The 72089-nt window shown below is 34.3% G+C and overlaps 3 protein-coding genes and 2 pseudogenes across 3 annotated transcripts; 2 read left to right on the top strand and 3 right to left on the bottom strand.

Moving 5' to 3' along the window:
- LOC100806879 (UDP-glucuronic acid decarboxylase 1-like) overlaps positions 1-512 on the bottom strand; it is a 6421-nt pseudogene extending 5909 nt beyond the window's left edge.
- A 43717-nt stretch (positions 513-44229) lies between these two features.
- On the top strand, positions 44230-50356 carry LOC100805820 (probable folate-biopterin transporter 2). The gene is made up of 5 exons (XM_003544543.5): positions 44230-45060; positions 47358-47617; positions 47720-47815; positions 47887-48057; positions 49433-50356. The coding sequence occupies exons 1-5, from the start codon at positions 44697-44699 to the stop codon at positions 50030-50032; spliced, it is 1491 nt and encodes a 496-aa protein (XP_003544591.2). The 5' UTR covers positions 44230-44696; the 3' UTR covers positions 50033-50356.
- A 2269-nt stretch (positions 50357-52625) lies between these two features.
- On the bottom strand, positions 52626-59540 carry LOC121173431 (inactive protein RESTRICTED TEV MOVEMENT 2-like). Its single transcript, XM_041009025.1, has 6 exons — positions 59495-59540; positions 58231-58524; positions 54571-54671; positions 53988-54065; positions 53859-53904; positions 52626-52798 (listed from the first exon to the last, which is right to left on the bottom strand). Exons 1-6 carry the CDS (start codon positions 59538-59540, stop codon positions 52626-52628), a joined length of 738 nt encoding a protein of 245 aa, XP_040864959.1.
- A 581-nt stretch (positions 59541-60121) lies between these two features.
- On the bottom strand, positions 60122-61560 carry LOC106794128 (pentatricopeptide repeat-containing protein At1g05600-like; annotated as a pseudogene).
- A 1150-nt stretch (positions 61561-62710) lies between these two features.
- Positions 62711-63697, top strand: LOC100796439 (uncharacterized). The gene has a single exon (XM_006596607.1). The coding sequence runs from the start codon at positions 62711-62713 to the stop codon at positions 63695-63697; it is 987 nt and encodes a 328-aa protein (XP_006596670.1).
- The last annotated feature ends 8392 nt before the right edge of the window (positions 63698-72089 follow it).

The following is a 72089-nucleotide window of genomic DNA, read 5'->3' as shown; positions in this document are numbered from 1 at the left end:
GACGATGATTCGCTGCCTCCTGCCGCTGATCCTGACCAGAATACGGCCCGTGCGAGGCCTTGTGCCGCTGAAGCGGGCAAGCCCGGTTCGAGGGAGGAATGTGTGGGCCGCCTCGGATGGGCCCATGCGGGAGAGAGTGGGCTGGATGATGAAGAAGGTGGAGTCGATGAGGATGCAGACGAGGATGAACAACGGACTCGAGCTTCTTTTTTTGAGACTTCCATGGCTAACGTCGTAAGACAACAGAGGAGAGGGGGCGGCGTAACAAAGTAAAGTTTTCTGCTTGGGCTAGCTAGGGTATACTGCAATTATTGAAGAGCCTGTACAAAGACCGTCCTTCGTGTCCTTCGTCGTTGTCTTAATTAATCGTAATTACTATATTGCCACTAAGTGACATTCTAAGACGGTTTTTTATAACCGCCTTAGACAGTGCGACGTTAAAAACAATTTTTTTCTTTTATTACAAAATTTCCACCGGACCGTTTCCTAAGACGGTTTTGCACAACCGTCATCGAATACGCGTCGTAAAAAGGTGCTTTTGTAGTAGTATACTATGAGCTGCTTTTAACTGGCAACAACATGACCCGAAAATAACTATGATTAGACGCTGTGAAGAAGTGATTAAAAAAAGGGAACCAAGTTAGGTTAACTACAACCTAATCAGTAATGACCTAATCAAGTCAAAGTTTTTTTTCTTTTCCATTTACAGTTATCTTCAACAAAATAAATATTTGTTTGAGATAAGTTTAGACGCTGATTATGTTTGAATATATTTCTTCATAACATTTATAAGAGAAATATATAAGAATAAATAAAATATTTTTTCATAAAAGAAAATTTAACTTATATATAAGTTAATAATCACCTTTTAAAAAAATTAATATGAAACAACTTTTACAAATTAATTAATTAATGATTTGTTACTTTTTAAAGATTTAGGGTATGTTTGCGTAACAGTTTACATTTGCAAACAAATGTTGGCAAAAACATTTAGACTCTTTTTTTTTTTTTTGCATTCAATTTGTATCGGACAATTAAATATGTCTTGAAATTCGTGTGCGATAACATGCACTTATCCTTTCATCACCCAGATATTATTTGGATTCTGTGTTGCATTACATTCAAATTATAATCTTACGAGATTACATTTCTCTGCATTATTTCTTTAATATCTTCGTTGCAATAAGGATGACATTATTTGTTAAGTTTCATATGTTTTTCACACCATTTACATAATTTTATTAAAAAAATTTAAAGGTAAGGTGTCTTCATATCTAATAATTATGAGGCTAATTCTTAAATGTAAAAATTATCGAAATAAATTTTAGTCTCTTAAAAAAAATTCATCAACTTAATAACAACATCCGTTTAATTGTACAATTTTTATCCTAAAAATATTTTTTCACAACTAGATGTCGATTGTATTTGATGTGTCAAATTATAAAAGGTAATATATACAACTTTTAAACATATAATGAGTTATGTAATAGAAATATTTTGTAGCGTAGAATAATAAGTGTGATATAAAATATAGAAAAATTATAGATATTATTTTCATGTCATAATAAATGTTTTGTTACGTATTTTATTTTTTTAAGTATAACAACAATAGATGCAATACTATTATTATATTACAAGTGCCAGTGGATGACGTTTTGTTTTTATCCATTTAAATAATATTTTATTTTATTTCTTTCTCTTTTATTTCCATCTTTTCGATTTTATTAAATTTTTTTATCTAAATAGATAATCTTGTAGCATTTATTAATTGTTACTAGTTAGAACTTATCCTAAAGTAGGGTAGTTGACTTTTTTAACACAAGGGCCCCAGAGGCCACTGAAGAGAAATTTACGGAGATATCTCACCCCTACAAAATCATCCCAAATAAGGTAGGTATTCATTCCTCTAGGGGATATTGACACCATTGTGTTCCTAAGTTAATATTATGCCCATTGGAGGCCAAAAAATTAGCAACATAATTACATTCATTATACATTTGTTTCATTTCCACTTAGGGTAATTGATTTTGCTCCCCTAGATATTCTCTCCACTAATTTCAAGGTATTCTGGCAAACTAAATTTCTTTAATTATTGGCACGCTATAGGTATCCAAGGAACTCATTCATCTTCAACGTGTTGAGATGACAAGCTTCATGGATGGGTATAATCTTTAGTTGTCACTCGAGATAATGTTTTTAGGGTTTGTTAGAATCAAAGATATTGAATGATATTGAACCTCTAAAAAAATTTGATGATAACAAAAGTATTAAATTTTGTATAAATTAATGAATTACATTGAGTTTCACATAAATCCAATCGTTCAAATCAAGTCTGGTAATAAAATCTTGACTCTATGTTTTATTATTATTACATCTCTAAGAGTCCAATGAACTAGAACTTGTTTTAACAAAGGAACAAATCAGTATCCAATGCATTGTATATGAATAAGTGTCCAAACTATTGAGAAAACCAACATCCAATATGTAGTGTTTGTATAACCGTCCCAATGAAGCTAACTAACTTGTGCTATAGTTTTATATATGAGTTAGTTAACGTCTAATGATGAGATCATACTCTTGTGCACATAACAAGGTTGATACATATTCTAGGATATATGAAATATTTTGTATTTCCCTTTTGATATTTGAAATTGCTAATATTTGAATTTTAAATGTGTACCAAGGAAACAGAAAAGAAAAGCACATTCTTTATCAATTGTTTTTCATACAATTAGTGGAGACATGATTTTCACTGCACAAAAAAGGATTGTATTGTAGTCACTTTTCTCTCTCCACCCCAAACTACCATGTTGCCAAAGTCAACAAATGTGTGATAACGAATTTTTTTTGAAAAGGCTCCAATCCAGTAACAGATACTTTTTTGAAGCCTATAAATAAAGGACCAAGGCTCTATAATCAATAATGAAGCAATCTCATAATTTTCCTAAGTGTTGAAACTATGCTGAAATTGTTGGACGATCCATACAAGTGCTTAAGAGAGTTAATCTTTGCATATCATAGTTCATTTGTAATATGTGCATAATTGTGTATCCTCTCTTTAAAGGTTAAGTCTTTTTATTCATTCAAACTATCGTTTGTAAATCCTACAGTGGTTAGTCATCAAAGAATACTTGGTGTTTGTTAATCTCAGGAGAAGATTAAGGATGAGTCAGAAGTGACTTAGAAAATACTTGTTGCAGTTAGAAGTCATCTGGAGAATACTTGTTGTAGCCAGAAGTAGCAAGGTAGAATACTTGTTTTGTAATAAGTTTGATTAGTGAAATCCTTCAATATTTTTGAAGGAAAATTGGCCGTAGCTCAAGAGGTTGAGTGAACTAATATAAAACAAGTGTTTATATTCTAACTTTGAAGTTCTAATTTGTTTTTCTTTTGGGTTCATTTTAACTCACCTTGGACGCTCGAGGTCTTTGTAAAAACTGCTTGTGAAATCTATTTTGATTTTTGGACAATCTTTTAGGAACATTGTTTTCAAAGTCCTTTGTGAAATCTATCTTAAGAAAGCCACAAACTTTGGGGAAAAGATTTTAAGTTTAAATATACATAATATTCAACCCCTTCTAATGTGTTCCTTTTATTTCAAGGTTAAGTAACTTTTAGTGTCAAAGGAGAAGATTTGCAATTTGGCATGACAAATATAGAGAATCGACTGATAGTTGAAAGATCTTCATTTCACAATGCTTCGACCTTCTTTAGAGATGATTATATCTATTGGCAATATAAGATAAGGATATTCATCAAATCCACACATTATAGTTAATGACAAGTAGGAATGACAAAATGTATCCAAATCCTACGGTTCCAACAAAAATATCTGTAAGTAAATAGAGTAAATGCCTATTTATTGAAGATGAACATGGGGCGAGTACTTACCCACAAATATGAATGGGGATTGGTACAGGAATAGGTACTATAATATCTATCGACACTTATATATTAACAATCATTTGCAATATGGGACAAAGAAAAAGACTTAAAAGTCTCGATTTGTCATATATATATATATATAGTTACTATAAAATGAAATTCTTTTTAAATGAAAATGTTAATGTTAGAGTTATGATTTTTATTAAACACTGATTTTTTCCGTCATGAAATACATCCAAAGAATATGTCTTTGTTTTTTTTATAAGATTAATTTATGAATCACTTAATTTGTTTGAAAAACTTATATGTAAAAGTGTTGGTATAAAGACAAGGTCATTACGTATTTAATATACGGTTAATAGAATTGTGAATTAATTATAAATCAATCTTTATATAATTTTTAAAATAATTGTTATAAAATTTAATCAATTTATAATTCTAGTAATATATAAATTAAAAATATTTATGATTAAATAATAATATTAAAAATATAATATATAGATTAAAAGCTCCCTATACTTATAAATAATAGATGTTACCTTTGCTTATATTAAAAAGACAAACCAAGTAAGGCTGGTCAACTCATATCAATTTGTATGCTCTTGTTCGAGAATCTGCTGCGTTCGGGCTGGAAGCACATGATGGAATATATTTATATTATTAATTTAATGACTAACACATTACTTTTTTTCTATATTCATGAGTGATGTGTCTATCTTGATTTTCTATAGTTAAAAGTTTAACCTTAATCAATTACTCATCATAACTTTTTGGTTCTTTAATAGATAAATCAATTACGTACATAAAATTTAATATATAAAACACTACTTATATAAAATTTAGTATAAGTCAAGGCATAAATGTATTCAAAATTCACTAATAAAAAACAGGAACGCTGATATGTGCCCTAACTACTTTACTTTTTGAGGCAAATATCTTTCTTTATCCCTAGTTGAAGTGATGTTTTAACTCAATTAGTTGATTTCTAGGCTAGCTGTTTAGTTTCTTGCTACATTTTAGTAATTTGTCCCTTTTCTTTTGTAGAAAAAGGAGATTAAAGATGAAGAGCAAAATATGGAAGAAAAAGAAGAAGATGAAGATCACAATTTGGAGCTAGAATCTAAAGTTTTGAAGCTTTAAAGGGTCATCTAAGGTAACAATTTGATGAAGTAGTAGAATTTGTCCGTCAACGAAGCCAGAATCAATGTCTAGGTGAGTTATCGCTTAAAACAGAAAATTATGCTTGTGTATATATAGGCCTGATCCTCATTTACAACAATTATCTCCCTCAATTTGATTTGTATCATTGTGAATCTGGACTGCTGTATTAGGAGAAAAGCTCTCTCTTTTGTTCTTGGTGTTCTTCTTCATCTTACTCTCTTCCATGCATGTTTAATTTGGAGTTGCCCCATGGTCATGAGTGGCTAAGTTACACAACTGTACCGGGTTAAATGTAACCAAAACTTACTCTCTTGCATCTTTTGATATGATTTAATATATATATTCCACATATTTGTATTTTATGCTAATATTTTATTTCTTTACTTAATGCTTGTTGTGGATTGACCACCCATGGTATGATTTTTGACATGAATGATGTTAAAAAACACTTTTATTGTCTTGAAATGAAACAATATTTTCAATAAGTTCGGTGTCTAAGAATGAAACTAAGTTTGTTGGTTTTCATTTGTCACAAAGCTTAAAGCTAGTATCTTTGTTAAGTTGTTAAGGGATCAAAGCTTAGGAAAGACACTAAAACTCTTTTTACCTAATTAATTAGGATTAAGAACACTTTTATTGGCTTATCTTAACATAAGAATACAAATGGAATATGTATGACCTATTTATGCAACAAGAAAATTAAGATTTGGTGAATCTAACCCCTGCAACATTTCTATCATTTGTTTTGACTTCTATCACAAACGTGTTATTGCTATAAAACCACAAAAACATATTTTTAAATTCTGTCCAACATTTAATCTATTTTCAAACTTCACAAAATCAACCAAAGTTCATGTTTTTGCCACTTTCTTGTGTTATTCTTTAGCTTATGTTAATATCTACACAAACATTGTTTATATAGAATTCAAAAATCACTATCAAACACAAAGAATCTTAGACAAGAAGGTGAAAGAGGTGAGGGTTAGAGAAATTTACTCAAGAAGTGTATACTGGTTTAGTTTCAAACGAAACCTACGTCCAATCTGAACAAAAGCAACCTTAGCTTGGATCTATTAACTAACAATTCAAGTTTTATATATACAAACTCACATGCACATGAAACCACACATGCAGCCTCCTTGAGATCCTATCAAGAAGAACATAACCACATGTAGAAACCTACTACATGAAAGAAAACTTGAGTAACCCACTCAAGAACCAAAACTTCAATACCCAATTAATGGAAAGAATTCACCAGATTAGTGAAAGATATGAAAGTTAATATTCTTCCTAATGCAAGATCCTAATGTAAAAAAAGATATTGCTTCAATGGATCAAAATGATAACACTATGGGGTTTCTAAGTTTTCTCTCATAGGAAAACAAAGTGAAAATATGAGAGAATTGATGTCATACATGAGACCTTTCATAAATATTATTTTTATAGACACAGGAAAAAAATAATCGATTATTTCAAAAAAGTAATCAATTAATTTGTTGATCGTATCATCTAGGCAACCTGAAGAACATATAATCAATTATATCATCATATAATTAATTATCTGTGATAGTAAAATTTGTTTCAATTCCATATAATTAATTATTCACTCAAGATAATAGACTAATTTTGAGTCTTTCTCAATTATGAAAAACAAAGGCATCATCATCAAGATAATCAATTATATCATCATATAATCAATTATTTGATGCGGGATAAAAACTTAAGTATTTTCCAAAACATGTTTCGAAAGATTTCAATCCTTAACCATGGATCAATATTATAAAAGTTAAATGAGTAAGTTGAAATGCATATTCAAGATTATCACACAAATTCAAGCATTGTAAAACTTTAAAGCACGCATCCTAATTATGACTAGAGTTCATACTAAGGAGCTTATTACAATTACACATACTCGTCATTAAAACATAAGCTTTTACAAAATTATAAAGCCTTCATGTTCTACATAAAAAGTGTAATATGAAAACTATTATGATGATTTTACTTTTTTTTATATATTGGTTGTAGATACTACACCTTTTAAGTAACTTTTTTAGTATTTTTTTTTCAATTTTTGTAAAAAAATAAAATAAAATAAGTCGACCATTGATCCCTTTAGTTGAAAATGAAGGGACGAGATAAAGTACAAATCACAGGACGCATTTAACTAAACGCTCCAAAGGATTTTGATCACCTAATCACATTTGATCTATGCATTGGACAAAGCACATATGATACCCCAACATAATAATATAATATTATTACAAACATAGACAGTAAACCAAATAAGGCAAAGAGAAGAATGTCGAAAAGTAAAGAATGGGAGAAAGAGGAACAGGAGAAAGAGGAACAGGAGAAAGAGTAGAATCGTCAAAGCAAACACAATTAAGTAGAGCAATAATAAGGTAGCATGTCTCAGATTAAATATAATAAATAAAATCATTTTTTTCTTTTTATGGAAAAGTGAGGGAGGGGGTGCTAAAAAAATTATTTAAATTTATAAATATTTCTTTTAAAATTTTGAAGGTAACTATTGGCCCAAATCCCAATATTAGAGTAGCACTTTCTATGCCCAATTTGTAGAGGTGTGTGTGCTTAAGTAAAAAAAAAGGAATAAAAATAATTTTGTGGTACAATAAATTAATTTTAAGTAATATAAAAGCATATAATTTTTAATCAAATAAAATTGATTAGAAATATGAAATTTATAAAAGAGTAATTATATTTGGATACTTGTGAAGTCTCATCAACAATTTGTAAAACATATCATCAATCTTATCAATCACATACATTCTGTTTCTATCTATCATTCTGAAGGTATACACATCTAGAATGATGTTTGGATATCATTTTCTTTATGGTTTTACTAATTTTACTTCATCATTGAAATAAAATTAATTTTATAAATCAATTCTAAATATATTATTTTAAACACATATTTTTTCACTTTTAATTATTTAAATTATTTTCTAACGTAATATCTTTCAAAATCAATTCTATATAATAAAATCTAAATAAAAACAAAACCTAGTATCTTTTGTTGAGTTTACCTAAGGGAACCAAAAGTGAAAATGAAATTAAACAACCCCATCTTTAATAACTAATAGAATTTAACCACCATTTGTCTTATTATGAATTTTATCAATTAATAATGTCATGATTATTACATTTAATGCATCATTTTTAATTTTTCTTTCATATCATTTATGTATAAAATTAAAAATTTATAACTATTAATTAAAATTATAATAAAATACATAAATATATGTAATAAAATTATAAAATATTAAAATCTGAATAAATATTTTTTAATTAATTAAAAAAACCTATATTCTTTATTAGCTTTAGGTAAATAGTTGTGATAAAAAAACACTTTAGGTAAATAGTTTTGATTTATCTTAACTTTAGAAATTTTAATTTTAATTTTTTAACTGATTGAAATATATAAAAATTAACTTTAGTTAAATAGTTCTCATTTTCCATTCAACGTTACAATCCTATTATTGTTATGTATCAACATATATGCACAAAAAAAATATGTATTGACATATATTTATAGCATATCTTAGTATGCAAGACAATTTGGGACAAAATGATAGAAAACTATTATTACTTACTAAATAAGTCTTGAAATTAATAGTCCTAACCATATTACACTTCATACTTTTGAACTACAAACAATAGCCTACTTGTTTAGTTTGAGAGATGGAGATCTATTTCAGAGAAGATCGTTCTAAGATTCAATTGTGAGAGTGATTCCTGACACAACGAAGCTAGGTGAGTTCAATGGTGGCATTGTGTAGCTTGCAAACACTCCAACGCTTAAGTTAGTAGGGATTTTAGGTCGAGTAAGAAAGTGAATTAGAGTTAGTTACATACTAGTAATTTGCACCCTTTATACCATGTCTTTCAGTTGTCATCGGCTAGGGCATACGCTTCTGTCCTGGGACCATACTTATAACATGTCCTTCCTTGATTCTATGCCAAGAAGGTCAACATCCTAGTCTGAGTATCAAGTATTCTCGGCTCAACTATCTCGATTCAAGCTTCTTGATTCTTAGTGATTCGGGCCAAAATAATATCCCAAATTATCGTTAGATTACTTTCAGAATAGTTTCCCCCAAGTAGGTTGTTATTATTGTAGAAGCTACCAAATTACAAGATTCAAAATATTCAAAAGTCGGCTTTACTTATTGCTAGATTCCTTCGAGAACAGTTGCCCCCCAAGCTGGTTGCTTTTATTGTAGAAGTTCCAAACTTACAAGATCTGATTCCATCATGCATATGCTCTTAATTTTGGGTTCATTCTATTTATTTTCAATTGCCTGGTAGTTATTGTTAGGCTCAACGTATCTTTAATTATTCGTATTTTAAATATTCACATTCCTATTCCTATTCGCTCATGTGTTATAGTAGTTTAAAATCCCATTAATATTATTCGCTCATGTCTAACGACAATTTCACACGCCTCAGAGTCATTCATATACCATCATCTTTCCCCATTTTATTTTTTCAACCATTGGATTTCTCAAAGAAAAAATATCCCTTTTCTATATCACCCAATTATTGTCCCTTGTTCTTCAACCTTCATACTTTGATCCTTGCTCTTGTTGCACTTCCATTCGTTGTTAAAGCTTTCTTTGTATTCCAAAGTTTTTACCCTGGGTGATTGGTCCCATCAATAGGAACCTTAACTTTCCTAGATGCATGATCCTTCTTAGTAAGGACATTATTTGCAAATTTTGGGAAAGAATCATCCTTCTACTCAAAGTCCTCTTGAATCCTCTTGCTTCTAGTCACCACATCCTTGACATCTTGTCACTTAGGATTTGGCTCAAGTTGTGAAGGGAGGTTTCCTGGCTATCTTTGTGACAAGAGGGATTGAATGTTGGTGAGTTGAGACTCCACCAGCTTCATTCTCTGATCATTCTTGGCCATATATTGAAGCATGGTCTCTTGAAGAGTAGGTTGTCTCTCCTCTTGTCTAGGCCTCTGATTTTGCATGGTTTGGGGCCTATACATCCCTTGACTTTGCCTGAAGCCTTGTCCTTGATTGAAATTGTTAGGGTATTGATTGTAAGAATTGTTTTCTCCCCCAACAAAGTTAATCTCACCCATGGCTGCAGCTAGCTTGTCATCAATAGTGCATTCTCATGGCTCATACACAATCCAACATCTATCACAAGTTGGAAATGAAGGTCTAGTGATGGGAACTTGGGCTTGAGATCTCATGAGTGTCTCAATCTTCGATATCAGAGCTTGCATCTGTTTTCCCAATTCAGTTTGGAATCATCTTCTCCACTTGGTCGATGCCTCTCTTCATAATCTTTCTATCCCCTGAGTTGTTATAGGAGTTGAAACACATATCTTAAATGATCTTGATGGCATTAATGAGGGGTTTTAACATGAGGTTACCTCCACAAGCAACATCCAAACTTGTCCTGTTGTGTGAGGATACTCCACCATAGAATATATGAACTAGCCTTTGTCGGGAGAAGCCATGATGAGGAAAACTTCTGATCATTTCTTGCAACCTTTCTCAGGCTTCAGGTAGACTCTCTTGTTCCCTTTGCACAAAGTTTCCAATGTCCTTGATGTATTGATTTGTCTTCATGGGAGTGGAATACCTCCTTATGAAGACATTTGTGCATTGGTTCCATGTAGTGATGTTGTTCTCAGGTAATGCACGGTTGCATTGGTTGCATTGTCTACTAGTACACGGTTCTATCTCACTGTGTTGGTCAACTTAATGAAATTCCTCAAGTGCTGCAAAGGATCTTCATGGGCAACACCATTAAATAGTTTGTTCTCCAACAATTGTAGGAACCCATGCTTGAAGTCAAAAGTGACTCCTTTTGGCGGCTCGGGCAATAAGATGGGATTGATGTCCCCCAAGGTAAGGGTGAGGTAATCCATAAGGGTCTGAGCCTAATTAACTGCTTATTGCTCTTTCTCTCTCTTTTCGGACTTTTGCACGAAGTTTTTGAATTATATTATCGATATTATGTTCGTATTGTAGTGGTGGATTTTGGGACTTGGTTTGCACTACAAAACATAGGAGAAGATCTAGTGCAATGGGAAATAAAAGATCAAAATCAAAATAAAAATAATAGAAAATTAAATAAATAATAAAAAAATTATAAAGAAAATTGTTTGGTTTAACAAAATTAAACTATTTGGGAATTCCACAACTAGTCCTTGGCAACAGAGCTAGAAACTTGATGCGTAAAATATATTAGGCTCGCACAAGGGCAAGTGTACCTTATGCAATAGTCACAGTAGACTCAAAAGTTTGGATATCAAACCCAAAGGACCAGTTGTATTCTCAATCAGTTAAGTTCATTAAACTAACAATAGAGATGATTAAATGAAGATTTGAATATTTTTTGTGGTTTTTGATTTTATAAGAAAATAATTAAATGAATATAAAGTGAGGTTTTGATTTATGGTAAGAGTGACCAGGGGTTACGACTTACTAGTACCAATTTTTTCTCAATCCTAGTCCTAATGAAATTTCTTCCCCACTTAATTACCGATTCCCAAAATCAACTAAAGTCTATGATCAAGGTCAGAAGATGCTTTTTGTCTTAAATCAATACCTCAATGATCACAGATCTATCAATTTAAGTCAAAGGATAAGATCAATTCTAGGGATGATTGATTAAAGATTAATTAATCTATTGAAGGTTACCCAAACAGTTTGATCATGCAATTCGGTGTAAAATATTCTTTACCTAGATTTACCAATTACATGCAGATGATCACTACTAAGCAATCAATTTAGTATTAGAATGGCATGTTCCAAATAAACATTAAAATAAGGAAGAAAATTAATTAACATAAAAAATAAGGAATTCCATTCAGAACAAGAAAATGAGTACATTTGGACAGTTATGTCATAACCCCTAAACTAGGGGGTCTAGGCACTTACGATTAGAGAAAAACTAGCGATCCTATAAAGAGTAAACATAGACATACCAAGGCAGGAACAATGATTATGATCCATCCTAACAGTGTTATCGACGTTCTTCAATTCTAAAAAACCTTCAAGGTTCTCTCAAATTCGTAAAAGACAAGAATAAAACTCAATCCTTTTTACAATGACAAAGACCTCTATATATAGCTTTGAAAAGATAACTACACAAAAAAGCACACTACGACCATGGTGAATCCACCACTATCATGTTCGGAAGTGACGCTATGGCCTTGGGTCATGGTGGATTCACTATGGCCTTCTTGGTTGACCACAACCCTCATCAATTGACCCCTCTTGGTGAACCACAACCCTCATCAATTGACCACGACTGTTGTCAAATTTTGACGTTGTTCTGGAGGATTATTATCACTTTATTGCGACTATGTTGATTACCACAACTTTGGTAAATGAATTATGACCATTATCAAGTGTAGAGTCTTCAAATCTCCATAAATTTGTGTAATTTCTAACTCTTTCACTCAATTGAGCGATTTTGCTTCTACAATACAAAACTAGTGTCCAAATGTGAGTTATGTCGAGAAAATACATGGAAAATTGCATAAAAACTCATACAAAATTACCACTTAGAAAATGGTATATCAATAGGGATAATGTTTCAACAATGGGTGGAAAGGGTAGTGAATCAACTTCCAACTTAATGTAGAAGCAAGCTTCATGATGATGAATCAAGTTGATTCAAGTAGTTTTGATAATGTCAAAGATGATGACAAAAAGCCCAAAGAATGATTTCAAGATTGAGTCAACAAATTCAAGATCAAGTTTAATTTCAAGTTTCATGAGAAGAAATCAAGAAGATTCAAGAATCAAGAGAAGTTTGATTTCAAGATTCAAAAGAAGATGAATTCAAGATTCAAGAGAAGAAATCAAGACTTCACAAGGGAAGTATTGAAAAGATTTTTCAAAAAACAAACATAGCACAATTTTGTGACGTTCCAAATTTTTTTTAAAAGGTGTAATCGATTACAATATATTGGTAATCAATTACCAGTGTATCTGAACGTTGAAATTCAAAATCAATTGTGAAGAGTCATATCTTTTCATAAAAAGCTTTGTGTAATTGATTACATGGTTTTGGTAATCGATTACCAGTGACAAGTTTTGAATAAAAATCAAAAGATGTAACTCTTCCAATGGTTTTCAAGTTTTTCTCAAGGTTATAACTCTTCCAATGGTTTTTCTTGACCAGACATGAAGAGTCTATAAAAGCAAGACCTTGACTTGCATTTCAATAACTTTTTCATATATTCTTTTACAACCTTTGAATCTCTTTGAACATCTTCTTGAACTTCTTCTTCTTCTTCCTTTGCCAAAAAGATTTCTGAGTTTTCTGGTTTCCAAACTTTGTTCTTTCACAGAAAACAAAATTGTGCTATTCATCTTTTTCATTCTCTTCTCCCTTTGCCAAAAAGAATTCGCCAAGGACTAATTGCCTGAATTCTTTTTGTGTCTCTCTTCTTCATTTTCCAAAAGAACGAAGGACTAACCGCCTAAATTCTTTTGTGTCTCCCTTCTCCCGTTTCAAAGAATTCAAAAAGACATAGTTTGAGAATTCTTTTGATTTTTCCCTTTCCCTTAAACAAAAGATTTCAAAGGACTAACCGCTTGAGATATCTTTTGTTTCCCCTTCACAAAGTTTCAACGGACTAACCGCCTGAGAACTTTGTCTTAACACATTGGAGGGTACATCCTTTGTGGTACAAGTAGAGGGTACATCTACTTGGGTTGTTGTAACTGAGAACAAGAGAGGGTACATCTCTTGTGGATCAGTTCAAGTGGAGGGTACATCCACTTGGTTGTTCAAAGAGAACAAGGGAGGGTAAATCCCTTGTGGATCTTTGCTTGTAAAGGATTTTACAAGGTTGATAAGAAATCTCAAGGACCGCAGGTCGCTTGGGGACTGAATGTAGGCACGGGTTGTTGCCGAACCAGTATAAAATTCTTGTGTTTTTCTTCTTCTTCCCTACACTTTTAATTTCCGTTGTGCACTTTAATTATCGTTTTTACTTTTGGTTAAGTTTCTATTTCTGTTCTATACTTTCTTAACATTATAGTAAAAGCCTAATTGAATTTAGTAATTAAGAAGGATAGGTTTTTTTTTAATTAGTAAAGGTTCATTAATAATTAATTCAACCCCCCTTCTTAATTATTCCAAGGCCACTTGATCCAACTCTTAATAGTTCCTCCCATTACCCTTAGAATGGAATGGGCTGGCAAAAGCATTTGGGGAATTAGATTGATTTGTAGTCCCTATCATATGGACCAATTAAGATCTTTGCACCTTTCCAGAGATGGGGATGACAAGATTTGAATCTTAGCGCCTCCCAACCTAGATGACTGCATTTGTTCTCAAAGACCAAGAAATGAAGACGTTGGTCAGGCTATTGATGAAAACATGTTGGACTCTGACTACGATGATTCATTAGATGAATCTTCTAGCTCATCAAGTAATGGTGATGACAATGAAGATTTAAATAACAATGGCTATCCCTTAAAGAACAAATCTGGTTCTCCTCCACGATTTTGATATCGAGACTTTCTTCCAGCGTATCGCACCTTCTTCAAGGATCTTGGAATGACATTGCCCTTTATGAATTTTCAACTCAATGCTTTTAATTTCTATTTCATTTGCCCCTCACAATTACACACAAATGGTTGGGCTTTTGTTTTGGCCTTTGAAAAATTTTGTGGTTGGGTCAACGCATCTCCCTCCATTTCTTTGTTTAGACATATTTTTGTTCCTTATCGAAACAAACAAGACAACAAAAGCACTAGGGAAAAACTACATTGAAAATTTGTAGCTCTTTCCTTCAAGGCTTCTGACAAGTGTAAGCTCTTGGAAGCTTATGAAAGTTCTTACAATGAATTCAAGGATGAATACTCTTGGATTTGTCCTTTGAAGATATAATGGGCTTATCTATTCGAGATAGTGGGAAAAAGGAAGGATGGTAAAAACTTGTTTGCTTCTAAGTTTCCCCTGTACTGGACTTGGGATCATTCTAACAAGCCCGTGAAGAATTATAACACACCCAGTTTGTTGCCTTGAAGAAAGGAAAAGTTGCTAGTTCTAACATTGAACAAGGAAAGATCAATAAGAAAAGGAAATTGGATAAAAAGTTGTTTAGTCCCAAGGCATCTAACTTTGAGAATGTCCCAATTTCAAAGACTTTCCTGGAAAAAGAAAAGGATGTTGTAGGCTGCGAAAAGAAATCTCGATTTGACGTTCCTCTTCCGTCCAAGAAGACCAGAAATGGTGGTGCCCCTGGAGACCATGTAAAAGCATCTCCTATCTCTATGTTGATGGGGTGAATTTGTCAAGTGTCGACTCGAGTATCCAAATTGCAACCGAGAAGGTTATTAGAGCCAACTCTATCCTTTCGATATGGGAGAGCACCGATAACATCTTCACCAACCTCAAAGCTATGTTGGAAGCCACAATTGGGAGTCCATCAACAAAGATTCCCATTTTGTGAAACCCTTGACCAGATGATTATTTCCAACAATCGAAGAGTCGTATTCCTTTGTTTTCTCAGAGAAGTTTTTCTTAATCTAGCATCTTATATGCCAATTAGGAAAAAGCCTTGGAGACGAAGATCCTTTTAAGGTGTTGAAGGAAAAGTCAAATGCTTTTTCTGTCTCCAAGAAATATCATGAAATCCTCTGATCTGAAAAGGCTAAATGGCTAAATAAAAAGTAGTCTTTGAACCAGCTTGTGAAAGATGAATCGAAAAATAAAAAGACTGTTGAAGCTGAAGTGCTAACTTGAAGAGTTACAACTCATGATATTTTTAAGGTAAAAAAGCATAAAATCCTCCTGGAAGGAGCTCTAACCAAAGTGAAGCTCACCCAAGAGAGTCTTTTTCAAGTAGATGAAGAGAAAAAAGCCTTGGAAGAGAAAGTTCAACAATACAAAGAGAAAATTGACAAAGACATGAAGCTTTTTGGCAATGCCACCGAGGATTCATTTCAAAATGCTTTTGACCAAGTTAAGTTCTGTAATCATAATATAACCATGAGGGTTGGTCCACTTGGTCTTGCTAAGCTTGAGTCTTCCATTGTAGATGGCAATTTTTGTGAATATGACTTATAAACCACTTTGTTGGTGGCGTTTTGTGTGAGTTTTGTGGCATTTTGTGAGTTTTTTGTGTCATTTTGTATGCATTTTCTTGACAAAACTCACGTTTGGACACTAGTTTAGTATCACAAAAGTACAATCGCTCAATTGAGTGAAAGAGTTGGAAATTGATAACTACTAAATATGAGTTATTTTTATGATAAAATAAATTGAAAATATCTTTGAGAATATTTATTTAGCAGTTATTTTTGTATTAAATGATAAGAATTGATATTTTTCTTATTAAAAGAGAAACAAATTGAGAAAATATCCAAAATATCAGGAAGTCTCAGGAAGATATGATTAAAAGCAAAACAAATCCAAAAGATATAAAAAATATCAAAAAGGAAGATTTCTAGCATCAGGCCCAAGTCCACTACAACAACTATAAAAAGGGAGTCAAGCCAAGCTGAAAAACAACACCACAGAACCCCCTCTAGTAAGGGTTTCATTTACTCCCTTTCTTTCACCCCTCTTATCCCATCAGTTCTTATACCTCGTAAAGCCCTCAATAGCCATGAGTGGCTAAACCCCTAGTTAGGGCCTGACAGGCCTAAAAGTCAAGCGATGTATGATGTACTCACTATTTATCAATGCAAAGGTGTTTTCTATTTTATTATCTTTTCCTCTTTTATCTTGCATTATTCATCTTTATATTCTGTTAGGGGTTAGACGCTAAGGAAAGGGTAACTTCTAAATAAGATTTAAAGAAGGTATGCATGCATTGGTTTTATGGGTTAGACACTTGGAAGAGGGTAACTTCTAATAGAACAAAAAGAAAGGATTTCATAGGAAAGCCATTGCTTGAAATAGAATGATAATTTTATGCCCATGCATTCTTGAAAACATCTAGAATTCATACTTCATGCATTTTATTTGTTGAGTCTTTGCAAAGGAATTTGGGAGATATATAAATAAAATAGGTTTGTCATCCTGAGGAATCAGGGGCAAGTAAGTGAACAAATGTGGGTAGAATAGAATCACCTAAATTGATAAAGAAAAATCATAAACTCATACATTATAGGTAAACAAGACAGACTAGGTCCCAACATTATCACGTTCTGATTTTATTTCTTTTATCTTCTATTTTTATCTTTTATTTTTCTTATCTTATATTTTCTTATCTTTATCTTAATATTTTATTTTTCTTATCTTTTACTTTTATTTTCTTATTTTCTTTATCTTCTATCTTTATCATATTTTAATTTAAATATTTTATTTTCATCTTTAAATCTTTATCTTATCTACTATATTTTCTTATCTTTATTTTAAATTCTTTATCTATTGCTTTTAAATTGAGTTTGTATTAATCTAAGTACAAACAAAGTCCCTGTGGATTCAACACTCGGACTTCCAAGTACTTTACTACTTGTGACAAATTTGGTACACTTGCTAACGAGTTAACAAAAATTACACAAATTTGTAAAGATTTGAAGACTTTTCACTAGATGATGGTCGTAGTACATTTACCATGGTTGTGGTAATCATCATGACCGCAACAAAGTTATAAAAATCCTCTAGCACAGTGTCAAAATTCGATAACGACCGTGGTCAATTGATGAGGGTTGTGGTCAACTGATGATGGCCATGGTCAACTAATAAGGGCCATGATCAACCAAGATGGGTAAATTCATGAGGGTCGTGGTCAACTGATGAGGGCCATGGTCAACTAAGATGGGCCAATTCATGAGGATTGTGGTCAATTCATAAGGGTTGTGGTCAAATCATGAGGGTTGTGGTCAAGCAAGAGGGTCATGGTCAATCCATAATGGCCTAAGGATTCAACGTCACTTTTGACCACGACTGTGGTGGATTCACCATGGCCGCAGTGCACCTTTTCATGCATATATCTTTAAGAAGCCATATATAGGTCACTAGACTTTGTAAAAACATTGGACTTAGTTTTATTCTTGTCTTTTACAATTATGAGATAACCTTGAGGACTTTTGAAAGTTGAGGAGCATGGACAACACCGTTAGGACAGATTGTGATCATCATTCCTGACTATTGGTATGTCTATGTTTAATCTTTATAGGATTGCTAATTTTTCTCTAATCACGAGTAGCTAGTCCCCCTGGTCTAGGGGTTATGATGTAATTGTCCAAATGTACTAATCTCCTTGTTCTTAATGGAATTCCTCATTGTTTTTATGTTAATTAATTATCTTCCTTATTTTAATTTTTATTTGGAACCGGCCATTCTAATACTCAATCAATTGCATAGTAGTGATCATCTGCATGTAATTGGTAGATCTAGGTAGAAAATGTTTTTATAGCAAATTGCATGATCAAACTGTTTGGATAATCTTCGATCGAATAGTTAATCTTTAATTAATCATCCCTTTAATTTATCTTATCCTTTGATTTAAATTGAGAGATCTATGATCATTGGGGTATTGATTTAAGGAAAAGAACATCTTCTGACCTTGATCATAAGCTTTAGTTGATTTTGGGAATCAGTAATTAATTGGGGAAAGAATTTCATTAAGACTAGGATTGAGGGAAAATTGGTATCGGTGAGTCATAACCCCTGGTCACTCTTATCATAACTCAAAATCTCTCTTTATTTTCATTTAATTGCTTTTTTATAAAAACCAAAACCACAAAAATATTTAAACTCTTTTTTTAATCAATTCTACTATTAGTTTAATAAGTTTAACTAATTGTGAATACAACTGGTCCTTTGAGTTTAATATCCAGACTTTTGAGTCTACTGTTACTATTATGTAAGGTACCATTGCCCTTGTGTGAGCTTGACATATTTTACGCATCAATGACGATAACCACTGGGTTGAAGTTGAGCCCAAAAATGGCAATGAAGCTTCAGATTTGGAGGAAGAAGAGAAATCCCCTTAAGATGAAGATCAACCCGAGAACAATGCTTGCCCATCTACTATCAATCAAGTTGAGCTGAAGGAGGCTGACAAGGTCTAACCCAACATTGTGGGCATAGTTATTGATGACAAAGATTCTCAAAAGAATGAACCAGAAAACACAAATGACATCATCATTGTTGAATAACGTTCCATGAAGGGCCAAAATGTTGATTTTCTCTATATTGGTCTCTTTGAACAATTTATTTTCCTAAGTTACATTTTCTTATTTTTGTTCACTTTATAATATTGTTTATTTGTGTTAACTGTTATAACATTTTTTACTTATACCTTGTTCTATCTATGGCCTGTCTTCACAAGTCAGCCATGTTTACTTTTCTCTTTTGAATGTCTACTTGCACTTATATTGAATCCCATGTGATTGCATTTCTATATTTTTGCATTTATTGTTCCTAGCCATTTTGCATGAAACTTGTGCATCATTTTCAAAACTTTGTATTTATTGTGCATCGTTATTTATGGCTAATATCTATTTTGACTCAATCATAAAAACTCTTTATTGTTTTTGTGCTCCTATTAGTTGGGTTTTAGGGCATTAGGTGAGATATGTGAATTTAAATATCCTTCTTGCCATCACATTGGGGAGCATTCCTCATCTTGGAGTTTTCCTTCATCATCTATTCAAAGTTTCTTAAACTTCTAATAAGCTATGAAGCCTTTGATATTTGGCTTCATCACATTTAAGGCTCTTGAATGAATGGATTTCCCTAAACTCCTAAATCCTTTTATTAAGACACTTTGTGTAGAAGCTGGAAGACCTGTGTTCCCACACAGATCTATCCTTTCTTTGCATTCACATGCTACTTTGCATCAAAAGGTGTCACCGACGACCCCAACAAAAGACCTCTAGTGACTCCTATAATGTAGGTGATCATTTTGTTGCCTTCTGGTCACTCACTAGGGTTCGTCTTCTTGGCCCCCTATTAAAGTCAATTAATCAAGTTAACCCAATAAGTCATTTTCAGTATCTCAAGTTACTTGGTTAATTGGTGTTTGTATTCTGTTAGAATTCTTGGGTTAACTTGATTAATTGATGGGAGATCACAGACATTGGAGTTCTCAGGTAGAGCATCACTACCCATTTAGCCTTTGAATTGGTTGTGGACTTCAACTTGGTGCTTGAACTCCTTTGACTTATGCACCTATTCCACACTTGTTGGAGTAGACATTCGGGAAATCCTTGCCCCCGAGCTTCTACTATACCAACTTAGTGGGATTTGGCTCCCAATATTGGGAAATTTACTCCTAGTTTGTTGGAGTAGACACCAAAGGAGCCCTTGTCCCCAAGCTTCTACTATACCAACTTAGTGGGATTTGACTCCCGACACGTCCCTCACAAATGGCTATGCCTTCTCGAGTTAACTTGATTAATTAACCTTTGCCTTTGTGCTGAGAAGCCTCCACTCGAATAGTACCTACATTATGGAATCCAAGGTTTGTGAGTTTTTGTTTGGCGACATGGACTTCTTGGTTCACACGCCTGTTTTTTATTAGGTTAGTTGTTGAGAACCTTCCTTCGCCTTATGGCTGCCTAATCTTCCATATCTGACCAAATTTGATTCTAGATGTACTTTTTGGGTTAGCTGGAATAATTGATAGGGTTTTGCAGTCTGGAAAGAACTTCAACAAAATGGCTATGCCATTTCGGCGTGCTTGTTCTACTATTGGTCATGTTCTAACTTGCTTACAACTCGGCCTACATTCGCCAGTTGTTGATGACTCTACAACTGGAACATTATTTGCCCAATCGTGGGTGACAGATTGACAAAGGCACCTTTTCTCTTTTGACCTTGTAATGATACATCTTTGCTCACTCTCTTTAGGGAGAGATGTTTATGCTCAAAATCTTGTTTGGCATTAGCCTTCTCTTTACATATTCCTTCATTTCTTCTGAAGCAAAGAAGTACTAGTTTGTAACACTTATACGAGAATGTAATATATCTCGAGATGTAACTTTTACTATTTTCTTCTTGTACTTTCTCTTTGTAACTTATCCTTTAGACGAAAATTTATCTTAAATTGAATTAAACTATATGCCAAGAATTTTTTCGTGAAAGTTGGAGAGTATCCCACATCTCCTTTGCATTTGTGCAATTAGACACTCTAAAATACTCATCTATTCCTAGGGCTGAAGTAATAATGTTTGTGGCTTTAAGATCATACTGGTTTCTTCTTCTAACTTCTTCAGTCCACTTGTCTCTAGGTTTTTGTGTTGTGGTGCTAGTACTTACATCTACTACGGTGGGTATGTAAGGTCCTATTTCTATTGCTTCCCAAATGTTTAAATATATGGCTTCAATGAAAATCTGCATACGGGTTTTCCAATAGTGGTAACCCTCACCATTAAAGATAGGTGGCCTATGGATGGAATTTCCTTCAGGAAACAAAGAATTTGAAGAGGCCATGAATCTTGAAGTGGTTAAACTTTCTACAAGATACATGCTCTCATACCACTTGTTGGATCAAGTGGCCTCGGAATAATTAAGAAGGAGGGATTGAATTAATTATTAATGAACCTTTACTAATTAAAAATCTATCCTTCTTAATGTTACTAGATTCAATTAGGCTTTTACAATAATGTTAAGAAAGCAAAGAACAGAAATAGAAACTTAACCAAAAGTAAAAACGATAATTAAAGTGCACAACGAAAATAAAAGAGTGTAGGGAAGAAGAAGACAAACACAAGAATTTATACTGGTTTGGCAATAACCCATTGTTGGATCGAGTGGCCTCAGAATAATTAAGAAGGAGGGGTTGAATTAATTATTCCTAAACCTTTACTAATTAAAAAATTACTCTTCTAAGGCTTTTAATAAATTGTTAAGAGAATGAGGAGTAGAAGAGAAACTTAACAGAAAGTAAAACGAAAATTAAATGCACAACGGAAAGTAAAAGAGTAGGGAAGAAGGAAACAAACACACAAGAGTTTTTATACTAGCTCGGCAACAACCCGTGCCTACATCCAGTCCCCAAGCGACCTGCGGTCCTTGAGATTTCTTTCAACCGTGTAAAAATCCTTTTACAAGCAAAGATCCACAAGGGATGTACCCTCCCTTGTTCTCTTTAAAACCCTAGTGGATGTACCCTCCACTAGAACTGATCCACAAGAGATGTACCTTCTCTTGTTCTCAGTCAAACCCAAGTATATGTACCCTCTACTTGTACTACAAAGGATGTACCCTCCAATGTGTTAAGACAAAGATCTCAGGCTGTTAAACCTTTGATACTTTGTGAATGGGGATACAAAAGAATTCTCAGGCGGTTAGTCCTTTGAACAATTTTGTATTAGGAAATGGGAAGAATCAAAAGAATTCTCAGACTATGTCGTTTTGAATTCTTTGACAAGGGAGAAGGGAGACACAAAAGAATTCAGGCGATTAGTCCTTTGTTATTTTGGAAAAGGGAGAAGAGAGACACAAAAAGAATTCAGGCGGTTAGTCCTTGGCAAATTCTTTTTGGCAAAGGGAGAAGGGAATGAAAAAGATGAATAACACAAGTTTTCAAGGTTTGGAAAACCAGAAAACTTCAGAAAGATTTTGGTACAAAGAAGAAGAAGACATTCAAAGAGATTCAAGCCTTGTAAAGGATTGTATGAATAAGTGTTAAAGATTGAAATGAATGATATATTTTAAAAGCAAATCAAAGCCTTGTTTTTACAGACACTTCATGTTTGACCAAGAGAACCATTTAGAAGAGTTACAACTTTTAGAAAAACATAAAACCAATTTGAAAAAGTCAAAACCTTTTTGAAGAGCTATGGTCCTCTTGTAGAAGCAAAGATTTATGGTGAATCAAAGGTGATTCAAAGGTGTTTTGATGATAACAATGATGATAACAAAAGATGATGACAAAAAGCTCAAAGATCAATCAAGAAAAATTCAAGAGTTCAAGATAAGAATCAAGAAGAATTCAAGACTCAAGAAGAAAGTCTAGAGACAAGAATCAAGATTCAAGGTTCAAGATCTCAAGAATCAAGATCAAGATTCAAGACTCAAGATTCAAGAATGAAGAGAAGACTCAATCAAGATAAGTATTAAAAAGTTTTTCAAAACTTTGAATAGCACATGAGTTTTTGACAAAACCTTTTACCAAAGAGTTTTTACTCTCTGGTAATCGATTACCAGATTGTTGTAATCGATTACCAGTAGCAAAATTGTTTTGAAAAAGTTTTCAAATTGAATTTACAACGTTCCAATTATTTTCAAAAAGCTGTAATCGATTACAATGTTTTGGTAATCGATTACCAGTGCCTTTGAACGTTGAAATTCAAATTCAAAAGTGAAGAGTCATATCCTTTCACACAAAAGCTTTGTGTAATCGATTACACTAATTTGGTAATCGATTACTAGTGACTGTTTCTGAATAAATCAAAAGATGTAACTCTTCAAAAGGGTTTTTGACTTTTCAAATTGGTTTTAAGTTTTTCTAAAAGTTATAACTCTTCTAAATGGTCTTCTTGATCAGACATGAAGAGTCTATAAAAGCAAGGCTTTGTTTTTCATTTCAATCAATCTTGAATACTTTTCACATTCATTTGATCAATCCTTTACAAGCCTTGAATCTCTTTGAACTTCTTCTTCTTCTTTGTACCAAAATTTTCTGAAGTTTTCTGGTTTTCTAAACCTTGAAAACTTGTGCTATTCATCTTTTCATTCTCTTCTCCCTTTGCCAAAAAGAATTCGCCAAGGACTAACCGCCTAAATTCTTTTTGTGTCTCTCTTCTCCCTTTTCCAAAAGAGCGAAAGACTAACCGCCTGAATTCTTTTGTGTCTCCCTTCTCCCTTGTCAAAGAATTCAAAACGACACAGCCTGAGAATTCTTTTGATTCTTCCCATTCCCTAATACAAAAGTGTTCAAAGGACTAACCGCCTGAGAATTCTTTTGTATCCCTATTCACAAAGTATCAAAGGTTTAACAGCCTGAGATCTTTGTCTTAACACATTGGAGGGTACATCCTTTGTGGTACAAGTAGAGGGTACATCTACTTGGGTTTGACTGAGAACAAGAGAGGGTACATCTCTTGTGGATCAGTTCTAGTGGAGGGTACATCCCTTGTGGATCTTTACTTGTAAAAGGATTTTTACAAGGTTGAAAGAAATCTCAAGGACCGCAGGTCACTTGGGGACTGGATGTAGGCACGGGTTGTTGCCGAACCAGTATAAAAACTCTTGTGTGTTTGTTTTCTTCTTCCCTACTCTTTTACTTTCCCCTGTGCATTTAATTTCCGCTTTTACTTTCTGTTAAGTTCCTCTTCTACTCCTCATTCTCTTAACAATTTAGTAAAAGCCTTAAAAGAGTAATTTTTAATTAGTAAAGGTTTAGGAATAATTAATTCAACCCCCCCTTCTTAATTATTCTGAGGCCACTCGATCCAACAGCCAAGAGGACCATTTAGAAGAGTTACAACTTTTAGAAAAACTTAAAACCAATTTGAAAAAGTCAAAACCTTTTTGAAGAGTTACATCTTTTGATTTATTTAGAAATAGTCACTGGTAATTGATTACCAAATCAGTGTAATCGATTACACAAGGCTTTTATGTGAAAGGATGTGACTCTTCACATTGAATTTGAATTTCAACGTTCAAAGGGACTGGTAATCGATTACCAAAACATTGTAATCGATTACAGCTTTTTGAAATTAATTGGAACGTTGTAAATTCAATTTGAAAACTTTTTCAAAACAATTTTGCTACTTGTAATCGATTACAACAATCTGGTAATCGATTACCAGAGAGTAAAAACTCTTTGGTAAACATGTTTTGAGAAAAATCATGTGCTACTCAATTTTTGAGAAAAACTTTTTATACTTATCTTGATTAAGCCTTCTCTTGATTCTTGAATCTTGAGTCTTGAATCTTGATCTTGATTTTTGAGATCTTGAACCTTGAATCTTGATTCTTGACTCTTAACTTTCTTCTTGAGTCTTGAATTCTTCTTGATTCTTATCTTGAACTCTTGAATTATTCTTGATTCACTTGAGTTGTTCTTTGATTGATCTTTGAGTCACTTGAGTTGTTCTTTGATTGATCTTTGAGTCACTTGAGTTGTTCTTTGAGCTTTTTGTCATCACCTTTGTCATCATCTTTTGTTATCATCATTGTTATCATCAAAACACCTTTGAATCACCTTTGATTCACCATGAAGCTTTGCTTCTACACTCGTGCCTACATCCAGTCCCCAAGAAACCTGCGGTCCTTGAGATTTCTTTGCAACCTTGTAGAAACCTTTACAAGCAAAGATCCACAAGGGATGTACCCTCCCTTATTCTCTTTGAACAACCAAGTGGATGTACCCTCCACTTGAACTGATCCATAAGAGATGTACCCCCTCTTATTCTCAGTAACAATAACCCAAGTAGATGTACCCCCTACTTGTACCACAAAGGATGTACCCTCCAATGTGTTAAGACAAAGTTCTTAGGCGGTTAGTCCTTTGAATCTTTGTGAAGGGGAAATAAAAGATATCTCAGGCGGTTAGTCCTTTGAAATCTTTTGTTTAAGGGAAAGGGAAGAATCAAAAGAATTCTCAGACTATGTCTTTTTGAATTCTTTGAAACGGGAGAAGGGAGACACAAAAGAATTCAGGCAGTTAGTCCTTTGTTCTTCTAGAAAAGGGAGAAGAGGGACACAAAAAGAATTCAGGCGATTAGTACTTGTTGAATTCTTTTTGGCAAAGGGAGAAGAGAATGAAAAGATATAACACACTTTTGTTTTCTGTGAAAGAACAAGGTTTGGAAACCAGAAAACTTAGAAAGCTTTTTGGGCAAAGGAAGAAGAAGAAGAAGTTCAAAAAGATGTTCAAAAAGATTGTAAGAGTTATTGAAATGCAAGTCAAGGTCTTGCTTTTATAGACTCTTCATGTCTAGTCTAGAAAATCATTGGAAGAGTTATAACCTTGAGAAAAACCTGAAAACCATTGGAAGAGTTATATCTCTTGACTTTTTATTCAAAACATGTCACTGGTAATCGATTACCAAAACCATGTAATCGATTACACAAAGCATTTTTGTTGGATCAAGTGGCCTCGGAATAATTAAGAAGGGGGGGTTGAATTAATTATTACTGAACCTTTACTAATTAAAAATCTAATCCTTCTTAGGCTTTTACTATATTGTTAAGAAAGTAAAGAATAGAAATTGAAACTTAATCAAAAGTAAAAGCGCTAATTAAAGTGCACAACGGAAATAAAAAGTGTAGGGAAGAAGAAGACACACACAAGAGTTTTATATTAGTTCGGCAACAACCCGTGCCTACATCCAGTCCCCAAGCGACCTGCGATCCTTGAGATTTGTTTTCAACCTTGTAAAGTCCTTTACAAGCAAAGATCCACAAGGGATGTACCCTCCCTTGTTCTCTTTGAACAACCTAGTGGATGTACCCTCCACTAGAACTGATCCACAAGAGATGTACCCTCTTTTGTTCTCAGTCACAACAACCCAAGTAGATGTACCCTCTACTTGTACCACAAAGGATGTACCCTCCAATGTGTTAAGACAAAGTTCTCAGGCAGTTAGTCCTTCGAAACTTTGTGAAGGGGAAACAAAAGAATTCTCAGGCGGTTAGTCCTTTGAAATCTTTTGTTTTAGGGAAAAGGAAGAATCAAAAGAATTCTTAGACTGTGTCGTTTTGAATTCTTTGACAAGATAGAAGGGAGACACAAAGGAATTCAGGCGGTTAGTCATTTGTTCTTTTGGAAAAGGGAGAAGAGAGACACAAAAAGAATTCAGGCGGTTAGTCCTTGGCAAATTCTTTTTGTCAAAGGGAGAAGAGAGACACAAAAGAATTCAGGCGATTAGTCCTTCGTTCTTTTGGAAAAGGGAGAAGAGAGACACAAAAAGAATTCATGCGTTTAGTCCTTGGCGAATTTTTTTTGGCAAAGGGAGAAGGGAATGAAAAAGATGAATAACACACTTTTTGTTTTCAAGGTTTAGAAAATCAGAAATCTTTAGAAAGCTTTTGGCAAAGGAAGAAGAAGAAGAAATGTAAGAAGATGTTCAAAGAGATTCAAAGGTTGTAAAGGATTGTAATGATTGTTTTGAAATGAATTGAATGTTTTTAAAATGAAAATCAAGGTCTTGCTTTTATAGACTCTGCATATCTTGTCAAGAAAACCATTAGAAGAGTTATAACCTTTAGAAAACCTTGAAAACCATTGGAAGAGTTACATCATTTGATTTTTATTCAAAACTTATCACTGGTAATCGATTACCAAATCATTGTAATTGATTACACAAAGCACTTTTGTGAAAGGATGTGACTCTTCACATTAGAATTTGAATTTCAACGTTCAAATACACTAGTAATCAATTACCAATATATTGTAATCAATTACACCATTTTGAAATTGATTGGAACGTTGTAAATTCAGTTGAAAGCTTTTTGAAAACAAAACTTGCCACTGGTAATCGATTACAGTAAATTGGTAATCGATTACCAGAGAGTAAAAACTCTTTGGTAAAAGCTTTTGTGAAAACTTCATGTGCTACTCAATGTTTTGAAAAAAATTTTAGTACTTATCTTGATTGAGTCTTTTCTTGATTCTTGAATCTTGTTCTAGATTATTCTTGATTCTTGATTCTTGATTCTTGATTCTTGAAAACTTGAAACTTGAAACTTATCTTGAATCTTTCTCTTGATTCTTGTGTTGGACCTTGTGGCCTAAATAATCTTAAGAGGGATAGGCTTAGAATGCAGAAGAAGCAACAACAATCAATTTAATAATGTTCTATAAACATGCAAGGCAAAATTGATTGCAATAACATAAATGAGATAAGGGAAGAGAGAATGCAAACACAGTTTTATATTGGTTCGGCCACAACCCGTGCCTACGTCCAGTACTCAAGCAACCCACTTGAGATTTCCACTATCTTTGTAAAATCCATTACAAAGTCTGAACCACACAGGGACAACCCATCCCTTGTGTTCAGGAATCCTTTACAACAAGAGACTCACAGTCTCTTAACCAATCTCATTGAATAAGAAGAATGGAAGAAGAATTCTCTCTTCAAGAGAAGAATATTACAATGAAGATCATGTAATAATCCTTATAGATTTTGCAAGTGTTTGATCAAGGATTTCTTGAGAGAGCATTTGACAATGAAGTTCTTTTGGAATCTCTCTTATTGTCTTTTGAGAGGATAAGACATTTTTGCCAAGCAAAACTCTCTGCATAAAATTCGTGCCCAAGTCACCTATTTATAGGCCTTTGATGGCCATTCACAAATCTAATGAAAAGATGTGACTGTTGGCGATATTCCTTGAAAATCCTCTCTGGTAATTGATTACAGAATTAGTGTAATCGATTACACAGTTGTTTTTCTTGAACAGTTGTGACCCTTCATTTAAAATTTGAATTCCCAACGTTCAGAGTCTCTGGTAATTGATTACATATGATGTGTAATCGATTACACACTTTCAAACCATTGGTAATCGATTACATGTATTGGTAATCGATTACATGTACCTTGAATGACTTGAAACCTTTCATTGTGAGGCAAGGCTTGATCTTGAAGAAATCTTGAATCAAGGCTTTGTTTGTTGAAACAATCTTGTATTAATCTTGAAGCAAAACGAGCCTTGTTTAATTCTTCTTTTGACATCATCAAAATCATGTATACATACGCTCACATCTTGAATTGTTCTTGACTCAATCTTGAAATCATTCTCTTGGGCTTTTTGTCATCATCTTTGTTATCATCAAAACACCTTGAATCAATCTTCATTCATCATCATGAAACTTGCTATATGACTCTTCACAATTTAATTTGAATTTCACTTTCAGATACGCTAGTAGTCAATTACCAAGATATTGTAATCGATTACACAATTTAAAAAACAATTGGAACATTGCAAATTCAGTTAAAAGCTTTTGAAATCAAACTTTGCCACTGGTAATCGATTACAGGTAATTGGTAATCGATTATCAGAGAGTAAAAACTCTGGTAACTTGGAAAATTTTGAGAAAAACTCTTTTGAAAAACAAAATTGTGCTATGTTTGTTTTTTGAAAAATCTTTTCAATACTTCCCTTGTGAAGTCTTCTTGATTTCTTCTCTTGAATCTTGAATTCATCTTCTCTTGAATCTTGGAATCAAACTTCTCTTGAATCTTGAATTCTCTTGATTTCTTCTCATGAAACTTGAAATTAATCTTGATCTTGAACTTGTTGACTCAATCTTGAAATCATTCTCTTGGGATTTTTGTCATCATCAAAACTACTTGAATCAACTTGATTCATCATCATGAAGCTTGCTTCTACAATCTCCCCCTTTTTGATGATGACAACCCTGAAATCAAGAAACACATACACATTCTTTTTCCTAGTCGACCACTCACTTAATTCTCCATATTCTCCCCCTTTGTTTTGAGTTTAAGCTTCACTTGAAATTAAATTACTTAATTATATGAGTTCTTGATTTAATCCCTATTTTCTCTCCCCCTTTGGCATCAACAAAAAGCTAAAGTGCGTAAAGCATACATGATTTAAAAACATACACTTATTATCCATTGTAAATTAATCATAATAGATTCTAAACTAATCATGAAGCAAGACATGAATAAACCATATTAAAATGTAAACCACATAGTCATATAACATAATTCATAAATGTTCAGTCATACTAAGCAAATACTAAAAGAAATACTAAATGTTCAAATGTCATAATAATATAGCCAAATACACGGCTAGAAATCAAAGTACTAATAATACTAAAGATTAATAAAGTCTAAGACGATGGTGGTGGTGGTGATGGTAGATCAAAGCATGTGCGGATGTAAGTGACATCTCCTTCAACCTTGGTGATCCTTGAGTCCATCTCATCGAATCGCATGTCCACTTGTAATTCCAAAGCATCAAACCTTTCACCATCATAGGTTTGAAGACCATCAAACCTATCCAAAATCCTCTAAAGAAGAGAGGAATCCTCTCCAACTGGCAAGTGTCCTTCATCATCAATGGGTTGAGCACACTTTTTTACCCAAGAGCCATCATGCTCTTTGTGGTAACCAAAAGATGCAATCATAGCAGCACTGATTAAGAAGGATGTCTTGATTGGAACATAAGGTTCAGAATCAAGAGGGATGTTAAAGTGTTGAAGGAAAAGAGTGACCAGGTGTGGATATGGCAATGGAGCATTTAATCGCAATGCCTTATGCATGCGATATCGAACTAAGTGTGCCAAATCAATTTGTCGGCCGGTATGAAAAGCCCACATGACTATAAGATCTTCTTCAGAAACCTGAGCAAGGTTTGAAGATCTTGGAAGTAAAATACACACAATGAGATAGTGAAGGATATGGCTTTCAAAAGCCAATGATCCAGCAAGAAGCCTTCCAGTCATATCCTCTTGGTTGGTTCAAACCAACCGGCGGGCATCATGCACAGAGAAATCAAATTTCCAATCATCATTCAGTGTACCTTCAAATGGTACACCTTCACTAGATAATTGGGTCAAGTCATAGAAAAGGGATTGGTCAATGACCATTTTTATCCCATAAACCTCAGAGATCAAAGTGCTTTCTTGAATTTTGACATTAGTATAGAAAGCTTTAACTAATTCAGAATAAACAGGCAATTTTAAAGACATGAAAGGAATGAGGTTTGAGTTCTGAAATGCCTGAATGCATTCAAAACTCTCATTGGAAAAGAAATCCATGTCAATGAATTTTGGATCTATAATGGAACAAGAAGAGAAAAGATTTGTGTACCGTATCCGTTGTTCTTCTGATGAGAACAATGAGGAAGAGGAAATGGAGGAGGGAATCTGCGTTTCTTGAGCCTCGGAATGTCGTTGGCTTCGACTCGAAGAACCCTTGCGCTTCTTTGATGGTTCAGGCATTTGAGGGAGTTATTTGAATTTTCAATCGGTTTAAGTGAAAGAGAATGAAAAAAGATGAAGTTTGGGCTTTGTGGGGAGTGATTTGGACAAGAAATGAGTGAGATGTGGCAGAAAGATGAATTGGGAACGAGGGTTCGCGAGAAAATGAGAAGTTGCAGATTTCTGATTTTGAATTTTGAATATATAGGGGCAGGGACGCGTTATAATCGATTACAGTATTTGGTAATCGATTACACCCTTCTTAACTGCCTGTAATCGATTACACTATTGTTGTAATTGATTACTAGAGAGTATTTCAGCCAAACCTAAATGCTAAAAGACTCTTAAGGAAAAAGGATTTGAATGAAAGTCAAAATACTTTTTTTAAAATAAATATATATAAAATTAAATTCTTGAAAACATTTTTAAAAAAAAATTTAAGCAAGTAATTAACATATCACATTCAAAATCATGCATAATCATTTTAAAAAAATTATTGTATATATTCAATTATATCAAAATAATCAACACAAGTATTGAAGAATAATGATCATAGACATTATCAAATATTTGAAAAGAAACTTCATGCTTTAAGAAAGAAAATTAACTCAATCAAAAACATATAAACACATACTCACAATTTCAATCAATCAAGACAAACAAATAAAATTTTGTTAGTCATCATAATCAAATTAATTGAAAGGAAAATTTCAATCAAAATAAATTTTAAAAGAACTCACAATTTCAATCAATCAAGACAAACAAATAAAATTTTGTTAGTCATCATAATCAAATTAATTGAAAGGAAAATTTTCAATCAAAATAAATTTTAAAAGAGAATGGTTTTGATGTTACCTTTTAATTGATTAAAGTGTCTAGATCTTCAAAGATGGAAGTCATACTTTTACTTTTTGCTTAATCTTCTTGAGAGATGTTCTCATCACTCTCATAGCCCTTGGTTAGAAGGTTGATATCCTTCTCTGAACCATCGGATGAGTCATTGTCATCCCATGCAATGTAAGCCTTTTTGGTCCTTCTTTCTTTATACCTTTTCTTATCACTCTTCTCAGGCCATTCATCATTTGAGGGACAATTTGCTTTGATGTGACCAAGTTGGTTGCATTTGTAGTATCTAATAATTTGAGAGTCTTCTTGAGATCTTCTTCCATTGTTGAAGTTCTGACGCCTCTCGATTCTTCTCTTCTTGACAAATTTTTGAAACTTCTTCACAAAGAGTGAGAAGTCTTCTTCATCTTTTGATTCTTCTTCTTCATTTTCTTCTTGCATTGATGAAGAGGCTTTAAGTGCTATACTTCTTTTCTTTTTGTCAGTTTCTTCATTTTGATTAAGACGTTGGAGTTCCATTTCATGTTCCTGTAATTTTCCAAAAAAAGTAGCAAGAGACATAGAGGAAAGATCTTTACTTTCAGAAATAGCAGTTACCTTGGGCTGCCATTCCCTACTTAAGCATCTTAAAACTTTATTAATTAGATCTTCATTAGGGAAGATTCTTCGTAAAGAGGCAAGATGGTTGACTATATGTGTGAATATTTTCTGCATGCTATGGATGTTTTCATTAGGGTTCATCCTAAACAATTCATATTCATGTGTAAGGGTATTGACTCTAGATCTTTTCACATCAGTGGTGCCTTCATGTGTAAGTTGGAGAGTTTCCTACATCTCCTTTGCATTTGTGCAATTAGACACTCTAAAATACTCATCTATTCCTAGGGCTGAAGTAATAATGTTTTTGGCTTTAAGATCATACTGGATTTTTTTTCTATCTTATTCAGTCCACTTGTCTCTAGGTTTTTGTGTTGTGGTGCTAGTACTTACATCTACTACGGTGGGTATGTAAGGTCCTATTTCTATTTCTTCCCAAATGTTTAAATCTATGGCTTCAATGAAAATCTGCATACGGGTTTTCCAATAGTGGTAACCCTCACCATTAAAGATAGGTGGCCTATGGATGGAATTTCCTTCAGGAAACAAAGAATTTGAAGAGGCCATGAATCTTGAAGTTGTTAAAATTTCTACAAGATACCTGCTCTAATACCACTTGTTGGATCAAGTGGCCTCGGAATAATTAAGAAGGGGGGTTGAATTAATTATTAATGAACCTTTACTAATTAAAAATCTATCCTTCTTAATGTTACTAGATTCAATTAGGATTTTACTATAATGTTAAGAAAGTAAAGAACAAAAATAGAAACTTAACCAAAAGTAAAAGGGATAATTAAAGTGCACAGCGGAAATTAAAGAGTGTAGGGAAGAAGAAGACAAACACAAGAATTTATACTGGTTCGGCAACAACCCGTGCCTACATCCAGTCCCCAAGCAACCTGCGGTCCTTGAGATTTCTTTTCAACCTTGTAAAAACCTTTACAAGCAAAGATCCACAAGGGATGTACCCTCCCTTGTTCTCTTTGAACAACCAAGTGGATGTACCCTTCACTTGAACTGATCCACAAGAGATGTACCCTCTCTTGTTCTTAGTAACAACTACCCAAGTAGATGTACCCTCTACTTGTACCACAAAGGATGTACCCTCCAATGTGTTAAGACAAAGATATCTCAGGCGGTTAGTCCTTTGAAATCTTTTGTTTAAGGGAATGGGAAGAATCAAAAGAATTCTCAGACTGTGTCTTTTTGAATTCTTTGAAAAGGGAGAAGGGAGATGCAAAAGAATTCAGGCGGTTAGTCTTTTGTTCTTTTGGAAAAGGGAGAAGAGAGACACAAAAAGAATTCAGGCAATTAGTCCTTGTTGAATTCTTTCTGGCAAAGGGAGAAGAGAATGAAAAGATATAGCACACTTTTGTTTTCTGTGAAAGAACAAGGTTTGGATACCAGAAAACTTAGAAAGCTTCTTGGGCAAAGGAAGAAGAAGAAGAAGTTCAAAAAGATGTTCAAAAGGATTGTAAGAGTTATTGAAATGCAATTCAAAGTCTTGCTTTTATAGACTCTTCATGTATGTTCAAGAAAATCATTGGAAGAGTTATAACCTTGAGAAAAACTTGAAAACCATTGGAAGAGTTATATCTCTGGACTTTTTATTCAAAACTTGTCACTGGTAATCGATTACCAAAACCATGTAATCGATTACACAAATCATGTTATGAAAAGATATTACTTTTCATAATTTAATTTGAATTTCAACGTTTAGATACACTGGTAATCAATTACCAATATATTGTAATCGATTGCACCATTTAAAAAACAATTGAAATGTTGCAAATTCAGTTAAAAGCTTTTGAAATCAAACTTTGCCACTGGTAATCGATTATAAGTAATTGGTAATCGATTACCAGAGAGTAAAAACTCTGGTAACTTAGAAAATTTTGAGAAAAACTCTTTTGAAAAACAAAATTGAGCTATGCTTGTTTTTTGAAAAATATTTTCAATACTTCCCTTGTGAAGTCTTCTTGATTTCTTCTCTTGAATCTTGAATTCATCTTCTCTTGAATCTTGAAATCAAACTTCTCTTGAATCTTGAATCCTCTTGATTTCTTCTCATGAAACTTGAATTTAATCTTGATCTTGAACTTGTTGACTCAATCTTGAAATCATTCTCTTGGGATTTTTGTCATCATCAAAACTACTTGAATCAACTTGATTCATCATCATGAAGCTTGCTTCTACAAATATGCTATCAAGAAGCAGTCATTTTCCTAATTCTTGTGCAAATTATCATATTGTCCTTTTTCTTTTACTATGATGGTTCACCTTTCAAAGTTACCAACTAATATGGTAACTATGAATCTTGTCATTTTACTGAGCAACTATGGTGATCGGCCTTTCAAAGCTATCAACTAAGGGGGTAACTGTAAGCCTTGTTGTTTTATCGACCAACTATGTTGGTTAGCCATTCGAAGCTACCAACTAAGATGGTAACTGCGAGTCTCGCCATTTTACAAACCAACTATGGTGGTTGGCCTTTCGAAGATACCAACTAAGGTGGTAACTGTGAGTCTTATCGTTTTACCAACCAACTACAGTGGTTGGCCTTTCAAAGCAACCAATTAAGGTGGTAACCACGAGTCTCGTCATTTTATAGACCAACTATGGTGGTCGACTTTTCAAAGCTACCAACTAAGGTGGCAACCACAAGTCTTGACACCACTCGCTGAACTAGCTTCTAGAGCTAAATGTTTGTTTATTGATGGTAATATTATAATGGACATACACGAATGACCTTCACAAAGCCTATCCTTGACAAAGATACTACAAAACAAACATCAACCTTGAAAAGGTATCTTTACTTAACTATAATATTTTTGCAAATTCATCACATTTCAGGTTCGTAGGATTGGTTTCCTAAAAATAGTTTCCAGTGAATATGTGCCTCATCCTGTCTTGGCAATTATGCAATAGGGACCTTCCTAGTTTTTAGCCAACTTTCCATCCCTAGCATTTTTCCACCAAATTAGCCCTTCTTAGAACCAAGTCTCATTCCGAGAAGCTTCTCGAACTTACATGCCTATTGTATTGGGCATCTAACCTTCTTTTCAATAAGGCTTCTCTTATGCATGCTACTTCCTTTCTCTCCTCAGCTAAGTCCAATTCAGACCTAATGTTATCTTCGATGTTTTCTTTATCATAGTTGAGCACTCTCCATGAATGTTCTCCTATCTCAATAGGAATCATAGCTTCCATACCATATGTTAATCTGAATGGAGATTCTCCAGTTGTAGAATGCGAAGTTGTTCTACATGCCTATAGAACGTGTGGAAGTTTCTCAACCTAGCATCCTTTAGCGGAATCCAACCTTTTTCTTAATCCTCTCAAAATTACTCTATTTGCAGCTTCTGCCAATCCATTTGTTTGTAGATGTTTGACAGAAGAAAACTTCTACTTTATCTCCAAACCCTCTAGCAGCTCATTAAAGTTTTTTCCCAAGAATTGAGTTCCATTATCGGTAGCTATCATTTCTAGAATCTCAAATCGGCAAATAACTTGTCAGTAACTGAAATTCTCAGCATTCTTCTTTGTGATCTTAGTCAATGGTTCTGCTTTGATCCATTTACTAAAGTAATCAATGACTGCAATGAGGTATATAATATATCTTGCTACTTGATGAAAAGGGCCTAGAATATCAACTCCCAACCAAGAAAAGGCCAAGGAGAATTCAATACTTGTAGCTTCTCAGCTGGAACACTATGCAAGTTTCAACATCCTTGGCATTTGTCACATTTTTTTACATAGTTCATGGCATTTGTTTCAATCATTGGTCAATAGTATCCTGCTCTTAAAGCTTCATTGGCCAAATATTTTCCACCTAAGTGATGACCACAACTTCCTTCATGAATTTTCGCCAACATATATAAGCTTGTTTGGAAGGTAACAAGTACTTCAATAGTGATTGAGAATACCCTTTTCTATAAAGTTGAGTGTTATGTTCGCAATAGTTTGTTGCCACTCTTTGTAACTTCCTGGCTTCTTTGTCATCAAAGGTTAGTTTCCCATCTACAAGATAAGACATAATTGGCATCATCCAACTTTATTGGCTTACAACTATCAAGATATGATTTGGTTCACAAAGAGTTTGTTGTATTACCATCCTATTATTCCCTGAACTTTAGGTGTTCGCCAGCTGTGATAGTACATTGGCCCTTATATTCTTTCCTCGGAGTATATGTGAGAACTCAACTGATTTAAACTTAGCTTCCAACACCTTGGCATTTGCTAAATATTTTGTAGGAGTTCATCTTTGGCTTGCCACTCCCCATTGATTTGGAAGACCACCAATTTGGAGTCACTTATTACCTTTATCTTTTTTGCTCCTAACTCCTTTGCTAGCCTCATTCCTACAATGCAATCTTCATACTCTGCTTGGTTGTTGGTTTTTGGGAAGGCAAAAGTTAGTGCTTGCTCCATAATTAGTCCATCTGAGGATTTCAAGAGAAATCTTTCACCACTTCCTTTCTTATGAGAAGACCCATCAACACATATCATCCACGCTTGATCACCTTTCGAGCATTAAAGGTCAATTCCACAATGAAGTTAGCCAAAGCATGTGCCTTTATGGCTTGTCGGGGTTTGAAAAGTATATCATGTTTTGACAACTCAATTGCCCATGACCATCCTTCTGGTTAAATCGAGTTGATGTAAGATTTGTCGAATGTTTTGGTCTATTTGTACCACTATCTGATGTGACTGGAAGTATTGTCTCAACTGTCTTGTTGCTATCATAAGAGTGAAAACCATTTTTTCCACTTTTGGGAACTGAAGCTCAACCCCTTGGAGCGATTACTTACAAAGTAGATTAGCCTCTGATGTTCCCTTATTTCTTTAACCAGAGCAACACTCACTACCTCATTTGCCACAACAAGATAAAGGCAGAGTGTCTCACCCACTTCTATTTTTACAAGCACAGGTGATGATGATAACTCTCTTTTACCTTCTAAAAGGCTACCTCACACTTTTCATCCTATTTAAACTTGGTGCCTTTTCTCATGATCTTGAAAAATGGAAGTGCATGTTGAGCAGATTTGGTTATGAGTCTCATCAAGGCTGTTATCCACCCTGACAACTATTGGATCTTCTTCAGCATCTTAGGACTCCTCATCTCCAATGTGGCTTTACACTTGTCGGGATTTACCTTAATTCCTCTTTCGGTTAACATGTATCCCAAAAACTTTCCTACTTGTACCCCGAAAGTACACTTTCTAGGGTTGAGTCTCATATTGTATTTCCTTAGTTGCATTAACAACTCCAACAAGTTGGCTAGGTGTTCATCCACTTGCTTACTCTTTACGATCATGTCGTCTACATAAACTTCTAATCTCTCTCTAATTACAAGACCTAGGTATCTCTGCAAAAGTTGCTCATCTTGTTGCCTCCAGAGCTCTTTTCCCAAAATAGGCACTGTGGTGTGCTCTGGAATTATGTGTAAAAATCTCTGTAAAAGTATGTGTACCCTAATTCTGCACAAGACAAGCTTTAAATAGGCTCTGAATCTGCAACGTTTCACTTAGCGCCACCCTCGTGCTTAGCGCGAGTAAGTGGATTTGAGCTTAGCGTCAGTCGTGCGCTGAGCCTGGCTGAAGATAACTGTTGGGCTTAGCGCACTGATCTCGTGCTTAGTACGCGGCCTTGATATTGATGTTCTACCAGATTCTTCTATCGCGCAAAGCACGCTGAGGCTGCACTTAGCGGTGGATGCACGCTTAGCCCAATTGATGAGCTAAGCTCAACTGTCACTTTTAGCACTTCATGACTTAGCCTTTTTTTCACCTGAAATTGCACAGATTTCATCATTAAATCCAATGGAAATATTCTAGAGACAGCTTTAACCATAAAACAAGATTTATTTACAAAATTACTACAAAATAACCATAAATTGGGGAACTATACAAGTTTTGGAAAATGTTTTCTATACAAAAGTTAGTCGTATAAGACGACTAACTATCATCCATTTCTCTGATTGTTTCTTCACCATAACCACATTACCTAGCTAAGCAGTGTACTTAACTTTTTCAATGAAACCAACTACTAGTAAGTTAGTAACCTGATTCTTGACTTCTGCTTTTCTTTTCGTGCCCATCTTTCTTCTTCTTGGCAAATAGGTCTGGCCTCTTAAGTCACCATCAACTTATGGTTGAATTGCTCTAGATCAATTCTAAGCATATATGTTGGATCAAGTGGCCTCAGAATAATTAAGAAGGGGGGGGGGGTGAATTAATTATTAATGTACCTTGACTAATTAAAAATTATCCTTCTTAATGTTACTAGATTCAATTTGGCTTTTACTACAAAGTTAAGAAAATAAAGAACACTAATTGAAACTTAACCAAAAGTAAAAGCGATAATTAAAAGTGCACAGTGGAAATTAAAGAGTGTAGGGAAGAAGAAGACAAACACAAGAATTTTATACTGGTTCGGCAACAACCCGTGCTTACATCCAGTCCCCAAGCAACCTGCGGTCCTTGAGATTTATTTTCAACCTTGTAAAAACCTTTACAAGCAAAGATCCACAAGGGATGTACCCTCCCTTGTTCTCTTTGAACAACCAAGTGGATGTACCCTCCACTTGAACTGATCCATAAGAGATGTACCCTTTCTTGTTCTCAGTTACAACAACCCAAGTAGATGTACTCTCTACTTGTACCACAAAGGATGTACCCTTCAATGTGTTAAGACAAAGTTCTCTGGTGGTTAGTCCTTTGAATCTTTGTGAAGGGGAAACAAAAGATATCTCAGGCGGTTAGTCCTTTGAAATCTTTTGTTTAAGGGAAAGGGAAGAATCAAAGAATTCTCAGACTGTGTCTTTTTGAATTCTTTGAAAAGGGAGAAGGGAGACACAAAAGAATTCAGGCGGTTAGTCCTTTGTTCTTTTGGAAAAGGGAGAAGAGAGACACAAAAAGAATTCAGACGATTACTCCTTGTTGAATTCTTTTTGGCAAAGGGAGAAGAGAATGAAAAGATATAGCACACTTTTGTTTTCTGCAAATGAACAAGGTTTGGAAAACATAAAACCTGGAAAGCTTTTTGTCAAAGGAAGAAGAAGAAAGATGAGAAGCAAAGGTTTCAAGATTTCTCAAAAGTTGTTCTAGAAATTCTAAAAGTTGTAAGTGTTATTAAAATGCAAGTCAAGGTCTTGCTTTTATAGACTCTTCATGTCTGGTCAAGAAAACCATTGGAAGAGTTATAACCTTGAAAAAATCATTGAGAAAACCATTGGAAGAGTTACATCTCTTGACTTTTTATTCAGAACTTGTCACTGGTAATCGATTACCATAACCATGTAATCGATTACACAAAGCATTTTATGAAAATATGTGACTCTTCACAATTGAATTTGAATTTCAACGTTCAGATACACTGGTAATCGATTACCAATATATTGTAATCGATTACACCATTTAAAAAACATTTGGAACGTTGCAAATTCAGTTAAAAGCTTTTGAAATCAAACTTTACCATTGGTAATCGATTACAGGTAATTGGTAATCGATTACCAGAGAGTAAATACTCTGGTAACTTAGAAAATTTTTGTAAAACAAAATTGTGCTATGTTTGGTTTTTGAAAAATCCTTTTCAATACTTCCCTTCTGAAGTCTTGACTTATTGCTTTTTGGTTTCTTCTCTTGAATCTTGAATTCATCTTCTCTTGAATCTTGATTCTTCTTGATGTCTTTTCTTTAATCTTGATCTTGAACTTGTTGACTCAATCTTGACATCATTCTTTTGGGCTTTTTGTCATCATCAAAACTACTTGAATTATACTTGATTCATCATCATGAAGCTTGCTTCTACAATATATGCAGGGGTCCACGCAAAAATGCATGCATTATCTGCCCCAAAACAGGATAACTTGTCAAGAATAGGTGTTGGCAACTTAAATCCTACTTTGACAACCTTTATTTCCTCCAGCCTGTTTTTCACTTGGATGAGCTCTCCTTCTAGAATTGGTCTGTCAAATTTATTATCATGTTCCTCCACTCCATAGTCTAGTACTGCCACCAATATCTCTTTTTTCCCAGGTATTGGGACCAACTTCTCGGGTGAAGGTACCTCTCGTGACTTTTTTTTATATGTCATCACCTTAAGAGAATTCTTGTAGCATTGTCTAGCTTTTCTCTAGTCACCCCTCACCACTACCACCTTCAAATCATCATTAAAAAACTTCATGGTAAGGTGTGGAGTTGAGATAACAACTCCTAAAGCATTAAGTGTTGGTCTCTCGATTAACACATTGAAAAGTGACATTGTGCTCACAACTAGGAAACAAACCATGATAGCCTTTGCCAAAGGATATTTTCTGAAAGTAACTCTTAACTTCAGATAACCAAAGGGAGTTATGGCATGACTCGAGAATCCATCCAAATCTTTATCTCTCGAAATCTGCAATTTTTTGAACAATTGGTAATACATGACATCCACTAAACTATCATTGTTTATTAAAAGACAATGAACTTCTCTATTCTCCATCACAATTGATATTAGGAGAGGATTGTCATGTTCTCAGACTATTCCCTTATAGTTAGAGTCATCAAAGTAAATCAGGGGAGCTTTTCAACTTGGCTTCTCATTGTGAGTTGCCATTACCTCTCTAGCATACCTTTTTTGGGCATTACTTATTGGTCCACCAGCAACGAACCCCTCCAGATATCACATAAATCACCCCAAATGCCTTTTTCTCTTCACCCCTTTCCCTTAACAATTTAGTCTTCTCAGTGACTTAACAATCTTTGTTTGAGAATGTGAATGACATGGAGATCGCCTTCTTGGGGAGGGTGAATGTCTCTTGGGAGACTTTTTTGAAGATTTTCTCCTTATTGAGTGGATAACATCTTTTGCGCGTAGAGGTGAATGCAATAACCTTCTCAAGGAGGGTGAGCATATCTTCCATTTTGGAGGATTCCAGGATCTTTTCCATCATCCTTCCCTCTTGTATCTCCTTCCTTGTCATCCCGGATATGCACTACTATCTTTAACAAGTCTTTACAATTATCCTTGTTGAAGGATATTTTCAATTGCTTTAGCCAAGTGCTTGCACTCCTCAATTTCGTGTCCAATTTCCTTATGAAAGTGGCAATACTTCTTAGGATTGGTACTTTAGTGAACCCTTATCGATCTAGGATTATCTAGACCAGCTTGCTTGAACTCCACTTTAAGAACTTCATTCAAAATATGACTTCTAAAGGCATTTAAAGGAGTATAATGTTCGAACCTGAAGTTTCTCTTTGAATCAAAACTTTTTTTCCTTCTTTGATCGTCCATTTTCACCATAGTGGTTAGGAAATTACTATCAAAACACTTTCCTTTCTCAGAGTCCATGTGCAACATTTTCCCTACTTCCAACACGTTCTAATAGTTGATATACCTCTCTACCTTTTTCAAAAACTTTTCCATAATAGTTAAAGTGTTTTTGATATGGAAACATGAAACAATGTACCCTCCCACACTATATATTCTCGGTTAAACCAAACTATATACTCTCTTAAAGGTTCCTATACTCCTTGTTTAATTTTCTTCATATCTGCCTGTGTTTTTGGTCTTTCCTTGCTAGTCGCAAAGGCATAGTGAACCTTCACACGCAGATCACTCCATGAGCTTATGGAGCTTCTCGAGAGCCATTGAAACCACTTCAATGCTACTTGTTTGAGTGATAACAGAAATGCTTTGCACATTTGTAAGCCATTTGCACCACGATGGGACAAGGCAGACTTAAATCTTGAAAAATGATCATTAGGATCTGAAGATTCGTCATAGATTTCCATCATCGGGAGTTGTTGCAATTGCTTTGGCACACAAACTATAAGGACATTCCTGATAAACGACAAATTGAATAGAATTGTCTTGTCTTTAGCGAGTTCTTCCACTTACAGTGACTTTATCAACGAATGTAAGCTCAAATTTGTTGATGAATCACTGTTATCTATACAATCTTGTAATTTTCGATGAGCTCTACCTTTGTTGGTTTATAGATGCTCAAATCTAAGTTCCTCAATCACCTTACGTTGTTTCTCCATCCTGCGATGTTGTTTTTCCATCTTCTAGTTCTACTATTCAATCATATTGTTCACGATTTGCAATGAGCAAGAAATTTCCTCCTTGTTATGGATCTGATGCCTTCAAACTTAGAGATTCATCAGTTGGTGTGACCATAGCTTCTTCACCATTGCAAACTCCAACAAATACCGCCTCAATAATGACTAGAGACAGTTGATGTGCCATGGGCGAAGCTCTCTGGTTGCACGTTTCTACCATCTTAAATCTAGATTCTTCAGATTGTCGACACAAGGAGGTCCTCCTTCTAGCTCCAATGTTCAGTTTGAGAGATGGAGATCCGATTTAGAAAATATCATTCCAAGATTTAGTCATGTGAGTGATTCCTAGCACGATGGAGCTAGATGAGTCCAATGGTGGCATTGTGGAACCTGCAAACACTCTAATGTTCAAGTTGGTAGGGATTTTAGGTTGAGTAAGAAAGTGAATTAGAGTTAGTGACATACCAACAATTCGCGCCCTTTATACCATGCTTTAGGTGGGAAAATCAGTTAGTGAGAACAATTGGCCGATCTGGATTTGAGAATTCTTATGGATTCTTCGTTGATAGAATGGAAAGAATTAGGGGAAGAGGGATCCCCGAACAATGAAAACGAATAGGAAGATCGAAAAGTTGGAAGAAGAATGAATTTCTAGCATACGTGTCTTCCAATTGTCATTGGCTAGGGCACACACTTTTGTCCTGGGACCATGCTTATAACGTATCATTCCTTGATTATTTGACGAGAAGGCCAACACCTAGTTCTGAGTATCAAGAATTCTCATCTCAACTTTCTCAATTCTTAATGATTTGGGCCAAAATAATATCTCAAATTACTTATTGTTAGATTATTTCCAAAACACTACTGCAAGTTTATGTGACAGAAAATATATAACTGTAATTTTAATTTTTATAATTTTATTTTATATATTTATGTTGTTTAGTATAATGTTAATTATTAAATTTTAATTAACAATTATAAAGTTTTAATTTTATACATAAATAATATGAAAAAATTAAAGATAATAGATTAAATATGATAGTTAAAATATTAATGACAAAATTTAAAATAAAATAATTATCTAAATTCTATTGGTTAATAAAAATAAAATTTTTTATTTTTATTTTGAATCAATTAAACAGACGCATCTTTTGCTTTCGCACTATGCAAACTTTTGGAATGGATCAATAGATGGCTTTTGTCCCTTCAGCTTTCTGGACAATGCGTTGAGTTTAGTCAACAGCTAACAATCCACTGCGTCACGTAGGTGGCAGTAAGATCTTACCCATGTGGGGTCCACTTCCACTGTCTCCACCAATGGCATAGCTCCACGATCACAAAATTAACAAAACTTTTATTCCCGCTTTAATTAATAACTATCAAACATAAATATCTAATGAATTCACTTACATATTACAATTTTTCATCCTTCATTAAAATTAAAATCAAACTTAAAACATATTTTTCGTCCAATGTAATTTAACGGTTTTTTTTTAATTTTCATCCCTACAAATATAGACACTTTAGATAATGTTTTGAGTAATAGAAAAATACTTAAATAATAAAAAAAATTATTTAAAGTATTTTCAGAACAAAAAATAAAAAAAAATATTTTACAAAGATTAAAATAATTTTTTTACAGAGACAAAATTAAAAAAAAAAACTAAATTGCAAAGACTGAAAATATTTTTAAACCTTAAAATTATTACAATATTTCACCATAAACAATAATTTTTAGAAAATCTGACATGTAAAGAAAAAACAATGTTAAGAAAATTGTGATTGTGAAGCCTCAGCGAAGTTTCTTGATTTTGCTGTTTGATTGGATGCTCAAAACCTTAATAAAAGAGAAAAAGAAAGCAACATTGAAAGAGGGAAAATAAACAAAGTGTAAATTTGACGTTTTCTAGTATGATTGGTCGGCCATGGGAATAATCAAATTAAGGAATACCCATTTGTTATCTTAAAAGGTTAATGTTGACTTGTCCTTTAGTCTCTTTTAAGATTTCACCAATAGAAACAGAATCACAAGGCAAGAACCAAGTCGTGTTAATTTCCATTCATATCATTGGTTTCATTTCCCTTCATTTTTATTCTTCTCTTTGTTTCTTTTTCCAACTAGCTACTGGTCCAGCTGTTTATTACATTTCACCCTTCTTTATATTATTTGTTGGAAACTGAAATCAGGAAGAAGAAAAAAATTGATCTCAGACCTGTTAGTGTTAGATTTAGATTCCAATCATGTCTACCAGATAGAAGTCAAAGAACAAATTTTTGGAGGATTTTCTTTCATGCTGATTGAAAATCTGAAATCTTTGCTGTGAAGGGTGATTCAAAGGTGTGATAATGGAGGAGGAAAATCAGGAAGATCCATGTAGTGAATCTATGGAGGAAGATGAATCCAAAAGGGGGGTTTGGGACTGTTTTTGCATCCCAATAAATTGGTTTAGCATGCTTTCTAGGGAAATGCATTGGAGCTTTGTGTTTGGGGTGGTGGTTGTTTATGGAATAAGCCAGGGACTTGGTGGAGCTCTTGCTGAAGTTGGGACTAAGTATTACATGAAAGATGTTCAGAAGGTGCAGCCATCTGAGGCACAGATTTATAAAGGAATCACATCCATTCCTTGGATTGTGAAGCCTCTTTGGGGTCTTCTCACTGATGTTCTCCCATTTTTCGGGTATCGCAGGAGACCTTACTTCATTTTTGCTGGTATGCGATACATTGTGCACATCTTTGATCTTCCTAAGTTCAGATGGGTTCATATATTTCAACTCAATTATTGTTTTAGGTGGGAAATTTTGTAATTTGTTAAATATTGTGCAGCTCTATTTTCCCTTGTACTCTTTATTTCTGTATGTTTTCCACTTTTCCTGGATCTTTATGTATTGAAAGAACTTAAATGGATGCTAAACTGTTAATGCTGTAGCTTGTAAGCACGGTATACAGAGTGGAAGCTCAGCAGTGGTAGATTTCTCTAGTTGGCTAGGAATATGGTCAAAATATTCCTTATAATGTTTGGACAATCCTCCCTCTTTGAGCTAATTTTAAGATTCAGTTAGGCTTAACCCATTTTGAATAGACTTTTTGGGTCTGAAAAGTGAATTGGTGAGGGACTGAGGGGTGAGCATTGCCCAAGTTTTTTTTTTAATATTTAGGTCATATCTCTACTAAATCCAAGCTTTAGATTCTCTAAAGTCAATAATGGTGAAGTCAGTAATATTAACCAATATCAACCATTGATTTTCTTATCAATGATTGAAATTATTCACTTTGCTCTATAAAGTGAGCTACTCACTATTGGATCCTATAAACTACATTTAAGCCATATGTCTTCTAAGGTGGGTTTCCAACATACTTCTGGCTACGGACTATGGCCTTCGAGTGTGTCCAACAATGGATTTAGGATAGGCTCTAATACTAACATTTTAAAATTTGGGCTTGAGGTCTAACTCCATAATACAAAACTGACATGTAAGATGATGATTGTCTAAGTCTTATTATAAGGACAACATTGGTCAATCTTTAGTTGATGTGAGACTAAAAGGCTGCAATTAAGGCAGTCCAAAGAGGCTGCAATTTGGTCGTATCATATCTTTAGTCAATATGAGACTAAACACACTCCCTTGAGACTGCAATTAAGGCAGACCAAAGAAACTGCAATTAAAGCAAGCTATTATAGTTCTGGGGTTGGTATATTTGTATGCTGAAACTTATGAGATAATGTCTTAAAACTGGGCCACTATCTCCTTTTAATTGCTAAGACTTAATGGAATATTGGTCAGTGACTCAGTGCACTTGATAGAGTTTTCTTTCTGACATTGACTACATTACTTCTATAATATAAGCATTAGCATCAGTGGATAAACTGCTTCTCATCATATGAAGCTATCAATGCATGACAGGCTCTTCCTTTTGAGAATCTTAGAATTTCAGCTTTAGGACCAAGATTTATCCTACAAAATTGACTTGTAAGATAAGGATTGTCTAAACCATATAGAATTACATTGGTCATATTTATCTTTAGATGATGTAAGATCTCAAAACACCCTTTCAGACCTAGGACTATACATTTGGATCATGGACAAATGCAGGCGGCCCAATAACAATACCCCTTTAATACCATCTTAAAATTTCGGCTTATGTCCTAACTAAACCCCATTAAATTGGCTTATAAAGTGAGGACTGCTCAAACTTATAAGGAGTAAGGACTTGCCCAATAACAAGATTCCCTTGTGTTAGGAATAGACATCTAAAGCGTGAACAAATATAGGTGACCCAATAACGGATAACAAATCTAGAATAGGTTTTAATACCATCTTAGAAATTGGGTTTAGGGTCTAACTTAATCCAACAAAATCGACTTTTAAGATAAAAATTGCCTAAGCCTTATAAGGACTATATTAACAGTTTACACACGTGTATTTTCCCCCAGATTACATTACATGAGAGCTTATAGCTTATTATGAAAAGCTTTACCATGAAGCTTATTGAAATATATAGGTTAGAGGATCTTATTAGTCGCAAGCCACTTTCGTATGCTTAACCAACTACCTGCTTAAGGGTTTATATGATAGGATTAGTCCAAATAAGCTCCGTAAAAGTTCTTTCAAATGCTAGCTAAGTAACTACTTCTTGACATATTGTACTCTTAGCAAGGGATGGAACTTGGACATGAAGCAATCTTTAGGTAAATGTTTTTTACTTTTACTTTGGTACAATGTTATCAAGCATGAATATAATTAGCTTTTCTTGAAGCAATCTTTAGGTAAATGTTTTTTACTTTTACTTTGGTACAATGTTATCAAGCATGAATATAATTAGCTTTTCTTCCAACAACCTTTGAAGGATTACAACCAAGAATCTTTGCCTTTTATGAGTTTCTTATTGATGATTAACTTTGTATTTTATCACATAATAATGATGCCTACAAGTAAGTGTTAGTGAAGAGCTTCAGAAATTGCTTCATTAACATAGTTTGACTTTTTGCTCCTCTTTGACGGTTACAGGTTTCATAGGAGTGATTGCCATGCTTTTGTTATCTTTGCATGAAAACCTGCATCTTGTGTTGGCCCTTTTGGCATTAACAGCTGGGAGTGCTGGGGGGGCAATAGCAGATGTGACCATTGATGCCTGTGTGGCACAGAACAGTATCTCTCAACCCTCACTTGCTGCTGACATGCAAAGTTTATGTGCCTTCAGTTTATCTGTTGGATCACTAATTGGTTACTTCATTAGTGGTATCTTTGTTCACTTTCTAGGCCCTATGGTTAGCCTTTGAAAACTATTTCCCCTAAAACATGCAAAATTTTCCTTGTCTTTTATGTGCTTCATTACTCGTACTTTACTAAGAGAGCATTTTTCCTCAAAGGGGGTGTTTGGTCTGATGACTATCCCAGCTGGACTTGTAATTTCGGTTGGTTTTCTGCTTTATGAGCCTCGTATGCACAACACATCTTACACACAGGTATAACTAGCTTCTGTCATTTCCATGGTCCTAATACACGCATAATCTGATTTTCCATGTTGTGTCTCCAGGTGAAACAAAATTTTATTGATGCTGGCAAGGCTATGTGGACTACATTGAGGAGTGAAGATGTATGGGGGCCTTGTTTATACATGTATTTATCCCTTGCATTGAGTTTGGATATTCGTGAAGGAATGTTTTATTGGTATACAGACTCAAAGGGTGGACCATCTTTCTCTCAGGTAGTATTTGGTTTGATATATTGATCAATGTTATTGTTGGATATTTGGATAAACTTCTTCGTAAGTAATTATAGGAATAAAAAAATAAGAAGGAAAATGAATCAAGTTTTGCCTTCTCTCTAAGCTAAAATTTGCTTATGCATAAGTTAAAATCAACTTTTTGGGAAACTAAATGATTTTAACTTTTCCAAAAAGCTAATTTTAACTTATGACAGAAGCTTGTTCATTTTTCTTTTTTATTCTCTTCTCTTATAAAGATTCATGAAGAAACTTATCCAAACAAGACCTTAATTGGAGATTTAGTAGATTTTATCTTCCCTTTTACGTGGGTTTCATGACTCCTTCCTATCTGATGTGTAAAAGTAGCATTCTTGTCAATGTGACAATATTCCCTCGTGTCTAGGTGAGGAGAGGCAATACCAATGCAGATGGGATCCATTTTATAATCCCACCTAAGTAGAAATTCTTATTACAGCAAGTGGAAATATTTTCCTCCACTCATTTAATGCAAGACAAAAAGGCACTTGATTTCTAATTCAACATCATAATTATGCACTTGTTTTTGCTTCCAATAATGAGGTGAAGGAAGAATTCCTCCTACTCCACCACTAAATCCGACTTTCTCTCCACCCACCTTAGCATGAGATGAACTCTAGTGTTGGAGAGGAGGGGAAGAACACACACTCTAGAGAGAAAATGAGAGGAATGAAAGAAAAAATCTTATTGATCACACAATCACTTGTGTTCACTGTGTTATACATAGGTATTTATACACAAGTCACTTATATCAAATAGCATAACAGAAACTATTGAGTTAACCACTCTAACAACTAGTGTTAACCACTTATCGGTAAAACTATACTAACTATATACCTAACAAAGCTAATCACTAAACACACATGAGTTAACACTTTGAATTATTCCGCAGTATCTGGTACACAACATGGTTATTTTCCATATAAGAGAGCATAAAAAACAAAAAAGTTAGCCAAAAATCTCTTCTTTAAGTAACACATAGGTTTGTTTCCCTGTTATGTATGTACCCTAGATTTCTTTTTTCATATCTGATTATAATTGTTAACCTGATAGGATAAATGAGTTATTGAATCTTTGTGGTTATTTGTAGCATTATTCTACCATGCTGAATTAAATTTCCTTAATGTAATATTACTCTTCATCAAGGGAGATCTCAGGTTAAATAATATTTTTAAAACTTGAGTTTTTAATCATGCTGAATGGTGTCATGTGATTCATGTAGCGATTGTAGCCAACATCATATAGTTGGATAAGACTTTGTTGTTATAATGTAATATTACTCTAATTATATAATAGTCATAAATGCCAATAACCTCTATGTTCCATTTTTCTTACACAGGAGAGTGTTGGTTTTATATTTTCAATTAGTTCTGTGGGGGCTCTTTTAGGTGCAATACTATACCAGTATGCTCTAAAGGATTATGCATTCAGGAACTTGCTATTCTGGACTCAGTTGATTTATGGCTTGTCAGGGATGCTTGATCTGATTCTGGTCTCGAGATTGAACCTTAAGTTTGGCATACCAGATTATTTCTTTGTTGTGATTGTTGAAAGCATAGCTAAAATGACTAATAGGCTCAAGTGGATGCCTATGCTTGTGCTTAGCTCAAAGCTTTGTCCCTCAGGTATTGAAGGCACTTTTTTTGCTCTCCTAATGTCAATTGATAATGTTGGACTTCTCTCAGCATCATGGGGTGGTGGCTTTGTTCTCCACATGCTCAGGATCACAAGAACAAAGTTTGATAACATTTGGTTGGCGATTTTGATCCGCAACATTTTAAGGATTGCTCCACTTTGGCTCCTGTTTTTGGTGCCTAGAGCTGACCGCAGCTCTTCAATTCTTCCATGTAAAAGCATGAATTCAGAGGTGGCTATCGACCCTTCAGACACCAAAAATGTTGAATTGGTGTCCCTTGTACACAGTGTTGATGGTAAATAGTGGAATGAAAAGACATTCTTTTGGATTCTCAATTCCAAATACACGAAATTACCAAGCCAGTGTAGAATTAAACGTGCAATTTGTTTGGATTTAATGTGGAAAAAAAATAAGATGATTTTGAGAGGACAGATCTGTGTAGCTTATGTAGTTTGAGGGTGAAGGGACATCCAAGCAAGAGGGATTCCCTAATGAATATTAATCGGTGGTGGGATATTTATGTAAAGTAAGCCCTTGGTATATCTTTATGCGTCGATCTCAATAATTTTGGTTAGGAAACAAAACTGAAAATCAAATTTTATAGATATTTGTTATTTTTGGATTTAATGATCAATTGATTGATATTTTTATTAAGTCTCTTAGAGGACTTCAGGTTGAAACTATATGTAACTAGCTTGTTACATACAATATATATTCTTCAGTTTGATGAGGATGTCAGAATTAGTGATAAAATCTCGAATTAGTAACTGATTATATAATTTAACAAAATTATCAAATTAAATAATAACAGGTAATTTCACCAAAATAATATTAATAGTAACATGCTAATGTCTTTTGATAACAAACTTGAATGAATGTCTTCATGACATTAGTGTGAAGTAATGATTATCTTTATTAGGTTTCTCATTTCAATTTTTTTTTATAAGACTCGAATTTAAGATTTTTGTTAAAAAAAGTTGATTTCAATTCTACTCATACTAATGATATGGTGATTTACAACTAATGATACGGTGATTGGTAAATGGATGTTTTTACATTAAACTAGTCTTTTGCCCATGCAGACGTTCGGACTCATTTCTATTTGAATATTATCAACACATGTGCAAAGTTCAATAACGATATTTATTTGTATGATAATAATGTTGAGCTATGTTTAGAAAAAAAAATAGCATAAAGTAAGAATACAAACAAACCTGATGTTATTGTAGATTCTTGGATGGTGTTGATGTAGCAATGAAAGAAAGACTACACAATAAAAAGAGGTAAATGAGTTCATTAGATTTTTGGATACAATTATTGATCATTTGATAATCAGAAGTATGACGATAGTATTATATACAGCAATATTCACGTGATAAGTAGATATTTTAAATCAATTTACTTTATTGGAGGTGATATAATAACAAACATCCAATAGTTGCTTTGGTCATGACGTCATGTGATGCTGCAACCTAAAGAAATAAATGTAATATATATTGAAATTTTGTAAATTAAATATTGACTTGTTGGAAATGATATCTAATGTATAATGATAATCTTTTCCATATATTAACGAACAAACAATTATTAAAAAAACACACGCATGACAAGTCCCATGACGTCAACATGAAAAATAATATGTTTGTCCCGTGAGTCATCCATATTTATTGTTGATCATATAATGATAATCTTTTTTACTCCCCATGATAATCTTTTGTACCTCAACAAACATTTAGTCTATTAATCCATATATATACTCTAATAATCTACTTAATATATTAAGTGGTAACCTTTTACGGTTTCCGTTCCTCAACATATATTGCTTATCAGTATAATGATAATTTTTTCATATATTCACACACAAACAATTATAAAAAAGAAATGTATGAAAGGTCCCATGACGTCAACATGGAAAGTAATATATTTGTCCCGTGGGTCATCCATATTTATCGCTGATCATATAATGATAATCTTTTTCACTTTCCATGATAATCTTTTGCACCTTAGCAAACATTTAGTCTATTAATCCTTATATATACTCTAATAATCTACTTAGTATATTAAGTGCTAACCTTTTAGTGTGTCATCTATATTAATTACATTTTTTAATTTAAAAAAAAAATAAAAAAGTGTATAAATGTAAAAAACTGCCACGTAAACCGATATTGATGTTGACATTTTTTGGCGGAAGAATGCGTTAACCACATAACTAAAGCATGTTTGGTACCATTTCAAAATGTATAAATTACTTTACGGTATTAGTGTGTGAGTCATTTTATTTTTTTTATACTATAACTTACTTTATCATGTCTATTGTCTTTACTATCTTTTTTTAAATCTCTATACTCACTACTAGAAAAATGGTATTTTACGACACGAACACTACAATGGTTGCTGGGAAAACGTCTTAGAAAGTTGTGCGGTGGTTTTTTTTGTAATTATTCGAACAATAATAGGATTTTACGACATTAAATCTAAGACGGTTATTTAAAACCGCCTTAGAATGTTATGTACAATTAATTTTACGACGGGTTTAAAAAAAAACCGTCTTAATTGGTTTGGATTAAAACAAATCCTTTCGCGTTGAACCTCACCTCTTTTCCCTTTCGTGCTGAACCTCACCTCTTTCCCCTTTCGCGCTTAAACCTTGGTTGTAGCTTCTAACCCTAGTTTCAACACCTGTTGGTTGAAGCACCTCTTGCCCTTTCGCGCTGAAACCTCAATGCCTCTAAGTTTTTCTTCAAACCTAGTCGCGGCCACGACAAAGTGTGTAGTGTAACATCAGCGCCTCTAGGTTTTTCTTCTAACCCACGGTCATCCCTTTCGCGCTGAAAGCTCAGCACCTGTAGGTTAAAGCACCTCTTGCCCTTTCTTCAAACCTCACCCCTGCTTGATTCTATTCCACAACCTCTTCGTTCCTTCTGACGACTTCAACCTTCCCAGCAAGGCTTTCGCAGGGCTTTCGATCCAACGTCGGGAGGGTTCCATCAGTCGGGTTGATTTCATCATTCGTAAGTTGGGGGAGTCCAACCGTGGACAACGACAAGCAGCTGCGACCTCCAACCTTACCTGCAAGTGGGGTAAAGTCACTGCCTTTTCAGCGCTACTCGATTTTATATTTCCAAAATAAATCTTTCTATATTATTGTTTGCAAAAATTCCCTATATTCACAGTCTCTACTATTTTTTTATAGAAAATATCTACTTTTTTTCTGATATAGTTTATGTACCTTACTGCTTCTTTGTCAACCTGCTCATGATTTCAAGTATCTTCGTGTTCGTGTTCGTGTACATTCATTGGTGTTTATCAATCGATTCATGACTTGTTCTGAGCATTATGAGGCCAAAAGATTAAATACATGTACACCTCGACTTAAAGACGATCAAGGATGCAGTATCAAAGAATACTTTTTATATTCTGCTAATTTTTTTTATTATATATTGATTCTATTACAAATTTCGCTTCTGAATCAAGGATTTCCAGCAGGGCGTTCGATCCAACATCGGCAACAAAGACATTGGTCTGACTTCAAAGAAAGCAGGTTAGTGAGTTAATTACTTACTTAGGTAGGTTAAGCTTGTGTTATTCGATGATGTGATTGTCCTTTTTCTTGTTTGAGAAGATGTGACTGCCTTGTTTCCTTTTGTAATGTAGTCTCTACTTGTAGTGACCATCTGTTATCCTATGTCTGAATAGTTAGCTAATAAAATTAAAAGTTGCTAGATGGTGGATGCCATTCTTCCCAACATATGATGCCTTTTTGCCTTATAATAACTAAGAAAAACTAATTTCTTTTGTCAATGGACCTAAAGTTTGAGGTTTAGTTTAGTTGCTTTATTCTTAGATCCGTCCTGATGGGATTAATACTATGTAGTCTGGTGAAATGAGACTTACTATGACTGACAAGATTAGGGGCTGTAGTGTCTAAAATTCATAGATCAGAATAAAATTGAAGCTTACCTAAATCAATGAAGCTAAATGGTTTGGTGAGTGGATGCCTCACAAAGAAAGGAAGTGACTTAGCTTAGACAAAGACAAAAAGCTAATAACCTCCCTATTTACCATCTGACATTTGATTCTCAAACCCCACCCCACCTCTCAAAATAAATCTGAAATTTATTAAGTTGACTTTGTTCAATGAATTCACTCAGCTGCTTCTTTAGCTTAATAACCTCCTGTTCCAGAAATAAGCAAGCAATTCAGGTTAACTTAAGCTCTAGGATAATAACAATGTTATCTAGTCCAGAGTTTAGATTACCTTGTCTTGAGACTCGAGAGTAACAAATTTAACTTTCTCTGGAATCTCCTCCCATTGCTGATCATCAATTATTAGTGACTGCATTAAGGAAATTTAATTAAAGATGAGCAACCAAGATCATTTGATTTTATTCCACAGAATTACTAAATTTCTGCTTGTACTCCATGGCTTGTGCTTCTGCATGCAAATTTAGCTCTGAAATATGAGGTTTCATTTGTCAAATCTGTCAAACAGCCTACCAAAAAGATTAATCTTTATCTGTTACGACAAACTTCAATCCAAGAGACATGATTAGCAATGTTTTAAAAATCCTACCTCTGCATCCTTTCTTGCTAACTCCCTCCTAAGAAGTTGTATGTGATTTAGGGCTTCATTGAGGCTTTTCTCTTTTTCATCCAAAAATGTACTGGAATTGATGTATAAAAACTAACTTAAATTTGGTTGATGATTGTCGTAGTTTGTTTAATTCAATGAGAACTGTTTATCAAATTGAGCCCACATCCAAGCATTATGCTTCCTTCATCAGTGTTTTTGGGTTATTGGGGTCTTCTGCAAGAAGCACTAGAAACTATCAATAACATGCCTTTCCAGCCTTCTGCTCTTGTTTGGCGCGCTTTGCTTGATGGTTGTAGATTGCATAAGAATGCGTTGATTGGAAAATGGGCTGCTCAGAATATTCTGTCCCTAGAACCTAAAGATCCTTCAACATTTATACTTGTTTCAAATTTGTATTCTGCTTCTGGGATGGGACCGCTCTGAAATGGTCAGGGAGGATATGAGAGAAAAGGGGTTTTGCAAACACCCAGCTCAAAGTTGGATCATTTGTGAGAAGAAAATAAATACATTTTATCCGAGAGATGGATCACATCCACAGGAGAAAGATATACACAGAGGTTTGGAAATTATGATCTTGGAGTGCCTAAAAATTGGATATGAACCTGACACGAGCTTTGTTCTCCATGAAGTAGAGGAGTATCACAAGAAAAATTTTCTATTCCATCACAGTGCTAAATTGGCAGCAACTTATGGGATGCTGATGACCAAGCCTGGAAAACCCATTCGGATTGTAAAGTTTCCTTCTTTGTGGGGACTGCCATTCATTCCTAAAATATGCATCTATTGTCACAAAGAGGGATATATTTCTGAGAGATTCTTCTGGATTTCATTGTTTCTCCAATGGCCAGTGCTCGTGTAAAGACTGCTGGTGAAACACTAGTTCATCCAACTGGTCACCATCATTCATGTCATGATGTTTGCTGAATAGTTTTTTTTTAAGTTATAGGATAGCAATGTTATATGAGAGTAGAATTAAAGATTTTATGTAGATGTTACTACCAATTTTTTGGGACCAATCAAGTGGAAGGAAGATGCTTCTTACAAATGCTTTTGTAAAAAAATTTAGGAATTAAAACTGCACAGCCTCGTCAGAACAAAGATGTATTTTCTTTGTTTACTGAAAACCTTCACCGTGTATGATCTGTCACAATTAGGTATTTAGTTTATATATACCAACTCAGCTGGGTATTTTGTTGGGGTTTCGACTTTTGAAAATTTTACTCCAACTGCATGAATTTTTAATGGTCAGATAACTTTTTTTAATTCATTTAATTAATGTTCTGTGTTGTGTCATACAGACTAATATAAACTAAATGTAGCATAATCTAAATTCCTCCTTATCAAGCTACATAATTTACCAACCTATTTTTTTAATATCCATTTTGTATCAAAAAGACTGTTGAGCTAGAACTCTTTTGTCCAAATGGTTACATGCTTCCATCACAATATTCCATCCAGTAAGTCAGTAATCACACTCGATTTACGTAAATTCAGGCTTCTTTTTCTTTCCCAACTCTAACATTGTGCTTCCTTTTTAGATTTTGCACACATGCTTTATCATTGTTGTTATTGTGTGTTCATTTTATACAAGTTTGCCTCTGTTGCCCCTGCTTAAGACGCTTTTAACATTTTTTTTTTCCAGTTTGTTCTCTGAACCCAATATTCTGAGCTTTAAGATCCTCTTTAGCTTTTAGCTTTTTGGGTTTATGATGATGACAAGGGTCGTTGTTAAGTTGTGAAGTCTGTTGTGCCCAATGCACAAAAATTAATTGTTTTGATTTCTTTAAATTTGCATCTAATATTGTCTATTTGACTTTCACATATTGGAACTCCAATCTGCATTCCTTCCAGAGAGTTCATTGATATTGGTCGTGTTGCCTCCATTGAGAATAACCATCTACCTGTTGATTATGCAAGGAAGGGGCAGAAAGTAGCCATTAAGGTATGTTCTTGGACTATAGTAAAACTATTAACTTCCGGGTTTTTCTACTTGTTTTTCTTTCACTAATTTCTTGGTACATCATCAAGAAATGAGTTTTCCATATTTTGACAGAGTCCTATCATTTCCCTGCCATGCATATACAACACTTTAATTTGCCAAAATATAATATGAGACTTTACAATTGAGAAGTAATTTATCCATAGCTTAAAAGCTGCAGAACACAGAAAACAACTTGTCGTTTTGTGCTAAAAAAATCTCTTTTATATGTAAGCTAGTTCACCTATGTTAGAACTTAGAAGTCTATCTGAGATTGCCTTCCAAATAAAAGCTACGATTTTCAATGGGACCAGTAACTTATAGGAGAAATTTTTGTATTTTGGAGAAGACATGCTTAGGAAATAAAATTAAAAAGAATATAAATTCTTACATTTTTTAAAAAAGATTGAAGAGGCTAAGGTTATCGTTCATTACTCACGGCCCTGAGAACCACCACTTTGACCAATCTGTTTGGACAGCTTTCCTTTGAATGAATGAGATTGTATGCCGACTTTGTAGTGTGTGTATATATATACCCCCCCCCCCCCCCCCCCCAAAGCACATCACTACCATCAAATTGTTTTTCACAATTTATGTAACTTAGGCAATAAAATTTTATATAATAAAAATTAATATATAGATGATCACATGGAGATCTTTAAGAGACACTTATTTCTGTTTTTCATACAAAATATTAATTATTATTTATTTTTTATTCTATTCGTGAAGTAATGATAATTTTTTTAAAATAAAATATATACTATCATATATTTTTAGAGCCTTTTTTCTTTGTTTTTTTATCTTTTAAAAGTAATATAAATAAATAAATTAAATGAATTTATTAGTATTTTATATTAAATTATTTTTATTATAATTAATTTAAGAATTTGTCTCCTCTTTCATGTTTTTCTTTAATTTACTATCTTTGCTTGGACAGAAAACAAAGAAGATATATTATATACGGGGCACCCCGGGCTACAAAAGCTTTTTTATCCAAAAATCCTACCTCTGCATCTTTTTTTGGCTTGGATTAGTATCATTTGTTTTTGTAGTTGACATTAGGAGTGCAAGGCAAATACTTGTAATAGGTTCTGCTATAAGCCCCATTCTGGGGTGGACCAAACAGTTGGCTGAATTCAAATACAGCAGATTTGTAATCTCAATCCTGTACCTTTTAGTACCTCTGGTACTCATTTAATATACATATATATTTATTTTGGCTAACCAAAAAAAAAATTTGTTTCTGTAGTCTCCTTTGTTTCCAATTAAAATTTTTACTATAAGAGTAAAAAAAGGACACTAGCATGGCTTAATTGTTCAAAATAAGTATTAATCAAGTAAAAAGGCATCCATCCATATGAATTTATGGAACAATAAACCTCTCTCCATTTTAACAGAATAATATTTAACAAACCATTTTTAATGTCCTTATCATTCAACAAGATATTGTCTTGATTCAAAGAAACTTGTCCTTCAGGTTTCATCTCATTGAGTGTTGCATCCCCGCCAACAAAGATTTCCTTACTATCATCGTTTGAGGTATGTATGTGATTCTCACACTTATGTGCTTAAGTATGTGATTCTCACACTTATGGGAACAAACTTTTGGGTCAAATTTTTTTTGTCTGATAAGCATGGTGTTTTGATATATAGTTTGGGTGTTAATTACTATTCTAAATATATTTGCATATAGCTTTTAGCTAGCAGTCACAATCGTTTTGAAAATATTAGCCTAAAAGTTCAATTTGCGTTAAAGGAACAATGCTAATAATTACTATTCTAAATAGATTTGCATATAGCTTTTAGCTAGCAGTCACAATCATTTTGAAAATATTAGCCTAAAAGTTCAAATATTTGGTGGGTTTGAAGTTGAAGTCGCATGGCCAGCCTCTTCTTTACTTTCTTGATTATCATATGAAGGAGGAGTACCTTCTTTTTCTTCCTCTGGATTTGATTCTGTTTCTTGTGATGGTTCTTTGGGTGGTTCTTGTTCAGTTGGTTGTGTTTCTTTCTTAGGGACTTTCCCCGGAATCGTTGGAATTGTAATGATGACAGTTTTGCCATCAAACTTCCCCTTAATTTTGTTGATGTCACAAAATTCTGGAACTTGATATAATGCATTGAAACGTGCCCTCCTATTGTTTCCAAGTGATCTTTCACCGTAAACTCTCACCCTTCCAAAATCGTACTCAGTTTTAGCTCCAATATGCTCTCTTGCAAAACCTGTACATAGGAATATCATGAGAAACAACATGCATATGGTTATAGAAAGGAAAATGGACAACTTACACTCCAAAAATGAGGCATTGGGTAGAAGGAAGGAAGAAAGATAAAAATGATAAAGAAAGAGAGAAAATAATAGATGTGAGGAGAAATTAATAGATAATTAAGGAAGAAAAATGAAGCTGAAACGAGATCAAAGAGAAAAAAGATACATATGATAATAACTAGTACAAAAAATGCTTTGACAAACATAACTCATACACAAACCATAATAATCCAAGAAAAAAGGACTAACAAACAGAAAAATCATTGACAATACTTCCAATGTCCCATTTACCAAATTCCTACCAATTACTAACAAAGCATTAAACTTTGTTATAAAATAATACATTACATTCCTTTGGAATGATAAAACTAAAGAATTCCATAGAATTGCAGAGATAATAATGTTTGTAGAAACCCCATTAGCCCAAAAAACAAAAAATACAAAATTTCAGTTTTTCTAACACCATTCTTGATAACTCAAATCATAACTCAAATTTCAGCCAGAACCTAAAGGTGTTTTTAGCTTGACGATAATGACACCCTACTAGCATAACCTCACTCTTAGCTAACGAACAAAATATGTCACCATGTTCCATACTTGTTCATTTGGTGTTTTTAGCTAACGAACACCAAATGAAATAGACAAATATAAAATATGAAAGAAAATTAAAAGACGCACTCTTTTGAGGTTCTAGCTTTTCCCCTGATTATTTATATAAAAGAAAAACAAAATGAGCAAAAATGAAAGAATAATATATAAAAAAAAAAAGAAAGATTCTAGGAAACAAAAGGGGCAGAGTAAATATGAAGGTACAGTGAAGAAAAAGTGATTTTTATTACCGGGAAAACGAGAGGGCGCATTTCTGGAAGGATAAGGTCTTTGTGTGGTTTATGTAAGTGATTTAGTAATAATTGAGATACTTACCCTTCAACATATTGAAGAAGCTCTTTCTGTTTTGGTGCAACTGCATCTCGATTCTTATCCTATACTATCAGTTCAAACTCATCTATACCAGCTTCCAGCTTATTAAGTAGTTCAACTCCATGTTCTTTCTTTGATTCAGCTAAACCAGATACAATTAAAGTCTTCCCTTGAAATACAACATAAAAAAACTTGGGAAATTTTAAAAAACTATATACATCCAAATAGTAATTTCATGATAAGGGGTCTTAAATCTTTTATATATTAGATGACCCAAAAATGAAGAAAAAGAATTACATTTACTTATACAGTTTCGGTGGAATCAATCCATGTTGATAGAAAATATCTTATGTTGCAGCCATAGTTATAGCAGCATTATCAAATAGAAGAACACTGAAGCTATCAACAGAAAGCCAAAGTACAAAAAATAACCCCCCAAAAAATATATTAGTAGAGTCTTATTCACTAAATCAATGCCCTGAAGAAAAAGAATGCCAAATTGTAAAGCAACTTATTATACCCTAGGTCATGCAAAGCATAGGAAAGGGATTTTGGGCCACAAAAGTGAATGTCGGCTTGGTAGCTGAACAAGTTAGGAAGGCCAAGTCAGAATCAACACTCTAAGGTGTATTTGAAGCTATTAAAAAGAAGCATGTAAATTAAAAAAATAAAATGGTAGTACAGGATTCTAGTAATCACAAACTTCTTAGGCGACTAAATGTCTCAGAGGACACTTTTATCTTTTCTGAGTTACAAAATAAAGATGCCAATGAATTCCAGACAGAAATTTCAAGAAGCTTCCCCTGACTTATCATGTTCTCCAACCACATAACTGCTTCATATTGCCTACCCAAGAAGCAAAGACCCCTAATGAGTGAATTGTAATTGTTGGTACAAGGCCAATATGATTTAATTGACATTTTCTCCAAAAGTTGGCTTGCCTCAAGATACCTTCTCTCACCACAAAGCATTTCCAGCAAAATGCTGTGAGTATCTCTGTCGCCTGTGCAACCGACCTTGCTAGACATCTTGTTCAAGCTCTCGAGTATGGTTGTGGAATTTCCAACATTGCATAGGTTTTTCAAGAGAATATTGTACATTTTAGCAGTGGGTAGACAATTGACTTTCACCATGTCCTCCTCAATTACCTTGATTGCTTCATCCACTTTACTAACCTTGCACAATGCAGCTACTTTTGCCTCAAAGATAGAATGTGTTGGTTTAAAGCCTCTGACTTGCATTTCAATGATGACTTTATCAGCTTCATCTATCTTACCCTCGCTGTACAGATCAACAACCATGGCATTATAACTAGCCAAACTAGGAACTGAGCCCTTGATCAAAGCTTCGTGAATTATGCGTTTAGCATTTTCTATATCTTTACCATCTGAGAGGTGGCCAAGATCAAGTTGGCTATAGCATCACGTTGGAGCCTTCAGTCTTTTCCTCAAAATTTTACCCAGAATTTCTTCAGCTTCTTCAAATTTTCCAGCATCACATAAAGCATCCAAAAGAGTTCTATAGACCACAATATCCTCACCATTTCCTTTCTGTGAGATCCTCCAAAACATTGAATACAACAAATGGGTGGCCTCATGCAACCTCCTGTCTTGGCACAATCCCTTCATCAAAATTGCATAATTGTCCCTATTAGGGTAGCAACTTTGATAATCCATCTCTTGGAATAATTGCAATGCCAGATCAGAGCGACTCTTTTGACAAAGAGCATACATAAGCAAGTTCAATGCTCGAACCAAAGACCTCACTTCCCAACCACAAGAGCTCTCCACAAAAAGCCGGTGTGCAATTTCAAGCCGGTTCTCCTTGACCATTATCTGCAACATGGTGTTGAAGGATTCTGTCCAATTCACACAGTTAAACCGAGGAATACTCTTATACAGAGAGATTGCTTCATCCACCAGCCCGGCATTCACATATGTCTTGATAACAGACACAAAAACAGAATCTTTGCTTTCACATGAATCCTCTTTCATTTGCTCAATCACATCCCTCATCTCATTGAGTCTCCCTGATGTTCCAAGGATGCTGATCATGGTGGCATAAACAGGACCATTGTGGTAGTAATTGGGGTACCTGGATTTGAGTCTCTTCCAATTGTAATTATTTTTTTATCTGCTTCCAATTGTAAGTATAATTTTTTTATCAGCAAAAAGGTTATTAATATAACTGGTACCTAAATCAGTGGTACCTAAATCATAATCATGTTTCAGTACAGATCAAAGGTAAAGCCTAAGGTTAATGGATATGATCTTCGTACCAAACAGTAAGTACAAATACTGCATAACCCTAGCAAACCCGAAATTGCATCAGCGCCCCACATATATACCTCCAGTAAATACAGATGGAGATAGCAAATAATTAGATAACTAGATTATTACTCATGCATCCTTGGTAGTAGTTGACAAGACACAATCACAATGTTAGCTGGATTTATTAGAAAAGTATATATATTTTACTCTTCCCTCCCCATTTTGATTTTTGAGACCTATTGGAATAAAATTACATTTTTAAACTTGCAAATTGTTACAAGCTTTGCTATGATGCAGGTGTTACTGTTAAGGCGTGTGGCGGTTGTTAAGGATAGCAATATAGTTGATACTCTTTCATTTAGCATACTGTCATCTCATTGAGTGTTGCATCCCCGCCAACAAAGATTTCCTTACTATCATCGTTCGAGGTATGTATGTGATTCTCACACTTATGTGCTTAAGTATTATAGGCAATGGTTGACATGTTACTATTCTTTAGTAGTACATTGTAATTCATTGAGTGAGCCATAGTTCCCTGTTTGAGATTGAATACAACGATTAATACGGACAGTTTGGATTAATTGTTGTATTCAATCTTGAATTGTCCGTTTGGACAATTTGGGAAGACAAATTGTTTTTACTTCATTTTGACTTATAAGTTAAGTATGTTGTGTTATTTTTTACTAAATTTCAAACAATGCATCTTGCTTTGTTCTCTGGGTGCATACATGATAGGCGTGAATTGATGTCACCGCTTTCATGTTGTGTACTTGGAGACCAAAGCGAAATGCTGCCGAAATTTTGTCAAAATTAACATAACTGTCTTAACTTGTTTGTTTGAATGAAGTAAAAAATTGTCTTTCCGAATGGGGTAGGGTCATACCTTTTTATGAAAAAGAGAGGTTGACATGCATATCGGTTAATGTGCGGGCTATGGCAGAACACCATAATGGATCGAAGTTGGATGACAAGACCACGCATAAGTGACGAGTATGACAATGGAGTTGAAGATTTCTTGCAATTTGCCAAACATAATGCAGCACCCATTGGTGGACTATACTTATGTCCATGTGTTAATTGTTTGAATGGACGACGACAATATTTGGATGACATTAGAACACATCTTATATGTGATGGTATCAGTCCAAATTATACGAAATGGATTTGGCATGGTGAATTACCACAAATGTCATCAAGCCCTCTGACTGCTCCAGTTGACGAAGAAGTTGGTGATCATATAGAAGACATGCTACGTGATCTTGGACAAGAGGGTTTTAGGCAAGCACATTCACCTTACTATGAAAGCTTGGATACTGATTCTACGACTCCATTGTATATGGGATGCACAAAGTACACACGGTTATCAGCGGTCTTAGGTTTGGTGAATTTGAAAGCAAGATTTGGGTGGAGTGATAAAAGTTTCAACGAATCACTTTTGTTATTGAAGAATATGCTTCCTGTAGATAACACATTACCCAAGAACCATTACAAGGCAAAGAAGATATTATGCCCTGTGGGTATGGAATACCACAAAATACATGCGTGCCCTAATGATTGTATTTCGTATAGACATCAATTTGCTGAAAAACGCAGCTGCCCTACATGTGGAGCGTCACGTTACAAAGTGAAGTCTGATGAAAGCAGTGTTGATGGAAGCACATACAAAGATTGTCCATCAAAAGTGTGTTGGTATCTTCCAGTAATACCAAGGTTTAAGCGATTGTTTGCTAATGCACAAGACGCAAAAAACCTAACATGGCATGTTGATGGGAGGATTAAAGATGGATTGCTCCGTCATCCTGCTGATTCTCCTCAATGGAAGTCAATTGATGAGTTGTATTCGAAATTTGGACAAGATCCCAGAAACCTAAGGGTTGGTCTCACCTCCGATGGAATGAATACTTTTGGGAACTTGAGCTGCAACCACAGTTCCTGACCTGTTTTGCTGATGATTTACAACCTTCCTCCTTGGTTGTGCATCAAACGGAAGTACATAATGATGTGTATGATGATAGCCGGTCCCAGACAGCCAGGAAATGACACTGATGTGTATCTTGCTCCGTTGATTGAAAAAAAAAACTTCGTACCCCATTGCCCAGAGGCTCTTCGCTATGCGAAGGTATTGAAGACCTCAGGAAATTGTGGGTAGAAGGGGTTGATGTGTATGATAGGAATGCTCAGGAGACATTCAGGTTGCGTGTAATGATTTTTTGCACCATTAACGACTTTCCAGCATATGGGAATTTGAGTTGATATACCATCAAAGGCCACCACGCATGTCCTATATGTGAGAAAGACACAAGTTACATCCAATTAAAGCATGGAAAGAAGACAGTGTATACAAGACATCGAAGATTTTTAAAAGATTTTCACCCATACAGGCGAATGAAGAAGGCATTTAATGGCACATCTGAGTTTGACAGTGCACCGATTCCTTTGTCAGGTCATGAAGTTTTTGATCGGGTGAAGAACATCATCACTATATATGGGAAGACACAAAAAAAGGATGGGCCCCACAACCAGCTTTGGAAGAAAAAGTCTATATTTTTTTATCTGCCTTACTGGTGTGATTTAGATGTGAGACATTGTTTAGATGTTATGCATGTTGAAAAAAATGTATGTGATAGTCTAGTTGGAACACTGCTAAACATTAAAGGCAAGACAAAAGATGGTTTGAAATGTCATCAAGATTTAGTAGAGATGGGCATACGACAACAGTTGCACCCAGTTTCAAAAGGTGTTCGAACTTATTTGCCGCCCGCATCTCATACAATGTCAAATACTGAGAAAAAAAGATTTTGTCATTGTCTGAAAAATGTCAAAGTCCCACAAGCATACTCTTCAAATATAAAGAGCCTTATATCTGTGAGTGATATGAAATTGGTTGGCTTGAAGTCTCATGATTGTCACGTTTTAATGCAACAATTATTGCCTATAGCCATCTGGGGTATATTGCCTGACAAAGTAAGGGTTGCAATAACTAGATTGTGTTTTTCTTCAATGCCATCTACAGCAAAGTAATCGACCCGAAACAGTTGGATGATTTGGAAAATGAGGCTTCCATTATCATTTGTCAATTGGAGATGTATTTTCCACCTGCATTTTTTGACATAATGGTTCACTTGGTTGTTCATCTAGTTCGAGAAATACGGTTGTGCGGGCCCGTTTATCTGCGTTGGATGTATCCGGTTGAGTGGTACATGAAGGTATTGAAAGGTTATACGAAAAATCAATATCGCCCAGAAGCAAGCATTGTTGAAAGGTATGTGGCTGAAGAAGCCATTGAGTTTTGTTCTGAGTACATTGAAAATGGTTCACCTGTTGGTCTTCCAGAAAGCCGTCATGAGTCCACCCGACAAGGAAGGGGTACACGAGGATTCGATGTTGTAACCATGGATCGGGAACAGGTCTCACAAGCGCATTTATATGTACTAAACAACACTGCTGAAGTTATACCATACTTAGATGCTCACAAGGAATATGTTGCAGCTTGTCACCCAAACATGAATATGATGCGCGTGTTACAGGAGCACAATAGGAGTTTCATTAATTGGTTTAGAAAAACAATTTTTGGAATTAACACTGCTTCTAAGACATTAACAATGTTAGTTGTTGGGCCTAATATGAATGTCCTCACTTGGAAGGGGTATGATATCAACAATTATTCATTTTACACAAAATCGCAGGATGATCACAGTGTTGTACAAAACAGTGGAGTAACCATTGATGCTCATTCGGACCACTTTAGTAGTGCAGTGGATAACCATCATATTCGAGCGTCCATGCCTTATTATGGACAAATCAAGGAAATTTGGGAGCTTGATTATGGTGAATTTAGAGTGCATGTTTTCAAGTGCCAATGGGTTAATGGAAATGCAGGTGTTCGACAAGACAAAATGGGGTTTACTTTGGTTGACCTTCAAAGGATTGGTTATAAGGACGACCCATTCATCCTGGCAGCACAAGCAAGACAAGTGTTCTATGTTGAAGATCCCAACGACTCAAGATGGTCAGTTGTTCTTCAGGGGAAAACAATTGGTATCTCTCCCGATATTGATGCTTCAACCCTTGATGTTAACGACATGCCGACCTTCTCCACAGAAATGCCTCCCGTAAATGATGAAAATGAGGAGGATGATGTATATGCAAATCGTATCGATCATGATGAAGGTTTATGGGAAAATACATCTACTTGAATGTGGTATATAACACCATTTTGTTTACCTTATCCATTGTCATTTTAAATTTCTTATTATTTGTATTTCATTACTATTTGATACGTTTATGTTGTGGTAATTTAGTTGGCTTAATTTATTTCCGTATTTCTATGCAGGCATGGCAACACCCCCGAGGTCCCCTCCACCACTAGATTCTCCTACGGAAACCACAAAAAAGAAGACTAGACAAACTACCAGGATGCGAAGGTTGACTGCCAAAAGCTTAGATCAACCACGACCAACTGTCCACGTCAACCCTTCTACTGGTAGAGGATCTGGCCCTCATAAAGAAAAATTTCATAGTTACCTGGGGGTAGTGGCACGGGAGAAAATCCCTATCATTCATACTACTTGGAAGGATGTCCCAGAAACTCTAAAAGTTATTGTATGGGATAACATTTTGGTAAGTACGCTAAACTGGTAACTAGATATTTATTATTAGAGTAACTTATTCAGCAGTATTTAGAAGTAACATGTAACTAGGTATTTTGAACTCTTCTCTTAATTAATATGATTATAGAAAAGTGATGTAATTGAGTCTATGCAATTCGAGGCACCCAACTTCATTGATATGTGAAAATGAGAACGAATTAGATTTGCACATGGAGAGGAATTACTTTTTTTTTTTTAAATGCATATCAACATTATGATCATATGGTGTTAATTATGATACAAAAATGAGAACGAGTCTCCCCTCCTGTGACAATATAGGATTATCTACCCACTGTGGGAAATTCATTATATAGTTTACATACTTCAAGCTATGTATACACGAGTTTAAGAGATTATTATTCTTCAAAGACAAGTAATTTTATATGAATTCATTTTTGGGTGGGCATTTCATATGAACTAGCAATAGGCATTACACATCTGTGTGAAAAAGAGTTGTCTCTTAGCTGGTACTTAGTACTCATAGCTTTTATTAGCGGGGATGTTTGGCTTTTAAGAAAAAAAATAACATTTCATATTTGATATTCAATTAATTTAGTATTAGTGTATTACTAATATTTTTCAAGTTTTGCCAAGTGATTGAGGCCTGCTACCCCGAGTAAAATGAAGAAAATGCAACCATTGCTTCTTTGTAAAGTGAGAGCAACTTTAAAATGGATTCACAGTTCTACAACTTAGTCAACCCCCCATAACAAGTTGGGGAGTGTGTGGACCATGCTTTGAAGTATGGTTGCATTGCTGCCATGCATAGGGTCAGGGATATATAGATAGTCCTAAAGGGGAATTCTGGCATGGACATTTCACCTTAGCATTTTAGAAAGGGCCCCAAGTAAGGTATGCACATGAATTTATTGAATTTCATTTATGTGAAAATGAGGGGAAAAAACTAACCATCAATGAACATAAATAGGTAAGGTTTGTACAACAAAAATTAAAAAATCTGTATCAATGATAAGTTTGGATAGTGAAAGACTACTTAAGACTCAAAGTAAACTGGGTTATTATAGTATGTAATACAATAATGGTTATCAAACATGAGACACAAAAGTGAAACGGAATCCTCATAAAATAAAATTATTAAGATGAAGAAAATATGATACAAAATCATCATAAACAATAAAACAAAATAGAAAGGAAAAAAAATAACTAAACAAAGCTTCTCAATCCCCTTGCATATAAAATTGAAGACTTGTATATACTTAATATGTATATGTATATAACATTAATCATAGGACAACATCTCAGAGATCGTATCAGTTCCAACTTTTATATTTGTTTATCAAATGATTGGTCTTTTTTAATTAATGTTTTTAAGCAAGTTCTGATCTGCAACCTGAGTAAACCCAGCCAAAGAATGCAAAACATGAACATGTAAGAAAGATTCACTGTTAGTGTTTCAAAATAAAATGATTTCTTAATTCCTAACAAATACTCTAAAACTAGTAAAGTACTTTATAAGCAAATGACATAGAAGTATAACCATAGATGCCAAAGCTCAAGTTCATACCAACTCTTTTATAATCCCCTAAATCAGAAAAACACTGGGCAACAGATTCAGCCATTCCTATGCCTTCAAAAATTTCAGCAGCTTCCCTAAGCATTGCATTTGAATCCTCAGGATTCAAATCATGCAAACGGTTTGCATTTGCCCTAAGACCAGAAGCCTTAGACTTTCTCTCCCAGTAAGAGTCTCCTGCTCTTTCAAAACACATCGTTGCCATCTCATAGTTATTTTGATAGTATAGCTGTAAACGAACAACCAAAGTGATCTGATAACATTTGGGTAGATTTCAAAGCAAACTATAATAAACCTCATAAGACACCAATAAACAATGATTCAATCAAATGAAAATAAAGTATGACATGTTATTTTAATTCATTACTATAGAAGCACAACGAATATAATGGATGATTATAAAAACAACCTTTTTGCCACGTGACCTCCATTCTTCAGGACTACTTGCAACTTTCATTGCTTGAGCAAGTGAATCATCCAGTTCTTTAAATTGCACAAGACCTTTCTTTCTCCAATAATCAAACAGAGGTCTAGAGTACTCTTCTGTATTCTCACATATCCACAATCTTTGTCTTGTACGAGTTATAGCCACATATAACTGCTTAAGTTTAGAGCACAAGAGATTGTGTTTGGAATCACTGAAATTTGGATACGACTTAAGTTCTGTAGGTTCCAACATTTCTTGTTCCTTCATATACTCATATATCACTCTCCATCGATTTTTCAAAGGTGAAGAGCCAAAAAAGTTGTACAGCAATACATCCTGGAAAAGGACACATCAGACCATTAAAAAATATACATAATATACAAAGTAGAAATGAATTAGATAAGATTCTTTCACAACCTGAAACTCAAGGCCTTTGCACTCTAAAATGGTTAAAACAAGAGCCTGCTTCTCCACATAGTCTAAAACTTCCTTACGAGCAGAATCATCTCGTACCAAAATTACTTGCTCAGCACCAAAGCCAACAATTCCCCCCCCCCCCCACCCATTTTCACATATATATTATCTTGAATAATATTAAATCTAAAACTTTATATTATAAAAATTCTATTTCAAACTATTATCTTCTAACAAAGCTAGCATGAATTTTTTAGCAACCATAAGGAACTCGTAATTAATTAGGCATGCAAGTACAAAACATGTGTGATAGGACAAAACTATGAATGGCATGTTTAATTAGTTACTTGTTTGAGTGGTCTCGTCCGTTAATGCTGTTGTTGAAAAAATCTAGAAAAACATTGTTAGTTTCTTCATCCTTTATGTGGGACCTGAGTGTTTAAAGCAATGCAGCAGTTTTAGCCCATGCAAATCGCTCTAGAGACTTCTTAGGCTCAAATATGTTGGCTAGCTGCTGCTATAAAGTAAGAAAATAGGAGACTTTTGTTGCTCAACCCAAACCCTCTAGTCTTGCTTCCGTGTACCACCTAATATACACATGCTGTTGCAAATATTGGATGTTTTTTTGGCTGTTGCTTTCATCAAAGTAGCATATAAAGTAGCATATAAATTAGTACGAAAATGAAGGGGTTCCATACTAATCATTCATTCAAGAAATGTAGAATCCTTAGTCTTGATGATTCGATTGAAAGTGATCAATATATAAGACCGGAGGGAGTAATGAATAACTAATGATTAGTAATAACCAGAGAGATAGGGAGATTATGATTAGGGGTCAAAAGGTAACAACTGCAAGGATTCGAAATTGCTAAAATAAGGAGCGTGATTAAAAAGATAAAATATAAAATTATGATTGTTAATTAAAAATTAACAGTTTAAAATATAATAAAGTGTATATTAATAAAATATAAATATGGTAACAAACAACCTTGAGGATTTACACAGACATTGAGTATGGTTGAGTGGGTTTGCCATTCTCTTACTTTTGAGTCTATGTGGGCTATTATTGGGCCAGTCAGTACCCATGCCCACTGCACGATAATTATTTCTCTACTCTGCATTCTGCAAACACGCCACAACGCACATGGTATGCTCCATGCAATTGAGACAATAGGATAATTTATTTATTTTATCTATCACTAGTTATTTTAGAATAGGGACATGAATTAATAGTTAGTTTTTCCAAAAGCATCACTTGCAATCCTCACTTAAGTTATTACTTACTTTCTATATATCCAAAACAAAATGCATGTGATTATTATTTTATTGAAAGGCTTAATTATGTTTATAGTCTTTAAAATTTAGGGTGAATCCAATTCTGGTTCTCAAATTTTAAAAGAAAAAATATCTTAATCTCGCATATATGAAAAGAAAAACAGTTCTAGTTTACTGTTTAGGGTGAATAGTGTTTAGAGGAGGAGATGTAGAAATTGGACAATTGTGCATTGTATTAGGGAAAAATGCTTCCATATATGTAGTTTTTAGTAATGTACAGCAGTAATTTCCTCTCACTTGCAACTGCAGTCTGGAAGAGATGAAAAGAAAATAGGGATTATGAAAAACATTAAGACCAAAAAAGTGTGGTGTGCCAAAGTCTAAAATTGTTTGCATTAGCTTAAAAGCAGAAGAGAAAATTGTTTGCACTTCCCTTAATTCTTTAAGATAGGTTGGTATAGGTACACCAGACTATTTTGTCAACTTTTTATAAGCAGCTTGCAACCTTCTAGTGACTGGTATATATATTATTTAATTGTGGTGGAAATGTGGTCTATGCAGTAACAAATTTAACTTTGTCTATTTATTATTTTAGGCCAAATTTGACATCCCTGAAGGTTTAACTGCAAAGAAGAAGGTTATGTCCACCGTTGGGACCAGATGGAGGAAATTTAAGTCCTCCCTGATGACCAGATATGTATATGTTGAGAATGACGATGAACAAAACAAGGATTCATCTGCTAATTATGGTATTGATCGAAATACATGGGAAGAATTTGCAAAGACTCGACAGACCCCTACTTGGAAAGTTTAAATTTTAATCTTTTTACTGAACATTTTAGTTACGTAATTTAGTTGTTAATGTCAAACATGTTTGAGTTGTATTTGAAAATGCTGACAGGGAATACGCAAAAAAGCACAGGAAATCCAAAAATTCAATGAATCTCCCCACGTACTCTCTCGTGGAGGATACGATGTGCTTGAAAAAAATTAATGGCCGAGAAAACAAAGTCAAGACTGAATGAAGGTGACAATAGTCAAAATGCAGATATGGTCGTCGACCCTCCATCCCTTATTACGAGACATGAGAAGTGGAAAAAGGCTAGGACAAACAAATTTGGACAAATGACATCTGCAGCAGCTCAAGAAATCGCAGACAAAATTGTAAGTTGAATATATGCCACAATTATAAATTGTAATTTGTAACCATAACAACGAGTTAATTTGTTGTCAATGTCATAGGATGAATTACAAGAACAAGCTAAATAGGGAGCTTTTGTCCCACATGGTCGTCAAGACATCCTAAACACTGCCATTGGTCGTCCAGAGCATCCTGGACGTGTTCGTGTCGGTGGACATGGTGTGACCATAACCAGCTACTTTGGACATGCTTCCTGTGGGTCCCACAGTTCTTCGCCTGCGATCACCGCCAAAAAATTGGTTGAAATCATACAAACTATAAAGCAAGAGGTGAAGAAAGAGGTAGAAGACGAGAACAAAGACCGTATGGACAAGATGAAAATGGAGTTGGATGCGATCAAGAGTGAATTATCCCAAATTCATATGCAACAGTCAGCTCCCCCAAGACTGTCTAACCCTAACGTATTTGTTGCACGTGTTAGCACGAAAGAAAGTTGTGCTGAAGCTGCTAATAATGTTGTTGGTAACGAGCGGTCTACATTTGATACATGTACGTAGTATGGGCTTATACATTGTTTGTGGTGACAGTACACAGCTGGTGGCAGGGGGAAAGGTCTTTGGAGTAGGTGGCACGATACACACTGTTGCTTATGGAGATGATGTAGTAAGGGTGTGTGTTGACACTGTATACGATGGTGAAGCCATTGTCCCGTTACCCACTTCAGAGATTCAATATGTCAGGGACGTCGTGAACTCATTCATTGGATGGCCCAACATCTAGTGAAACCTTTATCTTATGTAAGTAATATAATAATCCCCTGCCAAATTGTCATTTGAATACACACTTGTAATATTTGTTAAGTTGTTGATTAAATTTAATACTTATTTT

This window comes from Glycine max, chromosome 14 (genome assembly GCF_000004515.6).
Source record: "Glycine max cultivar Williams 82 chromosome 14, Glycine_max_v4.0, whole genome shotgun sequence".
Lineage (NCBI taxonomy): Eukaryota > Viridiplantae > Streptophyta > Magnoliopsida > Fabales > Fabaceae > Glycine > Glycine max.
This window is presented reverse-complemented; position numbering and strand designations above follow the sequence as displayed.

Bases quoted from the DNA above. Each gene is read 5' to 3' on its own strand.
- LOC100805820 (XM_003544543.5), top strand. From the start codon at position 44,697: ATGGAGGAGGAAAATCAGGAAGATCCATGTAGTGAATCTATGGAGGAA. The intron at 45,061-47,357 runs GTATGCGATACA...TGACGGTTACAG, and splicing joins ACCTTACTTCATTTTTGCTG to GTTTCATAGGAGTGATTGCC. The intron at 47,816-47,886 runs GTATAACTAGCT...TTGTGTCTCCAG, and splicing joins ACAACACATCTTACACACAG to GTGAAACAAAATTTTATTGA.
- LOC121173431 (XM_041009025.1), bottom strand. From the start codon at position 59,540: ATGCAGTTGCACCAAAACAGAAAGAGCTTCTTCAATATGTTGAAGG. The intron at 58,525-59,494 runs GTAAGTATCTCA...TCCTATGTACAG, and splicing joins CTTCTTCAATATGTTGAAGG to GTTTTGCAAGAGAGCATATT. The intron at 52,799-53,858 runs GTCAACTTAATA...CCCCACTTGCAG, and splicing joins GAGTGAATTCATTGAACAAA to GTAAGGTTGGAGGTCGCAGC.
- LOC100796439 (XM_006596607.1), top strand. From the start codon at position 62,711: ATGGATCGAAGTTGGATGACAAGACCACGCATAAGTGACGAGTATGAC.